At 44.1% G+C, this 54,172-nt stretch overlaps 1 protein-coding gene and 1 pseudogene across 1 annotated transcript; both read left to right on the forward strand.

The window, feature by feature from the left end:
- Positions 1–3,041: 3,041 nt before the first annotated feature.
- LOC140223245 (uncharacterized) lies at positions 3,042–9,009 on the forward strand (annotated as a pseudogene).
- Positions 9,010–11,747: 2,738 nt separating this feature from the next.
- Positions 11,748–18,343, forward strand: LOC117861888 (uncharacterized). The gene is given in 7 exon segments (XM_034745409.2): positions 11,748–11,773; positions 11,955–12,875; positions 13,030–13,096; positions 13,200–13,324; positions 13,326–13,478; positions 17,520–18,122; positions 18,124–18,343. Coding segments are annotated over 7 exon segments (2,115 nt in total).
- Positions 18,344–54,172: the final 35,829 nt, after the last annotated feature.

The following is a 54,172-nucleotide window of genomic DNA, read 5'->3' on the forward strand; positions in this document are numbered from 1 at the left end:
GTACTTTACTACTGCACCATTGCAATATTGCATCACTAATTTCAAATCATTTACGGTTTGTTTTTAAATGGACTTCAGGAGCATTTCCATAAATTAAAGAGTGTACAAAGTTCAGAAATTCAGTGTTTTTAAGTTTAGTGACTCAAACAACTACCTGCTACATATGCAATCCGTCTAAGCTTGTCAACCATCCAACTAGTATCACTTCATACCTTTTGTAGACATTCTCAATCCCCAAAGTTATATTCTAAATGTAATGGAAATTCTATTTGAATGATCAATAGGGAGAACTGATGGAGCAGTTTCTGCAGAGGTGCTTCTACCAATCTGGGCAGTACAACTCAGAGGAGGGTTTGCTAAATTAGATAGGAAGCTTAAAGAAAAAGAGGTACGGATATTGCAAATCGAGTTTGGATTTGATATTCAGCAAGCATCATGCCTGCTATGCCTAATCTGCCGTGCAATTCAGAAAATGTTCTCAAAATTGTATGGAAGAGCGATGATTTTGCATATAGCACCTTTCTTCTGATTGGAGTTCAGTTTCTAAGGTAGCTGATGCATTTGAGTGGTGAGATGTGAAATAACCACACTTCAGAATTTTGTGTCATCAGGAAGGCAAGGTACCAAACAAGCTATTTTACTTGTCGATCCCGCCAAACATATTTGTTGATGTGGTAAGATCTGCTAGCCGCACAACGTCTTCTTCAACCAGATGGACTGGATTTATAGTGGAGAAGCTTTTCGGCCGCAACTCGGAGTCCTCAGGGGACCTCACTCGGTCCCTGAAGAAGTACTTGGCCGAGGAGCAGATATTCTACCAAAAAAATTTTGTCCGTCGTGATATGATCCCACTTGTCAGAAGGCTCCCGCACCGTGCCGCCCCACCCCGGCCGTGCTAGAGCCGCCTCCCCAACCCCAGCCGCGCCGTCCGGCCTCCGCCCCAGCTCCGGTTGCGCCGCGTGACCGTATCCATATCCCAACCGTGCGGAGACCACACACACAACAAACCGCCGGAGCAACACGATAAAAAAAGTTACACAACACGATAAAAAACATCGCACGCTAAGCGGCATCGTTTCGCCGTAGCAACGCACGGACATCTTGCTAGTTTTTTATAAATGAACTAGAGAGCTGCAGATTATATTAAAAAGAAGTTCCAGATTGAAAAGATAAAAAACAAACAAAAGAAAAACGAAACAGATTCGTCCGATTTGGATTGGAACATCAACGCGGGTAGCTATTCAAATCAAAAACTATCACACCCAATCGGTTGGATTGGGATATCAACACGGCCTCACCACTCCGCTCGCTATGGCGGCACCCACCAACATCCACGCTCATAATTCGCCAAAATCTCCAAGCGTGGCCCGACGACGACAAGGAACCGATAGAAACAGACTGCACCATACCGAGAAAGCCACTGCCATGCAGGACCCTCCGCTGTAGTGCCGCTGCAACACCACATCCCACCTGACAAAGTGATATCATCGAATCCGGACCTCTCGCAGGCCGCCTCGCAGTCACCACCACGATAACACAACGCGCGAGTGCCTTACCACATCCACCGTTGGACTCCACCTCACTCTCGTCACCTTGAAGAAACACCACGCGCGGGGGCCTCGCCACGCCCGCCATAGTACTCGATGTCACGGATCTCTTTTGTCGATGTCAAAGTGGTGAGCAATGTTGCCCCGCTCCACAAGATTGCTGTCGATCAACCAAGCTGGCGCCGCAGGTCGACTTCGCCTCATTGCTTCACCCACGCAAAAGCATCCGCCGCTATATCAGCAAGCCAAAGAAGTTGCTTATGGCGTGTTCCGACGATGTACCGCACCGGGTAGCCCAGCTAAGTTGAGCAACCCACCATGATCCATTGCAAGCCTAGTTGTCCGATGATGCCATTGCCGCAAGTGCTGTCGTAACGATGCAGTCCCACGCCGCATTGATCATTGCTAAGCAACGCCAGCCGTCGTGGTCCGCTGCTAGCGACCAAGATCGACAACCATGCGACAACTCTTGGCCGCCACCATAATTGCGATCGCCTCCACATGGCCTCGGCAACACCCATCCATCTTGCCACGCGACGGAATTGTCGCCACCAGCTGCGACCGTCCATGACTAATGAATCAGGAATGCCACAGACCGAGATGGGTCTCTAGAGGTGATGCCTCCAAGGAGGGCACGACGCCAATGGCGCCGTCGTCGCTTGTCCAGAATCTGGACAGGGTTTTCACCCAAAGGACCCCGTGCAGCAGGGTTGTAGCTCAGAAATGATACCCCCAACAGGAAGAACGACGCCTAGGGTGCCGCCGTCATCTCCACTAGCAAGAAACGCCGGTGAAGGCTTTCGCCCGGAGCATCCCAACCCCTGCACGTTCACGGCTTGGCAACCCCGGCCACAGTCACAGAGGTGCGAGGAGGCACGGCGGTGAAAACCCCGGCCACAGTCACAGCGGTCGATCCAGGGCAGCGTCACCGCCGCGCCTCCTCACACCACGCCACCGTACCTCCACCTCCGCTCACTCGCCGGTTGTCATCCTCCTCACGCCGCACCCTACGCAGCCATGCGGTTGGCTGCGTAATTAATTCTATGAATATTACTCCTTAGGATTGGGGAGTTTAGGTCATGTTTGGGTAGCGTAATAATTGGGGAGTTTAGAACTGAGCGCAAAGCGTTGGCAGCTGAGAAGTCACATCACAAGCCATCCAAGGAGCCCTCAGCACTTTTGTTTGATACAGTTAAACAATGGGTATGTAGACTGTAGTTCATCTTTGTTTCCGGTCGGATCCCAGCTCGCGGAAGCTGCATCAACGGCAGTTGCATATGAACGATCCGAACTCTCGCCCGGCAACGAAGCCGATTTCCTTGGCCAAGTTGAAGCTGGTTACGAATTGAACATGAATTCTCTATTATTCTCGCCTTCTCAGACGATGTGCTTTCATATATTTGGGCATATGGCGAACAATCAATCGAGGACTAACCCAAAGCCCCTAGCTGATAGACTGCGAAGTTGAAGAAGGGGGTATACCTCCAGGTTCACCGCGCGCAAAGACGACAGGGATGGCTGCACAAGAAGAGAACACGCTGCCGACGGGCTTCGGCACGAGGCCATGGCTCGTCCAAGCAACACGCGGCAAGACATTGACCCTCGTCGACCCGTTCGACCAAAGCTTGCACGAGAGCGTTATCCCGGAGATCGAAGGGAAGACGTGCCTAGGCTGCGTAAGCCTAGGCTGCGTACACGACGGCGACTGGCTGGTGATGCTGGACGAGTCCACGTGCGAGTGCTTCCTACTCTCCCTCGCCGGAGGCTGCCCACGGCGCCGCAAGGTACCGCTGCCACCGCTGCGCGAGCCCTTGGAGTTCGTCGCGATGTGCGTGGTGCTCGGGTCAACGGGGCACCCGGACTGCACCGTGTTCGTCCCAGCACAGCCGAGGCTGGGGAACCCTTCCTTCTCCACAGCCGACCCGGCGACCCAGAGTGGACCAATTAAGCTGAGCTCACCGCCGTTCGACGACGGCGTTACATTTTCTAGCGAGATGATCAACTACAAAGGAAAGGATTATAACCTGTTTGCCCCCAGCACTCTCATCATGATAGACCTGGTTGATGGCGTGGTCCGAGTGCAGCAGATGGGGACTATCGAGTGCGAGAAAGAAATCACCGGAACGGGGTATTGCGCCGCCCACGGCCCACCTCGTCGAGTCACATGGGGATCTCTTCGCTGTCTGGATACAAGAGCTCGGGTTTTACGGCCATGATGGCGTGCTTACTGACATTATCGTTCATCGCTTGGATCTCTCCGACCCCGAGTCAATGGTGTGGAGGACGGTGGAGAGCATCGGCGACGACCGCGCCTTCCTCCTTTCAGGGGGCTATGGCTTCTCGTGCGCCGTGAGGGAAGGTCAGATGGAAGGCAATTGTGTCTTTCTTGTATGGTCATGCTGTGACTGCGAGAGGCTCTACAAGTTCTGTCTGGACGACATGACCAGCAGCTTTCGCCAAATTCTTCCTCAGCCTACGCATCCATGGAGCAGAGCATTCTGGGTCGCTCCAGCAAAGTAAGTTGATACTGCTAATGTATTGTTATACTGTTACTTCTTTTACCTTATGATAAAAAATTCTATCGATCATGTACAGTGAATAAACAAATAACTTGTCAATCATTAGTTGCAGCATCCAAGCCATGCAGGTACAAGAATCAGCCTTGTCGAGTCAGCTTCTACTAAAAGAGGTTCGTCTATTGCAATTGCAATTCAGAAATTATTGACATTATTATTATTATTATTATTATTATTATTATTATTATTATTATTATTATTATTATTATTATTATTGTAGTAGTAGTAGTAACTAGAACTAAATAAAACTTACTGTTTAGGATGCAGCTAATTTACAGCCGGCTGTAAATTAGCCGGCCGTACAGCCTCACCGATTTGGATAAGCAAATAGATTAGCTTCCCGTTTTTAGTAATAAACCTCACGCACGTAGCTGTGGCTGTCGCTGCAGGCAGCATGTCTTCAACTTTCTACCTGCCCACTGCCTATCCCAATGCAATCCAGAAAAAAACAACTATTCCACAGAGGTGCCCATAATTTGCCCAGAAAAATTCTGAAACTGCACGCATGCAAATCTGCGCATAAACTGCACGTCATTCTGATCATGCAACATCTCAGCAAATTCTTTGGCAGCCTTATCTATACTTCAAACTATTTTGCTTTCAGTTTTATGTACAAAAGCAACCTGATATGGTTTTCTCAAATAATACCCATTACAATTTCAAGTATTTGCTTTCTCTGTGCACAACCATATGACCTGCCAATGCAATGATCACAACTAAGTTGGGTCTTTGCAAACAATTAATTCTAATCTGCACACAATGGTATGATGTGTGTTTGCCTTACTTCACAAGCAAAAATAATCTTCCTTAACAATGACTGCAAACAGATGATGACTACACATTTGCTTCCCTTCCTGACCACTTCATGACCTGCAGTGCGTTTAAGATAGAATGCAATGCATAATTAAAGAAAATCACTTGAGGTTGAAGATTTTGCAATATTTCACCTACTTCAAACATTAGACTGCCCCTATAAAGACACAAATATAGGGCTGACCAGAAAAAAAAAAGATGAACTGATAAAAAACTAGCGGTAATAGAGGACAACTGAAAAAGACACATGCAAGACCATCAAAGTAGTGCTAGCTTCTATAGTTAGTACAATTGGTCAATGCTAATTGTTTGTTTGTGACCCCCTACTATTGAAAGCAAAGCATTACAAATCGAACAAGGGGAAATATGGAAAAGAAATGGTAACGGTATTGCCTACAATATCACTGTTTTTGGTTCATGCTTCTCAACAGGATAGCTACAAGCATGAAGTTGATCAATAGAAAAATAAAATAGATGGCAAATTGTCAGAGCACTGAAAAATGCTTAAATCGGAACACAAAAATGCTAGACTAAAATGAATAATTTGGTAGTTTATTTAGCATATGTTGCTTACAAGATGAAATATGTGGGCTCAAAGTGACAAAGAGGATGGGATGTGTATTTAATCCAGCAACAACTCTGTCTAAATAGCAGTGCTGGTAGTTGTATGCGACCTAACATTGAAGGTGGCTAATCAAAATGAATTATGAAATTCCCAACGAAGCATTGCCAAATGCAGTACACAATTTTGCCCGTTACATAAACATACTATTGCCTAATCAGAACCGTATTATTGCCTAATGAAGTCTATTATTTTGGATAATCGAAGACCATATTATTTCCTAGTTTCTGGCCACATTACTTCCAATTTAGCAACACAGTTTTGCCTAATTCCTGCTCATATTATTGCCTACTTGGGAACCATATTTTTTGCCTTCCTAATTTTTGCTACTTCAGAATCATAATTCATAATGATATTTTTGCCTAATGAAGTACATTGTTTTGCCTAATTCATAATCATATTATTGCCTAATGAAGTACATTGTTTTGCCTAATTCATAATCATATTCTTGCCTATTTCAGAAGTATGGCATTGCATAATGCTTAGTGCTATTATTAACAATGGAACCAGCAGTTGCATCACTATAGCATGAAAATGATCGTCCTTGTACCTTACATCTGAAGCCTTGCTAGATTACTGAGCTGCTTACCGGCCCGAGCAAATGACAGGCGTTGTTGTTGTTGTAGCGGCGCTACTGCTGTTGTGCCGACCCAATCAAAGATGAGGTGATGAGCTCATGTTATCCCTGTTGGCATACGACACAGAGGAGAAATTATGGCAAATGTAGGCAATCCCAATCGAGCATATAGTGCAAGAATAAATAACTAAATTGCCCCAAAACGACCCGATTATTTGCACAACTAAACTAATCGGAAGATAAATCAGAAATTTAAGCTCAATATTCTTCAGATTTCTGTAAGAAGAAAGTAATATGTGTTCAGCAGCTATTTATTCTAGAAGTTTTAAGTTAAGCTCAGGAAAGTGTAACTCTATGATTCAATAATAGTGTGTTCCCGTAAAGATGGAGAAGTTGGTCATAAGTCATATAAATTGTACTCACTCTGATTTCTTTATATGATCAATTTAAACTTCTCAATTTCTCTAATCATGAGCCATCACAGAACTTCTAGGCGATCTTTTTCTCTTTTCTTCCTATTCTGACTTGCTAAATAAGTTGCATCACTCGTTGCCAATGGGAGAGAATTTTACGGTAACCCAATCATTTCATTTATTTTTTTTAATTCGCAATCATAAGTTTAGAATAACTTGTCGTGAACAGAAACATCCATGCTTGCCACCACAAGCACTACCAAATAAATCCTGGACTTGTGTTGCTGGACATTAAGCGCATCAGCACATGCTACATTTTACTAAATTTAAGTCAGTTACATTTAAAACTATGGACATGTAAGAGCACACAGGAAGTGTATCTGCTGCATGAAACGTGTCCGTACATATACATACTACTATTCTTGAAAAACACGCATTCATTTCGAAATGAACACTTTCAGTATGATAACCTCACAAAAATGTCGTCTACATAGCCACATACAAGTCTACATGTTCAGAATCTGATACTCCCAATTCTTCACATGACATAGAAAAAACTTTACTCAACCGGGGACCTTCTCAATCCGTTAGGAGCCACAGCCCATTCCCAAATCCTCAGAGATGACTATTATACAATTTTGCAGCTTTGACTGTATTGGCTACATATCATTGATTCATTTCAGCTTGTGCGAATTCATCCGAAAAGTGCTAATCTAAATTAACTCGGCCGATGTACACATACAAATGATTAGATAAGCTAGAACGTGCCAAAAGTAATACGCTATCCCCACGCCCAAATCCACCAATGAATTTCCACCATCCTCTCCCCAAGCAGACTCAAGTGCCTATCCCTGCACGATTCCACATGGTGGCTTGCTCTGGCCAGATCTGGCGGGAAGAAGAGGTAGAGTTAGGAGGGCAACGACGGCTCGCCGTTAACTCCATGGGAGGAGGTGACGCCGCCCGCGGATCTTCCTCCCCTTCATGCCGAGGATCCGAAGCCCGTCCGCACCGTGCGGCCGACGTCCGCCGCATCACAGGTCACCGTGGGCGCTGGAGATGCTGTGCCCCGCTGTTTGCTGATCCGAGGGGAAGAGAGCAAGAGGAAGGCGAGTGCTTGAGGGAACGGGGAGAGGAAGAGGAATTGCATGAATTGCATTTGTGTGACGGTGTGCACATCAATGTGTGGGTCCCACCACGTGGGTATCAGCAGTAGGATGCTCCGATGGTCGACGGAGGTGGGCGTACGAGAGGACAAAATTACAGCCGGCCGGAGTAAAGTCATTACCTATTGTTTACACACATTCACAGGTTAGTCAATCAAATGATCCGGAGAACCAAGTTGAGGACGTGCAACCAGCAACCTCTTCGCCACCATTGCGTGATCTCCCACTAGAATAGCTAGATCTGGTTGTCTCAAACCTGTCCTTGGTCGACCGTCTATGGTTTCCAGCCGTTTGCAAGTCATGGAGCAAGGTTTCCAATCCGGTTGCGCAAGCAAAGGTTTGACCATGGCTCATGCACTGCTCGAAGCAAGATGGGACTTGCAAGATGTTTGACCCTCTAAGAGGCTAGGAGTACACCTTGCGAGTAGAAACATTTGAACCAGATATAGATCATCACATCGTTCGCTCCACCAAAGATGGCTGGGTGGTCGTAGCAGGTGGCTTTGAAGATAATGAGATCTTCATCATCAATCCATTCACCGGGGACTTAGTAGATATGATCCACCAGTGTTTGATGAACATTATAGCTACTATGGCATCTCATTCTCGTCGACACCAGTGTCTCCAGATTGTTTATACTTTGGAATCACTAGTAGTCACAGTGGAGTGTTCGTTACCGTTTATACATGGAAGCATGGAGAGGACCGATGGAGCGAGCATCATTTTGAGTACCAACTACCAAGTATCGCCGTTCCCGGTAGCACGCAACAATCCAGTCTTGCTCCGTGGGAAGTTGTACTGCCTCGGGAGGAAAGGCAACCTCGGCATCTTTGACCCTGGAAGCGAAGATCCTAGAAGCACGTGGATAATTCTTGACAAGCCGGAACCAAATCCATGCCGACATGGATTTCTTCGACCTTGACCATGATGGCAGAGAATTATGTTACTTGGTTGAGCTAAAAGGGGAGCTGGTCTCTGTGTTCATGCGCAATGCCGCAGAACCACCACAGGTGTTCAAGCTCGATGAGACAAAGATGGCATGGATCGAGGTGGAGGGAATAAATGGTGCAGCTCTGTTTGTGGACATCAAGGCATCTTGTGCCGTGGCATCTCCGGAAGGTGGGCATGGCAACAAGATTTTCTTCCCTAGGTATTCTGAGGACGATGGAAAGCAGGCGGTGTTCTATGATATGGAGACCAGGATGTACTACCCGTCGTTGTTCTACGGCCACAAACAACCACTGAATTGCGTGTGGGTTGTGCCTAATCTTCACGTAGACAAACCGGTACTTTAGGATACGGGTAGCACATGTAACAGAGCGTGGGTGAACTTAGCTTTGAACTTGTGTTTTTTCTTCAAACCGTACTTTATTATTTTACTACACTTGTTCAGAAATAAGAAATTGCAGGGGAATTTGGTCGTAACAGCCTTGTTTTAGAATTTTCATGCTCTCTAAACTGCTGTATGTTAAGTATGGTTCAAGTTCTCAGCTGGCACTGGCAGTGCGTTGAGCAATATAGGTACTGTTTGGTTGTGGAAATTTAATGGTAACGTAATCGGTATCTGAAGGGACTACTGTTTACCAATGTCGGCTGGATGGTGCTGCTAGTTTGTGTGGGCGAGATGGTTTCCATGATGAGAAAGGCTAGAGTTTAGTTGCCCTAAAAACAAGGTTAGAGTTTAATTTTATCGAAGAAATGCTACAGTTTTATTTTGTGGGATCAAAATGAGATCACGTGAGGGGTTTGTTGGGATAACCACACTAAGACAGTAGGTTAGTAATTATAGTGGAAGCAACTAATTTCACCCAGCACCGAAATTGGTTTATCAAATCAACCTATTCATGAATGACAACATATGCATCACACATATCAATATCTTTTTTCTTCCTTATTTCATATAACAGAGGATCTTTGACAAAAGGGAATACTTCCGTTACATTACATACTAGACTAGTTTATGCTAATCTTACAATGAATATTCGTCATATTCACCAGGCTTCAAATTAGGCACGACCCAGACATGCACAGTTCAACGGCTCTTTAACCCCGTAGAATGTTGGATAATACATATTTGTCTCCAGATCATAGAATGCTGCATGTTTTCCGTCCTCGGAGTACCTGGGAAAAAAGATCTTGTTTCCATTCCCAGCTCCTGACGACACCATGCCGAACGACGCCCTATAATCTAGAAACAAAGCTGCACCGCCGATGTCCTCTATCTCACAGTCCAGGCCATCTTCGTCTGGTCAAGCTTGAACACCCGTGGGGGCTCATCTGCATGTTCACCCGTTGCGGATGAACACGGATATCAGCTCCCCCTCCAACTCAACCAAGTAGCAGAACTTGACTCCCTTGTGATCACCGTAGAAAACATTTAGCTCGGCATAGATTGGCTCTGGCTTATCAAGCACGATCCAGGTGTCTTCAATTGGGTTGAAGACAACGAAGTTGCCCTTTCTCCCCAAGAAATAGAATTCCCCACGGAAATAGATGGGATTATTGTTTGCTACAGGGAAGAATGACTCCTCCTCATGATCAAAGTCAATCTTGCTCTATCATGTATCTTTATAATTTTAATGTTATGGAAGAGACAACTTATGGATGTGCACTTGAAACAAATTTATAAATTTAATATCATGAAAGAGGAATGGAAAAAAAGTTTAATAGAGATGCTAGTAATTTTTTCAAGCACTCTAAAATTTCAAGAAAAAATAAACGATAATCCCACACAAATGCTTCGCTTATTTTTCACTTAGCAGATAAGCTGCTTAGCCTAGCAGCCTGGATAGAACATGCACGGGGATTTTCTTGTACGCGGCTGGATCCCTGCTTATATATTAAGTAGAGCTTCTTTCCCCTGTACCCTTCTTCCCCGGTGCCCGTTCGCAGCCACCCTCCCTTCCTCTCTCTTGCCTCCAGCGGCTCTCTCCATCTCACCCGCCCCCTCCCTACCTCTCTCTCCAATGTTATCCCTACCTCTCTCTCCATCCCTCTCCTGCTCTCCATGCTGCTGCAATACCACCGGCCCTTTTGTGCCACCTCCCTCCCTCTCACTCACCACCCTTCCTTCCTCTCTCTCCGTGCGTGTCGCTGCCCGGCCACCCTCCCTCTCCTACTCTACGCATTGCATCCCTCCCACCCCTCCGCACTGCTGCCTACCCTTCCTCCATCTCCTGCTCTACAAGACGCCACTCTTCCTCTATCTCTCCTGCTCCGTGAGCCCTCGCCCGCCCTCCCTCTCTCATGCTCTCCATGCTACCGTCCTACCTCCCTCCCTCTCCCGACTCTTTGCACCTTGCTCCACGGCGAGACGAGATGAGCACTGCCTTTGGGGATCAAGGGGGAGGCGAGGTGCACTGCTGCTCAGCCCGGAGCTCTTCCTACCCTCTCCCTGCTCGGTAGTGATGAGGAGCTTGCTCATCTCCTCTCTGTAGTTTGATCTGGTTGATTAGTGTGATATGTGCCTTTTGTTAGCTATAGGGTAGCAACCCACACGATGGGTAGGTGAAACGTTTTGGTGCAGTAACTTTTGTACAAAGTAATGTTACAAAAAATTGTAATATAATTTCTACTCCTTCCGTTTTAAGTTGTAGGTCATTTTGGTTTTCCAGGTGCATAGATATTATTATGCATCTAGATATAGTGTATGTCTATATGCATAATAATATTTATGAATCTAAAAAAATTAAAACGACCTACAATTTTGAATGGAGTAAGTACTATGTATGACTCTCCTCGTATTAAAAAATAGCTATTATCAACCTCACGAGCATTCAAGTTATTTGTGTGGCTAAAAAATCGAGTGCCGCTAAATTAGCCCCAGTTTCGAAGCGTAGTCCGCCGCCACTAAGGAAAGGAGGTACTTGTCGAATCGAAGTGGAGTGCGCCGTATATTTGGGCACGGGCGCTAGGTACACGTGTACAACCGCACCCAGAACCGCTGGAGGCGGCCATTGGGAGGTTTTTTGAACGAACGGGACGACGTGCTTGTTGCCTTGTTGGTGAGTCGGGGACTCCAACGACGAGGCGTATGTCCACCGGCGTCCTGGCTGCCAGGTCAACCGTGTAAGGCGCGATATAAAAGTCGATTTTTTTAATCGACGTCTGTTGTCGGAGGCAACACAAACTCCATACTGTTCACACCTCGTGCCTGCATAGTGCATACTTCAATATTTGCCATGGCATGCAAAAGGTTAGATCAAAACTGATCACCAATTAACATTATTCTCTCATGGAGAGCGGCGACAGCTCGCCGGTTGCCCTCCGGCTTCGGCACGAGGCCATGGCTAATCCAAGCGCACGGAAGCTGCAAGGACACGCAGACTCTCGTGGACATGCCCGACCGGAGCTTGCACGAGGTGATCATCCCCGAGATGCAAGGCAAGATCTGCCTGGGCTGCGTTTACGACGGCAGCTGGCTGCTGATGATAGACGAGGCCACCCACGACTGCTTCCTCCTGAGCGTCACCAGCCGGACGTCCAAGATTTCGCTGCCACCGCTGCGCCCGACGACGGAGTACAAGGGTGCAACGTGCGGGGTGCTCGGCTCGCCGGCGAACTTCACCGTAGTCATCGTGAGCGAAGTCGAGGTCGAATCCGAACAGAAGTTCATGCTCTGCTGCTGCCCTGGCGACCAAGATTGGACCGATCTGACGGCCGCTGATGACAACCTCAGGTTCTCCGGCACCATTGTTAGCCACGCGGGGAAGCTTTACGCAGGCAATCTCGTCGTGACGGACGTGATCGACGGCGCTGTCCGGAGCCGGTTTCTTGACACCGAGGGCAAGGTGGAGGCAATGCACGGGTCGACCGCGTCCTATCTCGTCGTGTCATCCGGAGATATCTTCTCTGTGTGGATTAAATACCTAGGGAGACCTTACGACTGCTCGTTGATCAAGATCGTCGTGCGTCGCCGGGATCTCTCCGATTTGGTGTGGACGAGGGTAGAGAGCATCGGCAGCGATTGTGACTTTCTTCTCTCTGGTGACTATGGCCTCTCATGCTCGGCGGCGGCGGCCGGAATGCAGGGTAACTGCATTTACCTTGTATGGTCGAGCTGCGACTGCGAAAGGCTCTACAAATTTTGCTTGGATGACATGACGAAAAGCTTCCATCAGATTCTCCCTAATCCTACGTCTCCTTGCTGTATTCCTGACGAGTGAGTTTATTCACCTTAGCTTTTGTGACCTTTTTTTTATCTCTTATAGAACTTCTCATGTATTTAGAACAGTACGAGAAACTTCTAGAAGTAAATAGTTACACGTCAAAGTTGAAACTGGTGCTAATTTTTCATGTGTTATGTGTCATTGCAGCATCCAAACTTCAGGGTTTAAAGGACAGGCTTTGCAGAGTGCCCCTAGGCCCCCTACCTCCAATGAGGTTTGTGAATTCCTGCAAATTCTCTTGCCAACTAGTATTCCTGTGTTCTTTCGGCAGTGAAAATAGTTGATTTTTTCTTGCTTCAACATCTTTATTTGCACAGGTCACTTTACCAAATGATCTTAACAACCACCCGGAGGAGGAGCAGCAAGGAATCCCTTTACCGCCATGGCAAGATCTTCAGTTAGAATTGCTAGAGCTGATTGTTTCCAACCTGTCTTTAGTGGACCATAAGATTCCCAGCCGTTTGCAAGTCATGGAGCATAGTTTCCAACCCAATTGAGCAAGCTAAGGTTTGGCCCTGGCTCATGCACATCTCCAAGCAAGACGGGACGTGCAAGATGTTCAACCCTCTACACTGCGAGCAATACTGTAACACCTCGTGTTAATGACACCTTAAAGATACCAATGAGAAGTGGTAATGATGTTTGGAGCAAAAAGAAAGAAATTTGACTCAAAGTCAAATTTGAGCCGAATTTAGCCAAAATTGCAATTTGGAGATTTAAATTTGGAAAAATTTAGCAAAAATATAAAGCTGAGGCTTGAGGAAGTTTAGAACTCAAGGGAATGAAATTGGACATTAAATCAAGTCCTAAACTCCTCAAGAAATGCAATTGAAAAACAAAAATCAAGTAAGTACCGTTCACTGTCTGAAAACAGGAATTTCAGAAAACAATACAAGTATCCAACTTGGAAATTGAATTTTGCCCAATTTTCCAAGTAAGTGGGCAAAGACAACTGAACAGTAGTGAATTATGATCGTTGGACATGTTTCGTAGGGTGTTGTTGATCAGGAATAGTGAAGGAATCAAATTTAAATGGAGGCTCAAAGTCAGCACTCTGGCAATATCGGCCTAACTACTGAAACTGCATTTTTTCTTTAAGTCTGAAACAGCAGCAATTGGCTATGTTTGGAGCAAAATTCAGAGAACTGTAATGCAAAAGGTATAGGTGTTCATGTGCAAAATGGAATCCTTGTTAGTTGTAGAGAATGAATGGTTAGTGGTTGGACTAGATGGAATAAGTTTGAGCCACTGAAATTGAATCAAAAGAAGGGTAAATGACCATGAGTTTTGACTGTGGAACTGAATCAGGGATTCAGAACAATTCCATGTCACCCGAGAGAAAAACTCAAAAATGTCGACTTTGGGATGTTTATCTCGGGTGAAAGTTTATATATGAATTAAAGAGCTCAAGTTTATCTCCAACTTTGCTTAAGGGGCTCTTGGACCGTCGGATTCAAAATTGACCGTGGTTAAGGTCTGAACTTTCGGGTGAAAGAAAGAAAGGGGGGAAAGAAAACAGAGAGGCCGAGACGTGTCACCGCCGGCGTCCTCGCCAGTCTTCCAGCTCGGCGCCTAGGGCCACCTCCTCACCACGCAAGTCTACAGCTAGGCCACGGTGTCGTTCATGCGCACGGTGAAAACTTCGTATAATTACTCCTCCCGTCGCCGCGCTCATCTGTTTCACTGCGCCACCATTTTTACCACCGCAAGCACGCTCCTGCCGCCGGGCAAAAAAAATTTCCACCACTACATCGCCTCCCACCTCGATTCCTTTCGTCCACACCTCCACCAATACCTTGCCAACAGCCGAGCCTACTTATTTTCCATCTTCCTCGCCGGCAATCTCCTAGCTGTCGCGGTTTCCGTCCGCCGCCGCCAACTTCTCTGCTCACGGTGAGCTCCTCCTTGCCGCCACTCTTCCTCCTTGTGGTAAGCTTTGGGTAAGTTCCTAGGTCACCAGGAAGCTGTAGAGGTAGTTAAAGGGCCGAGTTGTGCCGTTGCCGTGCTTGGCCACGGCCGGCCGTCGGTCAAGCCGCCCGCCGCCGTGGAGCGGCTAACTCCGGCCGTCTCCCAGGGAGTCGCCGCCGCCCACGGGTGCGTTGTGGCTTGGGGATGCCTCCCCAGCCCGGCCCCGTCACCGGTGAGGCGCCGGCCGTCGAGCCGCGCCGCCCCCTTGCTGCGCTCTGTTTTGGCGCGGGGAAGAAGAAGGTCCTAGCGCCGGGGGCCCACGCGTCAGTAGGGAAGGAGGGAATGGGAGAGGGCCGGCCGGGTGAAGGAGTAAGGCCGTGGGCTGGTTCAGCAGGCCGGGTGCCGGGGGAAGAAAAGAAAAAGAAGGGTGGGCCGGTGGGCCGCCAGAAGAGTAGGAAGGAGAGAGGAGGAAGTGAAGTCGGCCCAGCAGGCTAGCAGTGTGAGAGTGGGCCGGCGGGTAAGGTGTAGAGGAGGAAAAGGTGGACCCGAGCCGTGGGCCCAGAGCGAGTGAGAGAGGGTAGAGAGGTAGAGAGTGAGAAAAGTTGGGCCGGGGGTTTTGGGATAAAATTTAGGTTTTTCTTTATTAGATTAATAGATTAAATTCATTTTTCACCATTTAAATCACAGAAATTTCTAGGAGTGTCCAAAATTAGTGAAACCAATTTTATTAGGATTATTTTATTTTCCTTTAGGTATTAAAATTCTTATACCTTAGGAAAAATAATAAAATTTAGGTATTTGTTTAATGCCTTTTCATTAAGGTATTTAAATAAATACTTAACCTTTATTAAATGCATAAAATATTGGATAATGTTTTCATATTCACAAAATTATTATTAACCCATAGGAGTTAGGTTTTGAGAATAGAAAATATTTATAATATTTTCTAATAATAAAAGAAAAAGCCTAAGGTAGGATTAGTAAAGAAAATAAAAATAGCGGGTTAATCTTTTTGGGTTTTTGTGTGTTGACTTGCAACTTTATCATGATAAATTGTGTAGTCACTTGTTGGCTTGCAACTTTATCATGAAGGAAAGTTGTATAGTCTTGTTTTCCAAAAGATGCATCACTAACCCATGCATATGCTATATCGTAGACACCGAAGCACCTGAAGGGGAATTCTTGGAATTATTAGTAGGACCTTCGGAATTTGAGGAGATCGTTGAATTGATCCCCTGTGAAGCCAGTCCGTCGGACAACACTAACATTTTTATAGATCAAGGCAAGCCCCGGTGCATTTATATCTATCTACTTTGGAGTTATTATTTCATGTGTCCAATTATTGGTTAATTTCTATATGAATGCATTAAGTCTAGGAGTTGTTTGAAACCTATTCTTGTGCATGATCCTACCTTGTTTTAAGGACATCTTTGCCACTTGTTCAATAATTAGTAATTAACCCAAGCTTAGCAATGCTTAGATACTTTAAGTAACTTAGTTACCGAACCTTAAGGTAAATTGTTGGGTCATACATGCTAAATATGAAAAGTTAGCTTGGAATTTTGGAAAGCCGACAGAAGCTAGAGATGTTAATTCTGTCTGCTAGATTAATTTGGTTAAGGCCCGATCGTTGTCTTAACTTTTGATCAAGTGAATGTCACCTGGTTGCTTAATGGGTATGGGATCAGTAAAGCCCGGTAGGTTAGTAGACTCTCTGATCGGGAATATTTCGTACTCGTGCTTGACGTGTTGGAGATTGACAGGGGCGTAGCCTGAAACTCACATGGAGATCGGGCCAGACGTGGGGTCCCATGTGGGGGTGCGTCCCTGGGTTCGGGTAGTCTTATTTCCCAATCTTTGGGTATGCTAATCGAAAGGTCGTTATGTACGACCCGGACAGTTGTATAGTTGTACATAGCTGGTGATCAGGGTGCTCTCCTGCAAGATGTAAATCGGTCCGCATCACCGCAATTGTCGGTTATGAATGCACTTGATCACTGTGGAGCATTGTAGTGTAATCTCATGAATGCAATATCTTTCCGATATTAATTTGTTGTATGACTTAATTTCCTACTGTTTGCAAAAGTATCTCTTTTTCATCATCTAGACTGGTTAGGTAATAACTCAATTAAATTAAAAGACAAAGTTAAGGTTTCACTTTTAGTAAGCTCTTTTTGGCAAAAGGTGAGTCAGCCAGTACACTAAACAGCTATCATGTAGTTCCAGAAAAGCTATTATATTGGTTAGTCGGGTAAGTCTTGCTGAGTACCCCGTACTCAGGGTTGTCCCTCGTTGCCATTTCAGAGCCACAACAAAAGTCCGCCGAGGAAGAAGCCCCGAAGAACTAGGGTATTTTTACGAGTCTCATAATACCCTAGAAATAAAACTCAGATGTTTTTCTTTCACCTGGACCAGTTTATATTTTAAACTCCTAGAACCACTCTAACCCGCACTGTTAAGTTTGTTTCAAACTATGGTCTGTAATAATTCGTACCCCTTGTATGTACGTAAAAATGTAATATTTGTTGATGTTTTCCCATCGTGGAAGTGATCCTGGTGTATGGCTATGAGACACGTCGTGGATCTTTCAAGGAATCCTAGGGACACTCGACGGACTACCAGACTTATGCTGTTTTAGGTGCGTTTCGAATAATCACTGTTCGGACAACGATTAGGCGCACTTAAACCAGCTTAAGTTGGCTGGTTCCGCCACAAGTACACCCTGCAAGTCGAGGCATTCAAGACCGACACGCACGGACCCACGTTTTCCGCTCCTCCAAGGACGGTTGGGTCGTCGCATTGGCTGGACTAGACAACGATGACATCTTCGTCATAAACCCGTTCACGGAGGACATCGTGGAGCCGCCCATGTTTGAGACCTACTGCCGCTTCCAGGGCGTCACTTTCTCGTCGGCTCCGGCATCTCCGGACAGCGTCGTCTTCGGAGCCTGCAGCTCTACCAGTGGCAAGTATTTTAGAATGGAAACGTGGCGGCCTGGAGAGGACTCATGGAGCGAGTTTCTCTTCGACCGTGAGGAGGCGCTGCCATTCCCTGTGGCACACAATAATCCCATCTATTTCCACGGTGAGTTCTATTGCCTTGGGAGGAAGGGCAACCTCGCCATCTTCAACGCTAGTGACAACACCTGGAGAGTGCTTGACAAGCCGGAGCCGATCTACGCCGAGCTGCAAGTTTTCGACGACGACCATGAGGGAGCGAAGTTTTGCTACTTGGTTGAGCTGGGAGAGGACCTGGTATCAGTGTTCATGCGCGACGCGGATGAGCCCCCACGGGTGTTCAAGCTCGACGAAACGAACATGGCGTGGACTGATGGAGGACATCGGTGGCGCAGCTCTGTTTGTGGATTACAGGGCGTCGTTTGGTCTGGTGTCGCCGGGAGATGGGAATGGCAACAGGATCTATTTCCCAAGGTATTCTGAGGATGGAAAACACGCTGCTTTCTATGACATGGAGAACAAGGTGTATCACCCAACATTCTACGGGGTTAAAGAACCATTGAACTGCGTGTGGGTGGTTCCTAATTTGCAGTAGGCATCTTACGATTAGCTGTAACTAGTCTGTTTTTATGTAACAGAACTAGGTTTTGCATCTTAGGATACGCATGGTAGCATAAATTGGCAAGCCCGCTCATTCTTTTGAATCTCTTTTTAAGGACATTCTTTTGAGTCCAGCATTTAAATTTGTAGTTGGTCTTCTCTTCATATATGAAGTGTACAATGAAGAAAGTTTATCGACTGTGTCACTATTTCTTGGTACAGCAAACCTGACTATCTCGGTTACCTAGTCTTTCCCGTTCTCTGTCTCCTCTGCTCATCGGTGGTGACGTAGTGTTGTTCTATTGTTGTTGTGTTAATCGACAACAATGTAAATGGTTGTCCTACCAATGAGATTTCGCGTGTGGAGCATGTTGACTTATGCTGTGAGTTACTGTTCTTACAAAGCTACTGTGGGAGTTCCAATCATTAACATGAAAAGTAAAGGAAAGCTTATTGCAGCGCGATGGGTAGCGGAGAAACAGACAGATGGCTATCTATTGCATATGCGACAGATAGCTGCCTGTCGCCTACGTGAGAAGGTGGGGAAATTCAGCCCATTTATTATATTCATGCAAATTCAATTTGTTTCTTAACTCCACCAACATATTCATTGATTAATCTCATTTTTCTTTTTATATTTCTTCGCATTAGTGCCTTGATCCTGACTTATATTTAAGACATGTCTCACCTACCCGATAATATCAATGTATTTTCCATTAGTCCCTAAATAAAAACTCGTAGAAAGAATGGTGGAGCAAGCTAAATAACTTTAATTAAAAGAAATAGCTTATGAGAAAATAATGAGGACAAAACTAGTTCATGCACGTCTGTTACATGAGCCACACGAATCCTAACTGGTTTACCTAGCTATGTGAAGATTAGGCACAACCCACACACACCTCAATGGTTGTTTGAGATAGTAGAACGATGGATAATACATCTTAATCTCCATATCATAAAACACTGCCTACTTTCTATCCTCATAATACCTAGGAAAGAAAATCTTGTTGCCATGCCCACCTTCTGGAGACGCCACGGCATAGACGTCCTGATGTCCAGAAAGAGAACTGCACCGCTAATGTCCTCCACCTTGATGCGTGACAACTTTGTCTCGTCGAGCTTGAACACCCGTGGTGGTTCAGCAGCACCACAAGAACATAGATACCAACTCCCCTTTTAGCTCAACCAAGTAGCAGGATCCACTACTATGGTCAGTGGCGTAGGCAGCATTCTCAACCTGGGTATTCATTGTAAAAGAACATAGATATTTCTTAGCTGGGATAGTGTGTACCGTACTACTGTGGCTCTATATATGTATTAACACTGAAAGTATACTTATAGTAGAGCTTTGGCCCGAAATCATGGGTATTCACGTGAATACTTATGAATACCCCTAGCTACGCCACTGACTATGGTCATGATTGAAGAGATACAACTTGGCATGGATTGGTTCCGGCTTGTTGAGAATTTTCCATGCGCTTTTAGGATCTTTGCTTCCAGGTCAAAGACATCAACGTTACCCTTCCTACCTAAGCAGTAGAACTTCCCACGAAACAAGACTGGATTATTGTACGCTATCGGGAATGATGATACGTGGTACTCAAACTCATGCTCGCTCCATCGGTCTTCTCCATGCTTCCATGTATAAATGCTAACGAACTCTCCATTGTGAGTACTAGTGATTCCGAAGAATAAACAATCTAGAGACACCGGGATCGACAAGAATGAGATGCCATCATAGTTATAATGTTCATCAAACATTAGTGTATCTTCCACCAAGTCCCCGATGAATGAATTTACAATGAAGATATCATTGTATTTGGATCCACCTGAGGAGCGAAAGATGTGGTGTTCTACGGGTTATACGCCGGTTTCAAATGTCCCTACTCGCAAGGTGTACTCCTTATCTTGTAGAGGATCAAACATATTGCACGCCATCAAACATTGGTGGATCTTCCACCAAGTCCCCGGTGAATAAATTTATGATGAAGATGTCATTGTATTCGAAGCCACTTGAGGAGAGAAAGATGTGGTGTTCTACGGGTTCTATATCAGTTTCAAATGTCCCTACTCGTAGGGTGTACTCCTTATCTCGTAGAGGATTGAACATCTTGCACGTCCTATCTTGCAAAAAACTCAAATGTCCCTACTCGCAGGGTGTACTCCTTCTCTGGTAGAGGATTGAACATCTTGCATGCCCCATCTTGCAAAAAAAAAGAGATCCAATCTATTCTAGGAGGAACTAGACGGTTTTTCATTAAGAAGAAAATAGGAATCCAAATTTGAGCTGGAGGGGACATGAATTTGGGTGGTTAGAATGCACGACCGCACCTCCCATCTTAACTAGTTGAGCTAGATTCACTTCTTTGCACACCCCATCTTGATTTGAGCAGTGCATGAACCATGGCCAAACCTTTGCTTTTCAACAATGGCGGAGCAAGGCCCGGCCACCCTAGGCCGTTGTCCGGGCTCCCCGGCTACTTGCGCTTTAGGCCCAAAGGCTAAGTATAGAGCAAAAGGCCAGTGCTGAGGGACGCCACCGCTGCTTCCACTCCCGTTCCCAGGCGTCATGGAGCGAGAGTGCTCGAGGGTTGCAGACTTGCGGCACGGAGGATGAGAGACCGATGAGATGCCATTACTCCATGACGGGGAGGCCGAAGCGACAGTCTGCACGTCGACCTCAACCCAATCGGTTCCTACGTCCGCCCCAACCCTTCTTCGTTATCTCTCTGTCCTGTCTCTTTTCCAATCTCCAATCAATTTGACCTCCCCGAGCTACTGCGACACTGCGTCTAGTGAGAGAGAGGAACTGCGGTTGGCAGTGGCCGGTGGTCAAAGTCCGATGAGGCAGAGGTAATTAATTTGAATAATTTCAGTTAGCTAATATGCATAGGTTAATTTCAGTTATCTAATATGTACAGGTTGCATCTTTTTATTTAGGGAATTAGGGATGAGGCGTTTTTTGGTTGATAGAAGGACCTCTCCTCATGCTGATGCTAGTGGTGGTGGAAGTAATGAACCTGAAAGAAATCTAAACATAGAAGAGCCACATGAAGCTCTAGGTCATCTGGAACCAGAACCAAACATGGACAATTTCACCAGTGAGTTTAATCCTAATGAAATTGTATGTGATCCAGCTCTTAGAAAACAAATATATGAGTATGCCCCTGAAATTCAAGATGGAGAGCATACATATTGAAAGGTCCATCACAACCAACAAATATATTGAAAGATCCAGGTTCAAGGGGCTTTTCTGTGGGTTGGTATAAGAAATATAATTGGTTAGAATATAGTGAATCCAAAGATGTTGGTTATTGCTTTTATTGCTTCCTTTTCAAGCATCCGGGGAGGGCACAGCATTTTGGTTATGATGTATTTAACAAAATTGGCTGGAGAGATTGGAAACATGCATACAAAGCATTACCTGAACATGTTAGTGGTGTAGGTAGTGCTCACAACAAGTGTGTTCAGAAATATGATGACTTTAAAATCAAAGACAGAGTGTGTAGAGAGTATTAAACAGAGCTAGTAAAGAATCGGAAGAATTATACCAAACTTGTTTAACTTCTACTTTATGATGTTCAAGATATCTCTTAAAGCAAGGCCTAGCTTTTCGTGGGCATGATGAATCTTCTTCCTCTTTGAACAAAGGCAATCTTATTCCTCTTTGAACAAAGGCAATCTCTCAAAGACAATGAAAAAGTTAGGAATGGCTATGATCAAGGTGGCTTAAATTCTAAGATGACTTCCCATGATATCCAAAAGGATCTTGCAAGGTGTTGTGCAGAAGAAATAACTGAAGCAATTATGGAAGAGATTGGTAATAGGCCATTCTCTGTTCTCATTGATGAATCACGTGATATATCAGTAAAAGAGCAAATGGCTATTATTTTAAGGTTAGCAACTAGTATATTGTGTCAGTTTTATTATAGTTGTGTAATCTGTACAATATTTAGTTTTATTAGTGTTTTGTTTAATTGTTGCATGCATGTGAATTATAAAGGGAATGTTGTTTAAAGATTTCTTGCTCTTGCACATGTCAAAGAGACTACAGCTGATGCATTAAAGGAAGCATTGCTTGCGGTCCTTGATAGGCACAAATTATCAGTTTCTCGAATACGAGGGCAAGGATATGATGGGGCTTCGAATATGAGAGGTGAATTTAATGGACTGCAAAAAAAGATTCTAGATGAAAACTCATATGCATTCTATGTCCACTGTTTTACCCATTAGTTACAGCTGGTTGTTGTTTCTATTGCGAATTGTTGCTCTTCTGTCAATGATTTCTTTGAGTATATATCTTTCATTGTAACCACAACAAGTACATCTTGCAAGAGAAAGGACAAACTAATTGAAAACCAGCGTCAAAATACTTTGCGGTCTATAGAAATTGGCGAGGTACCTACAGGAAGAGGCTTGAATCAAGAAATTGTCCTTGCTAGGCCTGGGGATACTAGATGGGGTTCGCATCATGTTACGTTAGTTCGCTTGTCCCAAATGTGGGACTCAGTGATAAAGGTCCTTCAAATAGTTAATAAAGATGTACGAGTGCCAAATCAAGCAGCTGGTTTGATAAAAAAATGGAATGCCTTGAATTTGTTTCTATTATGGTGCTTATGTTAAAGTTGCTTGGCATCACAAATGAGCTCTCACACGCCTTACAAACAAAAGGTCTCAATATTGTTAATGCTCTTGAGGTTAGTTCTTATTCAGTTGTTCCCTTTCTTACAATATTGCTTTTCTCACAATATTAGTATTCCTTTTGCTATTAATCTGATTGCACTATATACTTCAATTGTAGCTTATCCATGATGTAAAAGCTCAATTTATCACCATGAGAGAAAGTGGCTGGGATAACTTATTTGATGAGGCAAGACAATTTTGTGATCTAAATGGTATTCCTATTCCAAATATGGTTAAGGAAATACCAATGAGAGGTCGTTCAAGGCGTGATGGATTTACCATTACTAATCTTCATCATTATCGTGTTGGGATTTTCTATGTTGTTTTTTATAAAATATGTGCTGAGTGAATCATCAGTTTTGTGAAGTGACAACGGAGCTATTGATGTGCTTTTCTTGTCTTGATCCAAAGAACTCTTTCTCTAGTTTTGATGTCAACAAGCTTGCTCGGCTTGCTGAAATTTATGATGAGGATTTCTCAAATCATGAACGTGGAGTCATAAGGGGATAATTGGAGACATATATTCTTCATGTAAGGAGGCATGCTGCCTTTGTTAATTGCAAAGATATTGCAAGTTTGTCCCACAAAATGGTTGAAACTGAAAAACATTTGCTTTTTCCATTGGTCTACAAGCTCATTGAATTGGCATTGTTGGTGCTGGTGTCAACAACAACGGTTGAAAGGGCTTTCTCAGCTACGAAGACTATCAAGTCTAAATCCCGTAATAAGATTGTTGATGATTGATTCAACAACTTGATGGTGTGCTATATTGAGCGAGAACTATTCAATTCACTTGATGAAGTTACTGTTCTTCGGCGGTTTCAAAACTTGAAGAGTCCAAGATGCAGCTGCCTCGTAACCCTGCTCGTGTGCAGCCGTAGTTACCAAATAGGATTTAGGTTTATTTTTTGTGTTTCATTATCTAAGTCTTGAAATTGTGTATAAAAAATCATTTTAATATCTTAATTTGAATCTATCATGATTTCCTAATATTATAAGTATATTATGCTTGTCATTGTTAGCTCGGCGTATTGTCTCGCGCAGGCTCTCTAAAATTCCTGGCTCCGCCACTGCTTTTCAAGTTGACGTGCAAGCCGACTTGCTCCGTGTTGCTTGGAAAATGGAAACCTTGCTCCATGACGTGCAAGCTCTGGTCCGACGGGTCGACGAGGGTCAGTGTCTTGCCGCGTGTTGCTTGGACGAGCCATGGCCTCGTGCCGAAGCCCGCCGGCAGCGAGCTCTCTTCTTCTGCAGCCATCCTGTATTCCAGTTATCGCCTTTGTGCGCGGTGAACTTGAGACCGCGAGTATATATCCTGTTCCCCAACGTCGCGGAGTCTCTTTGGTAGGTTTGTGCTCGGATTGATTGTTCGCCATATATACATGCACGCAAAATCATCTGAGACGATGGCTAGGAGCCAAGGACTGTACAGAGCTCATGTCCGTAACCAACTTCAACTTGGACGAGGAAATTGGCTTCTCGTTCATGTGCAACTGCCGATGATGCAGCCGGCGTGTGCCACGATTCGGAGACAAAGATTTACTGCATACCCCACCGTATTATCGTCTCATCATAGAATTAGGATTGGGCAAACAAAAGCGCGAGAGCTTTCGGATATTGTCTGGGTGGACAGGCTTTCGTGCCAACGCGTTCTGCAATGATCATCAGTTCGTAGAGTTCCAAATCCAACAATCCAAGAAAAACCTGAATAATCGTGCTACCCAAACGTGTCCTGAAGTCCCCGATCCATAAAGGAAGTTGGTTGGGTCGCAGATCCGCGGGGCCACGCCCACACGGCACACCTCCCGGCTGCCGCCGCCACCGCGGCGCGCGCTCTGCCGAGCCGAGCTGGAACATGGCAAATCGGCAAGGATTTATTTCACGCGGCGACTGGTGGATGGGCGGGTTGGGTTTGACGGCGCCCGCGGGTCAGCTTGGCAGGTGAACACAGGTCGACGTGTGCATGGGCGTTGCGCGGCACGGCACGGGGGCGTACGTGTGCGCGCCTGTGCGTGCGCCAGTGCTGGACGGCGACCGGGGTTGTAGCTTTGTTTCCCCAGCACCTCACATGCGAAGGCCGGCCGCCTCTCGATTTCGGTTTCCGGGCCCGGGGCCCGTCTCCCTTCGATCGCGACGTCGGCGCCTAACGGACGCGCGACGGTCGCGAAACAGCGGCCTCGCTCTCGTCGGCAACCATCTGCGCGCGTGTGTCGGCTGGATGGTGCTGCTGGGTTTGTGTCGGGGAGATGGCTTCCATGGTCAGAAAGGTTACAGTTTGGGTTGTTCTTACAGCAGATTACGCTTCATGCCACTCTTTTGTACTGAACTACAGTCATAACCTCATGCAGAGTAGAATCTATTAATCTAAAAATGCCAAAACGACCTGCAATTTGGAACGAAGAAAGTAGTGCACTATTAAAGCATACTTAGATACACCTAATCCTTTTTTCTAAAATTATTCATGCGGTTTTGCACCACTATTAATTCAGAATCTTACTATTATTAATTATTATTAATTTGAAACTTCGTAAAAGTGCCTCCATGTTAATCCTCACAAGAAACGCTAAAATGATATATATATATATATATATCCTAAAAATTCTCACAAATCCTCACAAGAAACGCTAAAAATGATATATATATATATATATCCTAAAATTCTCACAAATCAGAAATATATCCTAAAAATTCTCACAAATCCTCAGAAGAAATGCTAAAAAAATGATATAATTGTATTTATAATGTTTTGTAAAAAAGTTAACCACGTTGCCATTACGAAAAAATAGGTCAAAGTAACCCTCTAACCTATATACAAATAACCCGCATATGCTATTATAAAAATAAACCTAAAGTTTAATATTAATCTAAAATACGTGTCTATGATATTATGAAAAAATAATATAAAGTAACCCTCTAAATTTGCATGTACATTACTTACATATAATATTATTAAAACAAACTAAAGTAATACCTAAATCTGCATCTAAATTTGTTCTATTATTATAAAAATCTCAAACCACATCAATTTATGGTTCTAAATTATATATATTTATCTATCATAATTAATATTAAAATATTAATGTAATGGGAATGTATATTCTGTTGGAAACAAATATGGGTATATACATTCTCGTGGTCATGATCCATGTGGAGACACGTCATGAAAGCCACGTCTAAACAAGAGAGGGGCGTTCGGCCATTTGACGGGCCTTTGCATCCAGTCCGGGAGTCAATGTAAGACGCATGATTTATACTAATTCAAGGCCGCTAGGCACCCTACATCCAACCAACGAGCCCTCGGAGTCTCCACAACGGGAGAGCCCTCCGATGGGTTGCCCTAATGAATGTTTGTCTTCTATTATTATACAGTCCTCCTTATGGAGGGTTACGAATGACCGGATTAGTGACAAGAGGAGGTTAATGGGAGCCACAAAATTCTCAACAAGAATCGAAGCCTATGTCCCAAATTTCAACCCAAAAACTCTCTCTTCTAACAATCACCAAGATCACGTACTGATCCTAGGAGTGATGCTAGGAGAGCCTAGAAGCAATGCAGAAGCAAAGGCGAAAGCTCCGAGGCAAAACAACACTCGAGCACTTGATGTGCCAAAATTTGTCGGATATCCCGGCACATTGTCGGAACACTTTGGTACTAGGTCTATCGGATACTTCAGCACCCAGTTGTAATACTTCAGTACTGGGTCTATCAGATATTCTGACATCTTGTTGGAATGCTCCGGTACTGGGTCTATCGAATATTCCAACACCCTATCAGATATTATGGTACTGGGTCTATCGGATATTCTGGCATCTTGTCGGATACTCCGGCAAAAGGTTTATATCTTGATAAAATCAACTGTTGGGTGTAGCTTATCAACCCCCGAGCTTTGGAATGATTAAATAATCAATTCAAGGGTCTAGCGAGCTTTAGTCTTCACGTCAGTCGTCGTCTGAGTAGTTTTGCGACGTCCAGCCCCCGAGCTTATGAGCCAGGTGAGCCATAGGAGCCACATTGAGTAGTTATTTGGCGCTTAGCCCCTGAGCTTGGAAGCGAGCTAAGCTATTGGAGGTACGCTGAGAGTCCTAGAGAGTCATCGCTGAAGCTTGACTAAAAAAAGAGATGCATACATTATGTAGCATATTTGTACAATATTGAAACTACTGAAATTTATTCAGTGATGAATCTAATGTAAATGTTGTGTACATACTCTTGTTTTGGCTATATTTCTCCCGAGTAGTTAGCCTATTACATTTAGGCTCTCAGTCCCTATTTAGCCATTGCCACTGCGTATGAGATCTTTATCTCGTGTACGCATACTGGAACTGCTGCTACGCGTCTGAGATCTTTGTCTCATGTACGTGTCCTAGTGTTTATACATGACAGAAGATCCGAGGCTTTCATGAATTAGGACGTGTTCTACTCAAGTAGATTAGTGACCGCTAAGATAAAGACATTGAAAATAAGTAGTCGACATTATGACAAAAAGAGAGCATGATTGTGCTTAAAGTAGTCATTGAGACTTTTCTATCTTTTGGCGAGGAGAGCGCGTGTTTGCCGCGCATAGGATTTGTGCCTCCTTAAGGTGTAGCTGCTGTGAGCCTCCAGCACTCAGTGCACCATACCCGTGACCATAGCCTCCGTAATTCGATGTACCAAGCCCGTGGCTATCGGTCAACATACTCTAGGAGTAGTCGGCAAAGTGTAGCTCTGAAGGGTAATTCTAGTCGAGAGGCGTACACAAATAAGTAGTCAGCACGTTGCCCTGCATGCGGAAAACAAGCTGGAAAAATTATATAAAATAATTAGAAAAGTGACTTAGCTTGATTCATGGATGATTGTCGATAAAGCCGTGGTGATCATCAGTGAAGCCGCAACGGTTGTTGATGAAGCCGACTAGTCGGAATCGATTTCGACTAGTTGTCGACGGTATGAGGCCCGCCCTCAACTAGTTTTCTTATCGAGACGAGTAGTCGGCGGCGAGTCGATACGGTCGGACATCGGGGTAGCAGTGCTTTCGTACATCTCTTGTGTGCACCAAGCGAAGATCTTAAAGTCTTCTAGTACTCCCCTGTTTGCGCATAGCATAAAACTTTGAATTTTTTTCTTTTCCGGCAAGGACAAAGCGGGCAGTAGCAAATCTCTTCCCTGATTAATTCTCTCACCTTGGAACTTACGCCACAATGGTGTTTCTGAATTCTTACTCACTATAGATGGAAATAGCCGGATCCGAAGCAGATTCGCAGGTGATTCGACTAGGATACGAAAAAATAATTCCGCCTTTGATATTGATGCGTGAACAGCAGCTGGGGAATTGCTCCACTCTGCTTCAGACTTGGCAGCATGCGACCTTGGACGGTAACACGAAATCGATTTCACGTCCGTCTTGTACTTATGGAGAATTTTGCCGAGCCAACGAGTTGTGATTTGATCAGCTTGTTACAGCAATATGCCGTACCAAGGAGATTGATCTTGTTGATGATGAGATCCTTCAAGCTCGCTCGATGATCTCATGATCACCCCTACCTGGCACGCCAGATGTCGATGTTTTATACCTGGCAACCTACCGAGGGGTGTGCCGAGGTAGTAGATTGGTTGGTGAGGGACCACCGGACCTGGAACTCGAAGGTAAAGTGAGGACACAAGACACGGATTTATACAGGTTCGGACCACCAGAGTAGCGTAATACACTACGTCCTGCTTGGGGTGTTGTATATTCTGCCCTCACTTGGGTGTTGTTTGGTGTTGAGGATTTGGTCCTCTGTTGTGGTTCAGGTTGATCCTGAGGTGGTTCTCTATCTGCCGATCTAGGTACCCCCGTCCTGCTTTATATACTCCAGGGGACGAGATTACTAGTCAGTTACAAGGTAGGAGTTCTATTAGGATAACAAGGGAATTCTAGTAGGAGTTCGCCTTCTTCCTTCCTTGTAGGTACCGGGGATCTATCCCTGATAGGCACCCCATTGGATACTCCGGCACCTGCTAGTAGAGCCCCGAAAAGAATATGAAACTCAAGTCAATGCCCCAAAAACCATTCGTGCCAAAACCTCTTGAAAAGAATGAAAATCGGAAAGAAATAGCTCTGAAAATAGCAAAAATCCTAGATAGCAACAGACGAGAAGGAGATGAAGTTGGAGCACGGGATTCAAATAAACTTTTAGTAACTCCACGAGGAATTCACCTATACATGAAAGATCAAGAGTTCAAGAACCACCATCTCTTCTCTCCTCTCTTCTTGGTATCATGGGAGTTTTTTTAGACCATGGGTATGGTTGGGTGCAAATGACGAACATGCCCCTTGAGTTAGTGGTAGTACACTTTTCATCAGCATATTTGTTTTTAATAGATCTTCTTGTGTGGGCCCATAAGGGCTAAGATCAACATCTTGAACTTCTGGCATATTGTTTATAGGTCTTATGTGAGTAGTGTTGTTAGGATCCCCTATGAGTATGATTGCCTAAGCTTTAACGGTGTTGTGTGTTTAGAAGCCCAGTTAAGGGCTCAAACTTTGTCTCTAGGAGTTTGGGAGTATGTTGAGGGTCCAGTTTTAGTCTTTGGGAGTCTAGGAGTATAAGAATACGTTGAGGGTCCTAGACTCAATCTTTAGGAGTCTAGGAGTATGTTGAGGGCTCCTAACTTATTCTCAAGGATTATGTTGAAATAAGTCCTAGACTTCTCTGGGAGTCTGGGAGTATGCTGAGGGCCCCTAACTTAGCCTTTCGGAGTCAAGTCCTCAAGGCCCCTTGACCTATATTCATGGATTATGTTTCTAAAGCTTAAAGATATATCTCCAACAGTATAAATCATGACCATGTACATACATGTAAAGGAAATGATGAAAATATCAATTTCCATGTTAAACACAACTCGAACTAAGTGGATGAAACCATATATAGAGTTATTTCTAATCAAAAGTCTATCATAATGGATAAATATAAGTACATATCTATATGAGAATTGTGTTAGAATAATTAACAAATAAGATAGAGAGGGCAGCTTAAGCAATTTTGATTGTTAGCTAGGCCCTTATTTTTCATGAATTTCTAATAATTAATTATGTATATCAAAATTACTAGACAGTGTGTTAGCATGATTTGCATAGCAAGATTTCCCGATATCATTGTGATCTAAGATTTTAATGACTTAATCATTCTTCAAAATAACTTTGTTAGTAACAATGATACAGTTCTCATTAACTATTCATACTTACCACTTACCTTAGGGCCTAGACCCTCACCAGATCTATCTAGGCCTAAAATATAGAGATCAAATCAAAGAGAATTGGTAAACCTTTAAGACCCGATGAATTCTAGTAGGCCTAAGGCCTTCATTTGCTTTGGCAGCCCGTCTACATGCCATGCTATCCAGAGAGTCCAATGCTCCCTGTATTGATTCTTATTTGAGGCATGATAGTAAAAAAAAGCTAAGGCGGTTCATTGTGGATATATTCTATATCTCACGGATACGCTTATGTGTCGTGTTGCAGCATATAACAGTCAGATCCTACTACTGTTTATTATTTATCTATCTTCATGATATTGTTACTATAATTGCAATACTTTATATTAGAGATATTGCCTGCATAGCCGTAAGATGTTGATTCTTAGCCTAGGGATATCATCGGTATATCTTCATTACAAGAAATCTTCCGACTAGTAACGAACCAAAAAGTGTCATAAACGCGTTTTTTACGTCATAAACCATGATTTATGATGTGGGAGTGACGAAAACCTTTCATTATTAGTCGAGCGTCATATACCGCGACTGGTGACTTTTCTTATTTCGGTGCATCACTAAGATAATGACGAATGAAAATCCATCCCACATGTTGTCATAAAACTATTTTGGAGGTTGTGTCACGTTGGACAAGAATCCAACATGGCTCCGACGTGGCAGGGGTGTTATGATGATTTCGAATCGTCAGAAATTGAAGCTCGGTCCATTTTAGCCCAATTTAGGTTTCCGCGCTAATTTATGGGCCAAAAAATATTTGTTGAACGTCATATTGGCCTTTTTTTAGGCCCTAGCCCATCTAACAAAGAGCCATTATTGCATTTCATAGTAGCATATTGGGCCGTCACTAGTAGATTTTTTGTCTATGGCAATAGTGAAAAAACGTTGTAATATGGTAAAATCATGGCAATAGGTACCAATTGCAACAATGGCACTTTGGTTGGCAGCCGTGGCAATTACTTTCATGGTAATAAGTGCATTGCAACGTTTTTTTTGTTTTTTTGCAATTCTATGGCAATTGTGATGCAATGAAAGTGTTGCAATAGATAATTTCACAATCATATTTTTTGCGGCAATGAAAATGTTGCAATAGTGTACATGTATTGTAACGGCACTCTCGCATGGCAACCATTTAGCTTTTCGTTGCAATATAGACCAACATTTTGCAACAAAAGTCAAGATTATTACCACGAAAGATATTCATCGCAATATGATTGACATATTGCAACCATTTATCAAAATGGTAGTAATAACACCTATCTATTACAAAAAATTTCATATTGTTGCAATGTGTTATGTGGCAATAGGGTAAAAATCTAGTAGTGCGTTTTTTCTGGACCCTAGCACATTATTGCATTTCGCAATAATATATTCAATTTTGGCTGTTGATCACCATCACAATCTGAGGGATATGGATACCCAATGGGTCCCTACCAACCAGGATACTGGTCGGACCTGACAAGTGGGCCCGTCCGACCAGGGCGTGCGAGCTAAGGACATGAAGTTACTTGGAGTACACGTCAAGGCAACAAGACCGTTCAAATATGCCCGGATATCATGGAATGCATATTGTAGTCCGACTCAAATTACCTTTCATGTAATAACCGAATAGATTGGATTCAAACCGACTTATAATCCTTGGTCATCAACCTATATATGGTGGCCAAGGGCACCCCCCGAGGGTATCCCAACTTTTCCACACACCAGCGCAAAGCAATACAATCCAGGATACAGGACGTAGGGTATTACTCTTTGAAGGCCCGAACCTTTCTAAACCCCTCGTGTCCCTTCATGTTCTCGCGATCACCTTCGAGTTCTTGGTTTCGCAATCGCCCTCACCTACAAATCTACCACTCAAGTAACCCCCTGGTGGACTGCCAGGCTTATAAATCCGACACAATCACAGACATAAAAATAGCTCATTTCTAACTTCCATATTGTTCGCATCACAATCAATGAATAGTTCACCAGGAACAATAATGTAACATACAACAAGTCAAGCATCAACAATGCAACATTCAACAAAAGTTCATCAGCAACAAACAACAACTTCACCAGCAACACACTTTAGTTGACGGGAGGATTCACCTGGCTCTGACTGGTACTGAAGTTTATCAGGCTAGAAATCAAAGAGTGCAACTCCTTTGTGGTGTTATTCAAAGCTTGGAACTCTTTTGCCTGAGCCTTCAATGTTGTTTCATGTGTTTCAGCCATCAATCTCAGTGCACCCATCTCAGACTCCTGTTTAGCAATCTTGTGCCGAAGTTGTGCACCTCCTTGTTTCTCACTCTCAAGACCAGCTTGTATTTCTTCTACCTCCAGTGCAGTTCCAACCCTAGTCCTTTTCTTCAAGGGTGGGTGAATGCCAGCAACCTCGCAAAATGTCCTAGATTGGACAACTTCAGCCACTGCTTCAGCAGCAGTCTTTGGTTGGTCATCTCCAGGTTCGGCGACTATTTGTTCCATCCGAGCCTAATAAAAGAAAGAAAATAAAAGGTCTCACAAAAGTACTCATAATTGTTTCTAGTGTTGTTGTTGCAAAGAAGAATGCAAAGTAAACAAGTACTTACAATGGCGGCTTGTACTGGAGCGGTGTAGTCATTTTTGCTGCAATGGAAGTTCTTGAAAAGATCTATTAGAGTTGGGTCTCCTTTAGCATGCTTCTCCCTCTAATATGATGTGAAAATAAGCCTAAATTGTTAGCTTGGAACAAGAAGCATGAGCAGGTTCATCAAATAAAGTACACAGCAAAAACTTGACTTGTTCAGTTGCTTACCACAACATAAGCTTGCGCAACATAGCTTCTAGATCCTGTGCATTAAGGATACCTGACCGCCCCACGATTACTAGTGTTTGTAGTACACCTCTCATTTACAATAATGAACACTCGTGTAAGATACATGAATAAGAGGAACGGATCAATACATGCAAATGTGCAAGTGGCAAGTTGAAGTTCTATCATACCCTGTGAGGTGGGCTAGACCACATCATAACTAGAGCTTTCCACCAGTCATCACTCAGATTGGTCACAGGAACTTTGGTTGTGACTTCATTTGCTAGAACATTATTGAAGAACTTTTTCTTGAGCCGGTACCTCCCCTATCTCTGTTGCGAATCGAGCATGTCAGTGCATGCCTCTATGACAAGTTGACTGGTGGTGTCAATGTCAAATTGTTCCTATATTAAGCACAACACAAGAGTAGTCAGAAAAATTGATGAGGACATCACCTTTTCGGATACAACCACATTAGCAACTTTTTATTCGAAGGTGAAACAATTCTATATCATGGTTGTATTTGACACATTTCATGAATTGATTCTGCACCATGATGTGTGTTCATTGTCATTTTCAGAGATACATACGTGGATCAAAAAGAGTGTTAAACACACATGAAAGGCATGGAGGACCAAAGAAGTTAATTGGCGGCTAAGTTTAAGTATTCCCAATGTCGTCCACTAGACCACCATGTCACTTATGGCCCAAGGAAAAAAAGAGATCAAATCCAATATATTTTGGGGCTGGATTCTGACTGAAGCATTGCTCCAACTTGTGACGGCCGTCACGACTTCATCTGGACTCCATTTTGAATGTTCAAGTACTTGATGGAAACCTTACCAAATCTACTTTAATATGGATCTAGACTCATATCCATATATTCTTCGAGACATCCGTAATCATTGATTTACTACAAAGTTCTTTTCTATCCACGGTGCCGCATCACCTAATTTTAGCCTGATCACCCGTGTATCAAGTGGGGCCCAATAGGGATGCACTCTAGGATTCTTGGATGACCCCCACCACATCCTGGTCATCCTCTACCCTATCATATACCATCATAGCTGCTGATGAGGACATCACATGCTTGGATACAACCATATTGGCATCTTTTGACTCCGAGGTGAAACAATTCTTTATCATAATTATATGTGACACATTTGATGAATTGATGCTGCACCATGATGTGTTTTCGTTGTCAATTTTAGAAATACGTATATGGATCAAAAATAGTGTTAAACACACATGGAAGGCATGGAGGACCAAAGAAGTAGATTGGGGGCCAATTCCAAGTATTCCTAACGTCCTCCACCAGGCCACCACGTCACTTTTGGCCCAAGGAAAGAAAGAGATCCAATCCAACACGTTTTGGTGCTGGATTCGGACTACAGTTCTGACCCAACTTGCAACGACCGCCATGACCTCATCCAGACTCCGTTTTGGGCGTTCAAGTACTCCTTGGAATCCTTATGAAGTTTATTTTCATATGGATCTGGACTCATGTCCATATCTATTCTGAGGCGGCCGCAATCATCGAAATACTACTGAGAGGTTTTCTGTTCACAGGTGTTGCGTCGCCCTATTTTGGCCCGATGGGCCGTGTATCAAGTTGGGTCCATTAGGGACGTGTCCTAGGGTTGGAGCACGACCCCAACACCCCCTGGTCGTCCTCCTAGGTATTAATAAGGATTAGAGCCGCCACGAACAGATTGGATTTTGTTTTGTTGAAAGTTTAGCCATTGGTACTTCCTTGTAGACGCGTGTGTCGACTAGACCATCCGTTCTACTTGATTCGGAACCCCAACTTTGTGAGTTCAGATTGGTTTCCATCTCCATATTTGCAATTGAGTTGCTTGTTCTACTTGTTCTTGCTTGTTCTTCGATTGCTTGCAGGACGAGTGCCCTAGTGGCCGGGTGACGCGCTCCACAAGATCGCGGCAGCCATTGGAGGTGGTGTATCGGTTGCTAAGGCGCAGCTTGGAAGGCTGTAGTCGGGCCGTGAACGTCGTCTCCATCCACCAATCGAGTTATCCACGCCTCTCTCATCGAAAGATCGGGAATCAACCCTAGCGGGTTCATATCAGTTGGTAATCAGAGCAAGGTTTATCGGTGAGAGATTTCCAATCCTTCGCTGCTTTACTTTCCCATAGTCCAGAAAAAGCCAAAAAAAATAGTAGATTTGTTGACTCGCAATCCTATAAACCCTTTGAGCCTTTGCTAGCACTGCTTAGTTAGGGCTTGTTGAGTTTTTGGTTGCATCAGTTGTGTCGAGTTGCTGGTCTTAGTTTTAGTCCTTTAGAGTTTCGAGTTCTTGTCACGTTCTAGTCACAACCGTGTGCTACCATATAAAACCTTTTTTTAGCTGAATCTGAATACATATTTGTGCTCAAGTCCGAGTAGGACTTCGAGTTTGTTTAAGACCGAATCCCGCGTGGTGCTGAGTTCGAGTTGGAATCAGTTTGGAGTCTGAATTGACAGCTGCCTTGTTGCTATCTTGAGTCCAAATCTGATTTCTATCCTTTCAGCAAAAGTTTGTGTGGTGTGTGACTCTTGTGAAGTCCTTTTGTTCATATAATCAGATTTGAGGATCCCCTAAAAAAAAGAAGAAAAAAAAACAGAAGAAAAAAAAAGAAGAAAAGAAAGACAAAAAAATAGGAAGAAAAGGGGTTGTTCGTTGTGCTTCCCTATTGTTTTTCGGTGGTGTGTTGTGACTTCCTTTGTGTCCAGGCTCGCGTCTCTAGCACGGTCTAGGCTAGGACCAGCACAGTACCACCGTTGAACTATTATTCAGCTTGCTTTTGTGACTACCGTGGTGCTAGTATATTTCCTTGCTTAAGCCCACCTACAGCTCCACATATTCGACTCCAGCTTGACAGGTATTTGTTGCTGCGGCACCGATACACTTCACTCCATGGTTGTAGACTTGTTGGTTGCCGTCACCTCCTGTTTGGTTTGGTAAGAACTTGTAAGGGCTTGTTTTAAACGAGTTGAGTTAGAGAGAATTACAAAAGACACATCATAGTAGTTGACAGGAGTATACATATTATTTTTGTGTTTCTTGTTTTGTACTAATCATGGCAGGTTATATGAAGATCGTTGAGCTGTTGAAACTAGACCCTCATATTCAGGATATTATTCAACACTTGCCGTTATATGATGGTAAGTTTGATCCTAAAGCTTACATTGATTGGGAGATAAAAGTAGATAATGAATTTGATGAGCATGACCTGTCTGAGAAACAAAAGATTTATATTGCCTCTAATATTTTGACTGAATTTGCCTTGCTACAATGGAAACACATTTGTAGGCGTAAGAAACTTCTAGAATCTTGGGAAGACTTTAAATTTCTTTTTAGAGATGCATTCATTCCTGAATATTATGCTGATTATTTGCTTGCTAAATTAGCCAACTTGAGGCAAGGTAGTAGGACTGTGAAAGAATACTTCCATGATTTTAAAATTTGTATCATGTATGGTGGATTAGATGAATGCATGGAAGATGTGATGAGTAGGTTCATGAGAGGGCTCAATTCTGAAATTCGAACTTTGTTAATTAGCAAATCATGCATGCATCTTGCTCAATTGTATTGTCTTGCTCTCAATGCTGAAAAGGTGATTCTATTATCTGTGAATACTTGCAATAATGATGTGACCCATAATGTCTAAAATTTGTCCACCTTGCATGCTAATGACGAGCAACAAATAGTGGAACCCACTGTTGATTTTCCTTTGTCACAAAAGGAATTACTTGCTATTCCTTGTGATAAAGAAGACTTGTGTGATGATGATTCTTTTACTCCTATGCCACAAGTAACAAATAAGAGTGATACTTTTCGTTTGGAAACATATAAATGTGCTGAAGAAAAGCTATTTCATCCTATTAGTTGTGCACAAGATGAACTGAGTTTGCTATCCTCTTTAAATACTTTGGGTTATATTGAATTTGATGTTTTGTGTAATCTAAATTGTCTAAAAGAGAAACTTAAATTTTATTCTGGTTTGCCAAGTTTTAATCATTGTTCGCTTCATCCAATTGGCAAATACGACAGCAAAGGCGAATATTTGGTGCATAAAGTTTATATTTGCTCTAATATGAAATATCGTTTTGGGCAACAATACCAAGATCAAAAAGAGGGCTGCACTAACACTAATAATGTCTTGCAAAGTTTTTCTAGTTTTTCCCATATGCAACAGGGTAAGGCCAAAGAAGGGGAGCATTACTGGTTGTGCCCATGCAGCATGGTCATCGCTCCGTGCTCCAACATCAAAGCAACTACCTTAGAATGCCATTGGAGCAAGTCGAGGACGACTTGCAGCCAAGAAGGGGAGAATGATGAGGACATCACATGCTTGGATACAACCATATTGGCATCTTTTGACTCCGAGGTGAAACAATTCTTTATCATAATTATATGTGACACATTTGATGAATTGATGCTGCACCAAGATGTGTTTTCGTTGTCAATTTCAGAAATACGTACATGGATCAAAAATAGTGTTAAACACACATGGAAGGCATGGAGGACCAAAGAAGTAGATTGGGGGCCAATTCCAAGTATTCCTAACGTCCTCCACCAGGCCACCACGTCACTTTTGGCCCAAGGAAAGAAAGAGATCCAATCCAACACGTTTTGGTGCTGGATTCGGACTACAGTTCTGGCCCAACTTGCAACGACTGCCATGACCTCATCCGGACTCCGTTTTAGGGATTTTCCTATCCCTAAAAAAGATGACCCCTTCTACTGATATGAACCCGCTAGGGTTGATTCCCGATCTTTCGATGAGAGAGGCGTGGATAACTCGATTGGTGGATGGAGACGACGTTCACGGCCCGACTACAGCCTTCCAAGCTGCGCCTTAGCAACCGATACACCACCTCCAATGGCTGCCGCGATCTTGTGGAGCGCGTCACCCGGCCACTAGGGCACTCGTCCTGCAAGCAATCGAAGAACAAGCAAGAACAAGTAGAACAAGCAACTCAATTGCAAATATGGAGATGGAAACCAATCTGAACTCACAAAGTTGGGGTTCCGAATCAAGTAGAACGGATGGTCTAGTCGACACACGCGTCTACAAGGAAGTACCAATGGCTAAACTTTCAACAAAACAAAACCCAATCTGTTCGTGGCGGCTCTAATCCTTATTAATACCTAGGAGGACGACCAGAGGGTGTTGGGGTCATGCTCCAACCCTAGGACACGTCCCTAATGGACCCAACTTGATACACGGCCCATCGGGCCAAAATAGGACGACGCAGCACCTGTGGACAGAAAACCTCTCAGTAGTATTTCGATGATTGCGGCCGCCTCAGAATAGATATAGACATGAGTCCAGATCCATATGAAAATAGACTTCATAAGGATTCCAAGGAGTACTTGAACGCCCAAAACGGAGTCCGGATGAGGTCATGGCGGTCGTTGCAAGTTGGACCAGAACTGTGGTCCGAATCCAGCACCAAAACGTGTTGGATTGGATCTCTTTCTTTTCTTGGGCCAAAAGTGACGTGGTGGCCTGGTGGAGGACGTTAGGAATACTTGGAATTGGCCCCCAATCTACTTCTTTGGTCCTCCATGTCTTCCATGTGTGTTTAACACTATTTTTGATCCATGTACGTATTTCTGAAATTGACAACGAAAACACATTATGGTGCAGCATCAATTCATCAAATGTGTTACATATAATTATGATAAAGAATTGTTTCACCTCGGAGTCAAAAGATGCCAATATGGTTGTATCCAAGCATGTGATGTCCTCATCAGCTGCCACAAATATATTGGGCTTTGTTTAGATGAAAGTTTAGCTACTGTTAATTCCTTATAAACACATGTGTCAATTAGACCTCCCGATTTGCTTGATTTAGAACCCCAAATTCAAGTGCATCAGATTTATCTCTTGGGCAAGGTCTGAGCATTATTTGCTTGTCTACATATTGTTGCTTGTTCTTCGATTTTCTTGCAGGTTCAAGGTTGTTCTTGGCACGGCAAGAACAGCAACAAATTGGAGCTGGTGTAACTATCACTAAGGCGCAGCACCCCTGTTGGTCGTTGTAGTGGGGCAGTATAACATCGGATCCACCCCAAATCGAGTTATCCGCCACTCACCAAAAGATCGGGAACAAACCCTAGTGGGATCAAATCAACTCATACATTTGATGAATTGATATCACGTGGTATCAGAGCAAGGTTGATCAGTGAGAGACTTCCAATCCTTTAGTATTTTTAATTTCCTATAGTCCAGAAAATGCCTAAAAAATTAGTATATTAGTTTTCCTTAATCCTAAACACCTTTTGAGCCTTTCACTATTACTGCTTAGTTAGGGCTTGTTGAATTAACGGTTGCATCATCATGTCAAGTTGCTAGTCTTAGCATCTAGTTGTTTAGAGTTTCAAATTATAGTCACATTTGTTTCACCATATCATACTAGAGTTTCTTTGTTTCTCTCCGCAAATCAAAGTAGATTTCCAAATTCCCTTATTTTGTTTACCACCATTACCCTAACCACGTCCTTAGAGGTTTCATCCACGTCCATCCTTCCATCTACAAAAAGGAAATCCAACAAGTTCAAAATAGAATTCAATTCAGAGTCCTGTTTCATCTTGAAAAGAAAAGCACCATATTTTCTTTGTTAGGAGTCAGAATAAGGAGTTTAAATACAATCTGGAAATCTTAACTTATGCTCTTTTCAACGGATCTGACCTTGGTCCCAAATTCACTCTGAGCACTTTGCAATTGCCTTAGAGATTTGCACATCTGTTGGTTTTGCAAAACAACCACTTGTTTGACTTTGCTATTGCATCACCTGTCCCAAGGAAACATTTAATTGTTGTAAGTAGCTTGTTATCTCTTATTGCAAAATTTCAATTTTGTGTTTAGAAAGATAGAAAGAAAGAAAAGAAAGATAGAAAGAAAGAAAGAAAAGAAAGAGGAAAAAGAAAAGAAGGATTTTTCTTTTGTTGTTATTCCTCTCCTTGTGATCCTTCTTTGGTGCAGCTCAACGATTTCGTTTGTGTCCAGGCTTATGTCTCTAGCACGTACTAGCCTAGGACTAGCACAATAACGTCGTTGAGCATTTGTTTAATTTGCTTGCAACTAACGTGATTCTAGTACTTCCTTGTACATTACTTTTAGCCCACCTACGGCTCCACATATTCGACTACAGCTTGACAGGTGTTGTTGATGCGGTACTGATACATTTTCTTCAAGGCTGCTATCTTGTTGGTTACCATCACCACCTGTTTTGGCTTGGTAAGAACATGTAAGAACTTGAATGGATAGGTTTGAATGAAAAAACAATCTTCCACCACCTATTTTCTTTAGTTGGTACACAACTTCTTTTGAATTTCTTTGCTGTCCGCTAACAATGGCAGGCCTGACGACACACGTGGGAGCTGGGAGCCTGCACCATGGGTGTCCACAACCTTGACAACATATGGGAGCATACCCACTGGAGGTACATGATGATTTTCTAACTGAGGTCAGTAATGCTTTACCCTCTTTTGGGGGAAATTTTGACCCTTGTGCATACATTAATTGGAAGCTTAAGGTAGATGCCGAATTTGATAATATGACTTGTCTGAACATCAAATGATTTTAGCTGTTGCAAGTGCTTTAATGAAATATGCTTTGACTAAATGGAAACATATTTGTAGGCACAATAAAGTTCCACCAACTTGGAAAGATTTTAAAATACTTTCTTGAGATGCATATATTCCCTCATATTATGTTGATCATTTGCTTAAAAAACTAGAGAAACTAAAATAGGGTAGTAAGACTGTGAAATAATACTTTCATGATTTTAAAATTTGTATCATGTATGGTGGATTAGATGAATGCATGGAAGATGTTATGAGTACGTTCATGAGAGGACTCAATTCTGAAATTCGAACCTTGTTAATTAGCAATTCTTATAGCAATATTGGTCAATTGTTTTATCTTGCTCTCAATGTTGAAAAGTACTTGCAAGAATGATGTGGCCCATAATCTCCAAAATTTGTCCACTCTGCATGCTAATCAAGAGCAACAAATAGTGGAACCCACGACTGATTTACCTTTGTCACAAGATGAATTACTTGTTGTTTCTTATGATAAAGAGTGATAGGAACCCGCTAGGGTGGATAGAGACAACGTTCATGGCACGACTACAGCCTTCCAAGCTGCGCCTTAGTGACCGATGCACCACCTCCAATGGCTGCCGCGATCTTGTGGAGCGCGTCACCCGGCCACTAGGGCACTCGTCCTGCAAGCAATTGAAGAACTAGCAAGAACAAGTATAACAAGTACTGAATTACTAGATGTAGATGAAGGATTCAAACTCAATCTCAAATAAGGTGGGGTTCCGAAGACAAGAAGACGGGCAGCTGATCCAGCACGCGCGCTTACAAGCAAGAAGCGAGAGCTAAACTTGATATAAACAAAACCCAATTGTTCTAGGTGACGGCTAAGGAGTATATGAAGGTGGGAGGATGACCACCATGGTGTTGGGGTCGTGCTCCAACCCTAGGATGCATCCCTAATGGACCCAACTTGATACACGGCCCATCGGACCAAATTAAAGTGACGCAGCACCTTTAGACAGAAAACCTCTCGGTAGTAATTCGGTCATTGCGGCCGCCTCAAACCAGATATGGACTTGAGTCCAAATCCATATGAAAAATACTTAATAATGAATCCATGGAGTACTTGAATGCCACAATCCTAGTCCGTATGCGATCGTGGTGACCATCACAAGTTGGTGTTGTCCAGTAGTCCGAATCCAGCCTACGCGAGTCCTTTTTCCTTTCGGTCTTCTCCCCGGTTCCTAACCAAAACAAGAGTGCACGTGTCTCCATGGTCTAAATATGATGGATAGAAACTTAAAAGTGAACTTACTTGATGATTAAGTTGATGAGCACGGACGCGAGTAATAAGACTAGAAACGGGTACTTGTGTCGGCGCAGAAACTGGTACTCGTGTCGGTGTGGATGTATCGTTGGTGTTGATGTCCTCATCAAAGAGGACTTGTGTGCTGATGATTCTTTTAGTCCTATGCCACAAGTAGTTAATAAGTGGGATACTTTTGGTTTGGAACCATACAAATATACTGAAGAGAAACTTTTTATTCCTATTACTTGTGCACAAGATGAACTAAAATTGTTGTCTTCTTTAAATACTTTGGGTTATATTGAATTTGATATTCTGTGTAATCTAAATTGTCTAAAAGAGAAACTTAAATTTGATTCTGGTTTGCTAAGTTTTAATCATTGTTCTCTTCATGCAACTGGCAAATATGACAGCAAAGGAGAATATTTGGTGCATAAAGTTTATATTTGCTCTAACCTGAAATATCCTTTTAGGCTACAATACCATGATCAAATAGGGGGCTGCACTAACACTAATAATGTCTTGCAAAGTTTTCCTAGTTTTTCCCTTATGCAACAGGGTAAGCCCGAAGAAGGGGAGCATTGCTGGTTGTGGTTGTGCAACATAGCCATCGCTCCATGTTCCAACATTAATGCAAGCACCTTTGAATGCCATTGCAGCAAGTCGACGACGACTTGTGGCCAAGAATGGGAGAATGATGAGAACATCACCTATTCGGATACAACCACATTGGCAAATTTTGATTCAAAGGTGAAACAATTCTATATCATGATTGTATTTAACACATTTGATGAATTGATGCTGCACCATTATGTGTGTTCATTGTCCTTTTCAAAAATACATACGTGGATCAAAACGAGTGTTAAACATACATGGAAGGCATGGAGGATCGAAGAAGTTGATTGGGGGCTAAGTTCAAGTATTTCCAACATCCTCCACCAGGCCACCACATCACTGTAACAACTCTACCTAAATTAAGTACTTTTAACTATAAACCAGTGATAAATCAAATCCCTAGGTTAAGAAGTAAAATGACCTTTATAAACCTAAGAAGCTCTTTTTGGAGTTTGAATTAAAGCTTGAAATTTTATATACAAACTTAAGTTTCTGCCCAAAATAAGAGTTGTAAAACTTTTTAATTCCAACAACTTTTGTTAAAGGCACTTTGACTAATTCGGAGTGGAAGGAAGTCAAAAACAGCAACCAAAGCCGGTTTTTCTAAAGGACCCTGAAAATCTCTTATGTCCTGGAATTCGAGTTTTCCTTCATCTTGCAAGATTTCATCTCCCGTTTCCTATCTAAACTCGAGTCAGAGCCTTAATGAAAGTTGTAGTACCTCGAGTGTGTTCCAACTTTGTCACACTGATCCAGATCCAAATCGGACCCGAACTTGTTCAAAATCCCGGTCAAAGTGAGGTAAACCAGTCAACTCACCCCGGATGCCTTAAATCCTAAGTCTGGAATTCCAGATTTTTGGCTAACTTTGGCGTAAAATATCTTCGAATCCTCTCACGATCAAAACCGACACCTTAAACAAAATTTGAAGAATGATCAGTGTTGAACAAGTTTGTTTAAGGGAGTTTCGGAAGTTGTGTTGAAAGATTCGGAGGAGGATCGCTCCAAAGCTGGCTGGGCTTACTGCCCGAAAGGGGGCCTCGACGCCCGCGCGCCAGAGCATGTTCGCTCGCGCGCCGTGCGCCGCGTGGCCGCCGGCCACCGGCAGCTCGCCGGCACCCTATCACCAGCGCGATAGCGACAGGACGAGAGCCACGGCGCCCAACCCGCGCCTGCGACAGGACGGAGCGAACGCCGTGCTAGCCAACTGCCGGCCGTGCGCGTGCCGCCTTCCGCCTGCCACGGCTCTGCTCCGCCAATCCCGTTCCGCCCGTCCGCCGGGAAAGCTGGCACGTCCCCGACGTCCCGCGCCTCTGCCCGCTCGCCCAACCCCCACGGTAGCCCTTCCGCCTCGCCCGCCCGACAGACCGAAAGCCCCAGACGCGCGTCGCCCAAGGCCAATCGCCGCCGAAGACCACCCGGAGCTCCGCCTCCTCTGCCCAATGGCGTCGTCGGCCAATGGCCGCCTTGCCCGCGCACTCGCCGCTCCCGGCCTTATCCTTTCCCCACCGGAGCCCCGCCTCGACCCTCCGCACCACCCCGGCCCTATAAAAGGGAACCCCCTCACCGGCAATGCCACCCCTTTGCCACCGCCGCACCTGCGCCACCGCTTTCTCCTCTGAGCCACCGCTTTCTCCCTGCGCCGCCGCTGAGCTTCCGTGGAGCTCACCCCCTTGCGCCACCCCCACACTCCGGCGACTTCGCCGCCACCCTCAAGCCGCTTCTCCCAACCCACCAGCTGCCTGTTCCTCCGCGCGGTACCAGAGAGTTTGCCAGTGATCCACCAGAAGCTCTGCCACCGCAGGAGCACCGTCGAAGCCTCGCCGTCGCCAAGCCTTAGTGCGTACAACCTTCCGCCCAAGTCCACTCCTTCGACCCCCAAGGCTTCACCGGTAGACCTGGAGGTAAGCTACTTAACCTCCCTGTCCGGCTCGCCCGACCCCTTCCTTTTCGTTTCGCCCGACCCCTTCCTTTTCGTTTAGCCCGACCCCTTTGTTTCGGTTCGCCCGACCCCTTTTCTTTTTGTCTCGCCCGACCTTTCTCCTTTCGCCTCGCCCGACCCTGCTAAGTTTCGCCGACCCTTTCTCCGCCTCGCCCGAGGGCTCGGCTGTAACTTTTTCTTTGACCCGAGGGTATCGGTGAAATATTTTCGGGGATTCCTCTGTGTTGAGTCTGGGGACCTCGGTACGGTTTTCCTTAAACCTGAGGGTCATACCCTAAGTTTCTCCCAATCCGATCCTCTTATCCTGTTCTCCACCAACAGAAGTTGAACTCCCCCACTTTTCCTGTAGCTTTGCTACAAGTGTCCGTGTTAAAACATGAGTGTGTTGAAATAACCATCTAAAATGTTTAACCCCTGCATTGCATTTCCGTGTAGAGTTGAATCTCGCCGACGGAACGTACGAGCTTCACCCGGCACCGGAAGAAGACCCCGCCGAGGAACTGCATCCCTTCGAAGGAGAGCCCGAACCAGAGCAAGATCCCGAAGACCCGCAAGCTTTTCCTGAAGGCAAGCCCCGGAGCATAAATTCCTATCTTGAGTTCATGCAATATTATTGATTACTTGATTGCGCATTTACATTTCAAGGAGTTGTAATGAAACCTTAGATGCATAAACTTAGTACCTTATTTTTTAATACTAGTTGCTAAGGCCGAGTAGTTGCATTGCTTAATAGGTTGCGGTAAAAGTCGAGTGATCTCCTGTCACTCGCGAGTTATAGGAGTTGAATGTTTCAGTTATGTCGCAACTATAAGGATGACGGACGGGGTCAGGCTTATGTTCGATACTTGGTGGATTGCCCCGTCTGTCTAAATGAAAATGGACTAAGGTCGAAACGTGTCATCGTTCGTGATCAAGTATTTGAAAGTACTAATCTCATACCTAGTATGGGATGGGGAAGCCTAGTACCTGATTGAACTGGGGCGTGGCATACCCTCCGGCTGTCCTTGGAACGTCGTTCCCATGGTGCATCATGTGGGTGCAAGTGCGGTCACAGTGCAGCAATAGGTCGGGACTGTGGAGCATTGCATGCCAAAGGAAGTTGCCCTGACACGTGCCTAAGGGATCGATGGGGACGGCTGACAAATGAAGCGACCCTTCGTGGTGCGCGGATGTCGTGAGATTAGGTTTGCCATGCATGGTTAATAAATTCGAATCGATTCGTCTGCCTCTCACAGTTTGGGACTACTTGATCGCTATTCCGCACTGAGTAAAGATGGAACATGAATATGAGATTAAGTTGATGCTTGTTAAGTACTTGCTTGGAAATCATGCTTGTTTAGTATAAGTTGCTAATCTAGACTAGATAAAGAACGTAGAACATGAGCCAAAATGTTGAAAGTAAGGACTGACTTTAGACGCTTCTGGCAAGAAAACCCCAGAGCCAGAAAGCCTTGCATGTCTAGGTCTTGGTAGAGTTTTTCACCCGGCGGGTCAGTCTTGCTGAGTACTAGTTGCTCAGCCTTGTTGTGGCTAATATTTTTCAGGTAATGTCAATAGTTTGGGTGTTGGTACCACTTGGCTGACCCAGCTTCCTCCAGGCTGGACCGTCGAGTGGGATCCCTCCTCGGACGGCGAAGGAAGGAATTTTTGATGTCATGATCGGCTCCGCCGTGATGTCATGTATCGACGTTTAGTTTCCGCTGTTTTCCTTTGACTTCGACCCATGCAAATTTTGGTCTGAATTTCAAAAACTCTGATGTAATAAATTGTTGAACTATGTTGTCATGATGGAATGTTGTAACCTCTGTGCTACTCACCTTCGCGTGAGCGATGCTTCTCGATCCTGTTTATGTGGTTTATCGGATGAAATCCGACGGTCGACCAAGTTGACTTGCTTAAAGTGCATAATCGCGTGTCAGGCGACTTCAATGCATTTTAGTCAGGTTAATTTGGGCGGTTCCGCCACAATCACCTATGGCCCAAGGAAAGAAAGAGATCAAATCCAACATGTTTTAGGGCTGCATTCAGACTGCAACACTGCGCCAACTTGTGACGGCCGCCACGACTTCATCTAGACTCTATTTTGGACATTAAAGTACTTGATGGAAACTTTATCAAGTCTACTTCCATATGGATCTGGACTCATATCCATATCTTCTCTGAGGTGGTCGCAATTATTGATTTACTATAGAGACCTTTTCTGTCCAAGGTGCTGCATCACCTGATTTTGGCCTGATCGGCCGTGTATCAAGTGGGGCCAATAGGGGCACATCCTAGGGTTGTGGGACGACCCCCACCACATCCTAGTCATCCTCTACCCTCTTATATACCACCATAGCTGCCACAAACAGATTGGATTTTATTTAGATGAAAGTTTAGTCGGGCAGCACAACGTCGAATCCACCCAAAATCGAGTTATCCCCCACTCACCAAAAGATTGGGAACAAACCCTAGAGGGTTCATATCAACTGATATATTTGATGAATTGATACAAAAAATGGATGAAAAGAAAGGATGCAAAAAACTATGGTAGTAGATGAGTTGATATATACACACTGCCAGTTTGCCAATGTAGTACTTGAGATATTTTTCATCATCGGTCTTGTAGTCCTTCTAGCGAGTAAGAATCAATATATGCCCACGCAATTTGATCCCACCCTCTGATGCAAATTTTGCAGCTTAAAATGGTGCCTCTGGCCATTTGAGCTCTTCTCGAACATGGATCGGACGCTTGGTGTGTAACCCTCTACTTATCATGTCCAGATTTCTACCCAATTCTTGAATCCCATGGCACTTGTGCTATTATGGAAGGGCGTGTGTCACCTAACAATTTTGTTATGGTCATACAGGTGGTGTGTGTTAATAATGATTTGGTTGGTAATGAAGATGTTCCAATTTTTTAGCTTTGGAAAAAAGAGATCGAATGACTTGCCTTTGTCAGCCATCATGTCGATGATGTCCTCGATGTGGGTGGCTACTGCTTGGCCTTCGGTTGGCAATTCTTGTGAATCAGGAGTCATCCCATCCGAAACTCCTACCTAAGTTAAAGCCAATGCCTTTGCCTTGATCCTAGTCACTCTAGGAGGCATACTGTCAGAGGCATCAGGTGCCCGAATTCTCTTGGACAACCCTCTTCCCCCGCTGACAGGTATGCTATCACTGATCTGATTGGACAAATTGCATAAACAAAAATAATGAGAAACAATCTTGCATAACTGATACAAGAAATTTGATAGGCAACAACATATACATCATGTTGGCATGTCTCTTGGTTAGATTTAGACCGTTCCAGAGATGGGTAATACTCTGGATCTGAATCATCACTTCTTCTTTCACTTCTTGGTTCATTGGTATCCTTTATTTTAACTTTTGTAGCCTCAAGGATGCTTGCGATGTTTCCAATGCTGAGGGAAGACAGTACCTTCCGGTTCATTAAGATACATGGATCCATCTTCTGCTCGTAAGGAGTGAGATCCAGTTCTTTATGTTAGGAAAATAAAGAAACTTCTGTAAAATTGTCCAACCACTGTAAACAAAACAAACTATTGTATAAGAAACAAACTGCTGCAAAATCTAAAGGTAGAGCTCACCAAAACAAGATTCAATATAGGATGTTCCTAGCCAAAACAAGATCCAGGAAAGGATGTTCCTACCCAACCTTATATGAGCCAAAAGGGCAAACTACTGTAAAAAAATAAATTAATGTAAAATCATAAAGGTACTACCCCAAAAATAAGATCCAAGATAGGATGTTCCTAACCAACCTCGTACTAGCCTAAAGGACAAACTAGTAAAAGAAACAAACTAGTGTATACATGGAAACTACTAGATCTGCAAACAAATAACAAAGTAAAAGCAGTAACAAAACCAAACAAGGAAACACTTTAATCGTAACACCAGGGATGCTTAACTGGGGAGGAAAACAGTATACCTGGTTGTTGATTTTTCCTTCGTACTACCTTCCTACCTGGTGCCATTGCATAGCCGCTGGTGTCGTCCATACATCTATGGGTCCACTAGAAGGTTTGGACACTCCTAGATACAGGGTTGTACACCGAGACGTGTCAGACATGGAGACTACGGTGCAGGACGGCGTGGTCTATGTGGAGCACAAGAACTAGTCGAGGATTTCGAAACTACTTGTAGCAATTAGAGTAGGACTCACTAGTCGAATCCGACTAGTATTATTATAAACAATCGACCTGTAACTCTGCCCTCGGCAATATAAGGTGAGGCAGGGACACCCTCCAAACAACTTCAATCCAATACAATACAATCAACACACAGGACGTAGGGTACTACACTATTCAGTAGCCCGAACCTGCCTAAATTGTGTGTTTGAGTTCACCTTCGAGTTCCTGATCTCGGCGAGCCCCAAGCATAAAACACTACCTCGGGCACCCTCTCGGCAGGTTGCCGGGTCTAAACACCAACAGCTAGTCCTACGGAGGGAGATGAGAAATGGGTGGCAGCTATGAGAGGAAGATTGTGGATAGCGGTGAGCAGGTGAAGATTTGGGATGGTGGTGAGGAGGAGGTAAATATTTGGTTGGGGTGAGGAGGAGGTGAAGATTTGGGATGGGGGCGAGGAGGTGAAGAGGAACTGATGGCAGAAAGTTTTTAGATGTGGAAGATTTGGGTGGAGGGAGGGAAGGGGTGGGGTATTTGTCCAATTGGGTGGATGGTCCTGTCACATTACCAATATACTCTTCTACTATGGTGGTGGATGAAACAGCGTGTTGTTGGGAGGGGGGAGAAAAATTGATATTTCACATTTGTCACACGGCTTGGCCCAGGCGTCCGAATATTTGAATAGCGCACCGGAAAGATTTTGGGGCTGGTCCGCGCTAGGTAATGGCAACCAAAGGATGTTCCTCTTAGTAGAAAATACCGGACAAAAATCCGAATAGTGGAATTCCTAGTAGTATATTCATGTACGTTTCTTATTCTTGGTACAATCAGCATAACATGTGCCAAAACTTTATTAATAGAATCCGGAGAATCTGGACCCAGATTCAAAAAATTATCATTCAAAATCTTTGTTATATCATGAGAACACCTTCAAAAAGCAGGATATTCCATTATTTGGTACCACTCCCTCCATTTATGTACTGCTCCGCTTATATTGAAGTATGTTCTTAGGTACCAGTCCCTCCTTTTATAAGGCGTATGCGCATAAGTGTAATAAGGGAGACAACATCATATCATATAACATCTTATAAATAAGAACGGAGGGCATATTTAGGATGGAGAACTACTATATATATTGAGTTTTACATTGGGAAACCAAAGAAACCTCACATTTATTCGGTGTACTTACTACGTTAGCAAATCCTTGTACCATCCTGGCAACATTGGAAATCCTTGTACCATGCCTTTCATTGGATGTGTTTACTACTTAGTTATGTGCACATTGGAAATCAAACAACCCTCCCTTTGGTTGCATGTGCTTACTTACATGGCAACATTGGAAACCTAAGAAATCTCCCTTCAATTGGGTGTGCTTACTACTTATTCATTTGTACATTGGCAATCAAACATCATTTTTCCCGATTGAATTTGCTAACAACTGAATCATGCGCACATTGGAGATCAAAAACCCCTCCCTTTGGTTGCATGTGCTTACTTACACACATGTCAACATTGGAAATCAAAGAAATCTTCCTTCGATTGGGTGGGCTTACTACTTACTCATGTGCACATTGGCAATCAAACATCATTTTCCCCTGCTAGATTTGCTAACTATTCAATCACGCACACATTGGAGATCAAACATTAGCTTCTTTGTATCAATAGCAACACTCATTACATGATGACGAGGTTGGAGAAGTCTCATTTTTAGGTGGCAGAAGACTAGACCCTGCCACGCCTACATTACTGCATGTATCCATAATCTTAATCCACTGCGTCGCTCAAACACTTGGAAATCCGAGTCTTCAACGCCCCTAGAGTAGTTAGATGATTTAGCTTCATCCGCAACTTGAAGACGACGTGTCAGCCTATCCGCTTAGTCATTCTGCACCCCATTGGTACCAGACCAATTATAAGACTCGTTCGACTCTGCTACAAACTATGCCAGATCACCAATAGTTAAAACCTGAGCACAAACTCCAAGGAAAAATTATTACAAGGCTCAATGAAATAGTTGGTTCATACATGACAACGAAACATTTATTGTTTAAATTGAATACAACAATCAATGGCAACGAAAGAATTATTTAACATTCTACCTTTTGTCATCAGGGTTCGAATAAGGTGCCGATGTAGCAGGATTGGTTGACAGAACAAGATCATCAGGAGCTAGAGATACATGATTATTTGGAAGAGGAGGAGGAGCAGTAGCAGGTGCAGCAGAGCATTCCGACGTATGCAGGAGCTGGTGCAACAGATCCTTCCGACGTAGTTGGAGCAGGAGCAGGTCCAGGAGAGCCTTCTGACGTAGTTCGATCAGGAGCAGGTGCAGGAGAGCCTTCCAACGTAGCGAGACCAAGAGCAGGTGCAGGAGAGCCTTCCGATGTAGCAAGACCAGGAGCAGGAGCCACCGCAGGATCTTCCTGAGCTTGCAAAGTAGTGAGACCAAGATCATCCTTAGCTTGCGAAGTAGTGAGACCAAGATCATCTGGAGTAGAAGCGGTAGACACTTCACGATCATCTAGATCTGTAGTTGTTTCCACCATAGGATCTTCCTTTTGATGTTGCAAGGCAGCAATATCAGATAGAACCATGAGTATTGATGCATTTGCTTCCTCACCGTCACCACCCTTCTTTGCGGGAACAAGTGTGGAATCCTTTTGTGTTAGGATCATCATTGATGTCAACAATTGTGGAATTCCAGCTGAACTGTGATGCGGCATAGAGACTTCAGAAGATTATCAAGGGGGTCTGACCAGCTGGTAATCCGACCTGCTGGTACACTTTATTGAGTGCAGCAAAGAAGGTGGTGATCACATTGTTGATGTTTTGGTCTACCCTCTGTGCCACCTGCTCTAGCCACACGAATTGTCTCTCCTCCTGATGACCCAGTCTCTCATCCAACCATTTCTATAGCTCGGCCAAGTGTAGATTACTTTCTGCTTGTTTTGCGTGACCATAAATTAGTCCTTGAAGAATTAAGGCAAGCTCCTTTGGTTGACTGGTTGTTGCTGGAGCGACCGGTAATGTTTCTGTAGCAGATCGTGATGCACCTGCCTCCTGATCATGAGTGATTTGGAGACAAGGTACATATGTATTTTCCTCCTCACTGCCTTCGATGTCTAAGCAATAGTTCTCGTCCGATTTTTTGTTCTCATTTTTGTGCTCATCATGAAATAGCTCATTCCTTGCCCTTAGGCCACGACATCTGTCTCCTGGTCACGCTGGCTTGTATACCTTGAATTGTGTTTTGGCATTGTTGTACTCATGACACAATTTTTTGATCCGGTTTGCACCTCTCTACCGTTCTCATCTTTTTACTAAGATGACTCAGGATCCCGAAGATCCAGTGAGCATACGGCATTTGTCGAGCCACGGTCAACCCATCATGGATAACGTCTTGAATCTCACAAAGAATAAAGTCCACAATGTCGAAGTCCCGGCCAGTCATGACGTGAAAAAGAAGCCACTGCTAAAGACTAGTGATGGACTATGCATTGCCGATCCGTGGTAACAATGTCTTCCTTAGTGCCCAGTGAACCACATTAGCTTTAGGGGCAAGCATGTCAGGCGTGCGATATGCTCGGCTAGAAGGGAACGACTCCACAAAAAGTTCGACCATATCCTCGTCCAAAGGGAATGATCCACCAAGCAGAATACGATGAGGTGGTTCACGATCCCTGTAGATAATGTGGTGTAGGGACACGTTACACAAATTGACTTCAAGACTATCAGCAATTTGGTGTCACCAAATTCTATGTGGAGCTCCCTGAAACATGACCTAAATATACTCTCTGCTCTCAGGAATGTACACTGTAGCATAGAAAACTCGGACTCAATCCTCAATATACTGATGATGCCCTGAGACCAAATTAGCCAATCCGGGTAGTTGATCGAATCATCCCTTAATATCCTTTCCTCCCGCAGCCATGTTCACATGATTACAGTTTATAATCTTATGCTCAAATAGTTTGGTGGACAACTTTTTGTAGTTATAGTAGAAAGTTTGCTGAATGATAGTCCTAAATTTTGGTTCGACCCATCTATCATGGGATTTTTCAAACCACACATCCTCATACACAAATCTAAGCTTTTTAATAATTTGGTAGCTATGCATGCTCAGGTCAATCATCCTTAGCCGCTCTTCTAGTGGAGGGTAAAGAGGTACCTTGTTCTGCTCCCTAGGGTCGGGTGTAGGAAACTCAGCAGGGCGGGGCGGCCGACGCCACATAGATTACTGTCGCACGGAAGGCGCCAAGGTTGACCCACCCCGTGTCTAGCAGGATTGCGCCGAGGTTGACCCACCCCGTGTATGGCCAGAATGGGCAGGGGAAGACTCCAATGTAATGGACCTGCCCCTTTGCCGCATCTGAGCACCAGATGTGCCTGCAGAATTCGCCTGCGACTTCCTTTATCGCTTCACCAGAGGCAGGTCAAGCGCCTTTCCATTTCTCTTACCACCATCTCAGCCCATCTGCAAGATCTTTCTCGAATCAGCTACCGCAATGATCTCAAAAATTTAACGAATCCCTCTTTCAATAACGAATACCTGTGAAATCGGGGCGAGCAGCAGCGGATTGAGGTAGCGGCGAAGCACGACCGCGGCGGCGGGCGGCTGCAGCAGGTGGCAGCGACGACGGTGGCGGCGGCTAAATGCTACCAAGGACGAGTGCCGCAAGTGACCTTGCAGTAAATAGGGAATAGTGGGTCAGCAAGAGTGACATGGCGTTGGATAAAGTCATAAAGGTATAGTGCACACCCATTCAAGAAGATGGGTAGGAGTTTCCTACCCAACCTTGTTCTAACATAAGGATGTTCCGGTGTTTGAGAATACACCAAAGCGGATAAACATCCAGCCAAATGGGCGTTTGAAGATTTTGTAAGTCATCATAGGATGTTGTGGTGTTTGACAATACACCGAACCAGATAAACATTCAGCCAAATGGGCGTTCAAAGATTTTTAAGACGTCACAGGATGTTCCGGTGTTTGATAATACACCGAATCGGATAAACAGCAAGCCAAATGGCCGTTCGAAGATTTTGGAAGGCGTCACAGGATATTCTGGTGTTTTACAATACAGCGAGCCGGATCAATAGCTAGCTAAGTGCGCTTTCGAACATATTGAGATGCGTCAAAAGGATTTTCCTACAACTACTATGATAAAAGGTCTACATGCACATATCAGTTCATATGTTATACAACAACTGAGTTTAGATCGAATCAACTAAAACATTAATTGATTTCACATCCTAGTCCTTGACACTGTCAGGTGCAGGATTTTCATCAGCATCATGGTATTGCCAGATAGTCTCATACTCCTCCTCATCGTCAGAATTGAATCCGTCTACATCAGATAAAACCTGTTGGCAAATGAAGTAACTTGAGCCGCTGGAACAATAGTCTCGTCCTCCTCCTCATCAGTAATAGGCACCGGAGCCTCCGAACCATCACCAATATCATCATTCAAGGTTTCATCAATTACATCATCTTGATATGCAAGTACCATACCACTGCGCGCTATGTCCTACTCAGTTTCATTAAAGCTCCACAAATGCCTATGCTCAAATTTTTGCACCACTCTCCATGGG

This window comes from Setaria viridis, chromosome 6 (assembly GCF_005286985.2).
Source record: "Setaria viridis chromosome 6, Setaria_viridis_v4.0, whole genome shotgun sequence".
Taxonomy (NCBI): Eukaryota; Viridiplantae; Streptophyta; class Magnoliopsida; order Poales; family Poaceae; genus Setaria; species Setaria viridis.